The sequence below is a fragment of the Copadichromis virginalis genome, linkage group LG13, assembly GCF_057382275.1.
Source record: "Copadichromis virginalis isolate Kocher_CV1m ecotype Utaka linkage group LG13, C_Virginalis_male_GT1.1, whole genome shotgun sequence".
Lineage (NCBI taxonomy): Eukaryota > Metazoa > Chordata > Actinopteri > Cichliformes > Cichlidae > Copadichromis > Copadichromis virginalis.
In genome coordinates, this window is record NC_140630.1 from 7,158,781 (window position 1) to 7,230,869 (window position 72,089).

General features: G+C 38.5%; 1 long non-coding RNA gene across 1 annotated transcript; it reads left to right on the forward strand.

The window, feature by feature from the left end:
- The first annotated feature begins 15,572 nt into the window (after positions 1 to 15,572).
- Positions 15,573 to 50,289, forward strand: LOC146695157 (uncharacterized). Its single transcript, XR_014923454.1, has 3 exons — positions 15,573 to 15,674; positions 49,615 to 49,762; positions 49,859 to 50,289. It is a non-coding gene; the product is annotated as an uncharacterized LOC146695157 (long non-coding RNA).
- The last annotated feature ends 21,800 nt before the right edge of the window (positions 50,290 to 72,089 follow it).

Below are 72,089 nucleotides of genomic sequence, written 5' to 3' on the forward strand. Positions count from 1 at the left end.
GATGTTGGATCAAACAGACTCATTTGGCCTTGATACTAAAGAGTCCTCTTATCTTAAAACAGCCATTTAGTGTTAATTAATCCTTTTGACTGAAACCTCCCCCTACAACACATTCTCTTTGGTTGTTAGGCTTTTATGCTTAAAGTGCTCACACCACCTCAGAAAGCCAAATTGGGAAAAAAAAAAAAATCCCAAAATCTGATTGGACCACCACTGCCTTTCCTCTCTGTATCCATCTGGAACACAGATTAGTTTTTATGTCGTTTTGCTTTCAAACTTAAATGAAATAATATATCAGTGATGAAGGGAATTGTGCACTTTCTCTTCAACTTTGCAGCATTATACTTTAAGCTGCCAAGCTGTAAACCTTTAAGGTAGTTATACCACAGACAAACACATAAATAGCCAACAGAATTAAGTTTTCTCTGTTGGAACAGCAGTTTATCTACAGCTGAGAAGAAGAAGTTGGACAAGTTCATTAGGAAGTCCAGCTCTGTCCTAGGATGCCCCCTCACCCCAGTGCAGGTGGTTGGAGACAGAAGAACTTTGGCAAAAGTGACATCACTTGTGGACAGTGTCTCCCACCCCTGGCATGATGCTGTAGAAGAACTCCAGAGCCCCTTTCAACAACAGACTGCTGGATCCTAGGTGCACAAAGCTTTATCGCAGGTCCTTCTTCCCAGCAGCTGTTAGGCTTTATAACCATCACCACTCCCAACAAACACAATAAGTCGTTTATAGTATAGTAATATTAGTTGTTTATGTCCCTGCTCTTATTTGTACAGTTTTTCCATTTTCTGTTTGTAATAATTTTTTACATTTTTAATAACTTAACAATTGTACAGTATTGTTTTTATTTTTTTTTTAATCCACATGCTCCAACTGTCTGTCACTTTCCTCCTGGAACATCTGAATTTCCCCAATGAGGGACAATAAAGGTAATTTCTATTCTATTCTATTTCCTGGCAGTGCTGCTTCCTTGCTGAAAGCACAAACTGCTCTTCAATAGGTTTCTCTTGCTCTTTCTGTTTTTTGCTTTTGATACTGTTCACCACACCACCCTGTCTGAAAGGCAGTCTTTCTTTTGTCATTTAGCTTTTTCTTCTATAATTGTCATTGCAGCTTTCATCAAACCCATGCAATCCTTATTGCTTTGACTTAATGTTCTGATGGCCAGCTGGTAAGTTGTTAGACCACTGTTGTTGTCATGATAAAAAGAAATATTCAGCAGTCAATACCCAGAAAAAAACTTACCTTAGCATTTTCTTTTTCAATATCACACAGTTTGCACTTATCATCCCTCAAAAAATACAGCTTTGAGTTTTTAGGCTTGAAGTTAATGTTGCGGTCCCAAGGCTGGTAGTGACACAACAGCAAGTGAGTTTGGCTCAGCATCTCTTGATTCTCTCAAAAGCGTTAAAGGTTAAACCATTATAGGAATAAAGACACATACCATATATTTCTCTTCCTAATTTCCAACTTCCCAAAGCCTTGTATACAATCATAAATAATAATTTGGGTGCTAGTGTTACTCTGTGTCAATGTCTATTGTAGCATATGTTTTCACTTTGAATATTTAAGTTATTTGAAAGTATAAGTAGTTCGCCTCCTACTCCTACTCCTACATTTTGGCTTTTCTGCACCATGTGTTACTGGTTGCCTATCTGTGTTAGGCTGGTGACCTGTCCAGGGTGTACCCAGAGTACCCTGGACAGATCCCTGGGCCTCTATGGGCCTGGCTCTAGGGCGGGACCCTGGTAACCCTATCCTGGGCAGGGTGTACTGTTCCCTTGGTTGTATACTCATATGTGTATATGGAACACCTCACCCAGGAGGCTCCCTGATTTTTCCTGGGCACCTTCTGCATGAGGTGTTCCAGGCATGTCCCATCGGGAGGGAGGTCTGGGCTTCCCTGCTTTGGCTGCTGCCCCTGCAACCTAGCCCTGGATAAGCGGAAGAAGATGGATGGATGGATAAATGGGTTTTTTTTGGTTTTTTTTAAATAGACTGTTGCAAAGTGGTGTGCAAGGAACCTAAATGCTAGACACTGTAGGCAGAATTCTAATCAAGGAGCAATTTTTTATTGTAACTGATCCAAAAAATAAACAAACAAAAAAACAAATAAAATAAAAACAATGCTAATTTGGGATTAGACATACAAGGGTAATCTGACACAGGTCAAAACTCCTTACACAACTGGGGAGTACAGACAGAAAGCAAAACTAATGCAGGATATGAAAGACAAATAATCTTCAAGGTTAACCTGCAGGACAAATAAAAGAAAAAAATAAGGGAATAACTAACACACAGCTGGCAAGAGAACACAGCCGGACCCAAGCACAAACACTGAAAAGACGCAGAGCAAGACTCAAACAAAAATCTCAAAGAAATGACTAAAAATAAGCCTGAACCAAAACACAAAGTGACACAAATTAAGACTAAATAATACCGGAACTCAAACTCATGATATGCTAGACCAAAATAAATCAAAACAGGAATCCCAAAATGTGAACACAAATGTTTTAACTCTAAATAGAACACCCAACATATATAAACAATGAGTCCAAATATATAAACCAAGAATCCAAAACAAGAAAAAATAACTGAATCTTGGGACAGGTGACAGACAGACTTTAAGATTCTCCAGTGCAGCTCCATGAAGTGTTTTCTTTCAGACCTTAATAAAAAGAGAAAAATAAATAAAGCATTGACATAATCAAATCCCCAAAAAGGGTGGGAGTGTTCAAAAAATCAGTTTCACACAAACACAAAGATGTGGCATTCAGATTCTCTGTCTGACGTTAATATGGAGTGACAATCTAATGATTTTTGAGAGTTCCAGTGCTTCAGGAGTCTTGTACAACTTCACCCAAAGACTTACCGGCTGCAGGTCTGTCAGTCACAGAAAACACACAGAGAACCGGTTCTTTAATCTCAATTTCTTGAACCTTGTGCGGCAACATATTTACTGTCTATGTCCATCCTGCTAAACATCAGTCAAAGAAATGCTGGAATTACAAAGCAGAAACAAATGTGCCTTTTAAAAGGGAATACAACAATGGTTTTCAAACAACCCCTACTACAATAACCATAAAAAAATAGAAAATGAATCTAAGGATGATGCTAATGTGCAGTTTTGGTAGGAAAACACAGTTTTAAGACTGGACAGAATTAAAATACTCTGTTATTTAGGCATTAAACCCATTAATGATGGAAATTGCGCTAGCATATGTTTGCATCATTTTCTTTTCTTTTTCATTCGACTGATGAGCTCCTATTCCAAGAGTGATATACAAAAACTGCATAGAAATTTGTCCATGTGTGAATGTTCATGGATTTGTGCCATTGCAGGTACTTAGCAAACGTTTTGATACTTTGCAGATGTAGATTTGCCAATCTGTGGGGGCTGTGTGGGATCCCAGTTAGTAGTTTTGACAAGCTTAATATTCTGTGGGGACAAATTTGGGGGGGACCGTTCCCAGAACTCAATCTATCTGCACTGCCTCTCTTCACCTTTCCCGTTTTCTGTTGTTTTCTTTTTCCATTCCTCCCCAAGGACGGTAAAATGTCATACTAACTAGTAGTGTCATTGGGTGGGTTTGTCTAAACAAGTGGTTCGTTACCCTTTCAACCATGATGCAAAGTCAAAATGATTAGCCTTTCGCCAGTGCAACCCAGTTTAAGTGACCCATGAAACGTCCGTGACCTGTTTCAGGATCCTGATATATAGTTTTAGAAATGCTGTCATGCAGGGTGTGTATGTAAAGCTTTAAATATAGCCTCCTACTCTGGGAGCAAGTTTAATGAAAACATTCCCTCGCCATGTTATGACCCAACAGAAACAGACTCACTCTTTTCTTTTAGTTACTGAACCATAAAAAAATCCAGTCAGTGTTTTGTCAAAGTCTGAATCGGTACCAAAAGTGGGCCATGAGAAGATTAAAACCAGCCTTCAAGTTATTGTCTAAAAGTTAATGTCAGAATTCATCCCCTCATGCTATGTTGCAAGACCCTTGGGTTAGCTCATTGAATGCAAGCTAAAGTTTTCCATATGAAACTACTTGGTGAGTCAGCATCCCATAGTAAGCACAGGATAAAAATCAATTCATTTCAATTATGCTTTCTATTTTCCTCAAGGGGGGTGGATGGATGGATTGAATTCCCAAAGCCAACAGTTAACAAAAACTCCAATGCATTCATAAAAGAACATATGGAAAATTAGATTGGCGTCCTTATTTGACCCGTGTTCATAGCCTTCGTTACTCCTTAATTAAATCAAGTCAACACCAGAATTAGAATTAATGTCCGTTCACCACATTCTCAACTCTTAATTTGCTTATTTTTAATGCTCTGTTGTCAAACTAACATCTTATAAGCCGTGTTAGTTAATTTATTTACACTTCAAGAGAAAAAGCTGCTCCTCAGTAACTGACTAAAGTACAAGACCCACGATTCACCCACAGAGACAGGAAGCAGACAAGTTGTTCTCCAAGTCTTTAGATTAAAGAAAGTATTATCATTCCTTTTATTTATACTTATATTATATTTGCATGTATTTACTAAATATATTTAAGTTAGTTTTTACCATGGCTTAAAGTTAAATGGAATTTTGGTCTAAATACCTAAACTGAGGTCCTACAAAACCACTCACATCAAATAAGACAATTTTCTTATATGATGTGAGCGTAAAGATTTCAGCTGTTTAAATCATGACGCCTTTGTATTCTGGGAATAAGGTAATGTCTTATGGCAGATACAATAATGAGTAAGTATATCAGTCCACTTGGAAGTGATTTTAAAGAGATTTTCTCTCTTGCTTTTAATAAACAAATCCAGCAAGTTAACTGAACCTTTGCACGTACCTAACGCACAGTGGACAGTCCACTCAAAACTTTAATCATAGACTGAACAGGATTGAAAAGGTTTTGAAAGACTGGTACTTCGTGTAATGCTTGTCTCAAAAGAAAACATATCTATACACCTCAATATATCACTATATATCATAGCCACATACAGAAAAAAAAACAAAGGTGACTTATTGTCTGTTTTGTTTCCTCAATTGGGAAAAAAAAATCTTAGTCTAGTTGAAACTACACCTGTATACCTTCTGAAGGTATTTATAACAGGTAAATGATAATTTAATGTGTAATAGTGCAACTGTTGTGCATTTCTGACTATCCTATAGCTTTATATGCTATACTGCTTTAGATTTCACAGCAATGGTGTCAGTGGAACCATGTGCATTTTTCTGTGTGTGTCCTTGGTGGAATGCTGTTGAGAAATCACAGGAAGAGGTGGAAAGGACATACACAGGCATCTAAATGTGGCACTCAGACACATATGGAGCACATATGCAGCCCATTACTGCTTTTACTGAGTCACTCAGTCCAGCTCATTGCCCAGTGTCAGTCTGTCTCTGTTTCCTGGTTATTTCACCTCACTTTATGATAATTGAGGGGATTATGATGGGTGAATGTGAGATGACATGTCAAGCTGTGTGAATTCTCAGGTAGACTGGAATCAGATTATGTTTTAAATATTGACAGTATATCACCAAATCAGGAATAAAAGCGCTGTTAAGTATAAAACTAAAATGTTTCACTTCTCTCTGTTCTTCTGTTTTGCTTCAATGGGACCTATTCCCATTTTTATTTTATCCATACTACTCCTTTTTCTATTTCTCCTTCTGTTGCCTCTTGTCCTCCTAACCTTGCCAAGAGTAAGTACAGTTTCAGAGACCAAGATTTTTGCTTCAAGCCACAATCATTCTCCTCCTTCGTTATTTAAGACCCTCCTCTACCTCCTTTTAAAGGGTTTTCCCTCAGAACTTCAATATTCTCTTAGCTCCTTGCCTTCCCACCTCCTCCTTCTCCCTGTATCCCCCTCCCCCCAACCCCTGAGACCTTGGACAGTGATGCCGGGTGTATTTAAGAAGGAAGCCGAGGATTTTCCACAAAGCTTCAATCTTGGTCTTTTACAGAGCAGCACCACATGAACACACACCAGGTTGCCGAACCAAGGTTTATAATGGCTTAAAGTGTCCAGAGGAGGCGGGAGTGGATGGCGTGTAAGGGGGATGAGAGAAAAAGTAAAATAAGTGATTCAGACAGAAAGGGACCGACAGGATTGTAGGAAAAAATAAATCAGCGTCTGTCTTTTGTTAGGCTTATTTATAGGCTGAATACTTTGAAAATAACACATGTGTTTTATACTGGAATTTCATTTGCTTGCAGGGTATGTTAGTATTCCATGTCCATAAAAAGCAATTAAGAAAAGAAATGGAAAAGAGGTGAATAACTGGCGAATGGATGGAAATTAAAATGAATAGCAGAGAGTGAAAAAAAGGTTAAATAAAGGACAAAGATGGTGAAAGTGAAGAAAAATAGCAGAAGCAAGAAACTCATAAGAAAGAAAGTCCCCTATTTCCTTCACCCCAGGCTGATCCAGCTGAGCCTAAAACCACACAGCCACGTGGCCACCAAAACCTTCCACTGTGTGCATGTGCATGAGTGTGTGTGTGTGACTTTTATTTATAGCCTGTTAAAATGCACTATATGTGTGCAGATGTTAATGGACCATTTCTACCTTTACAATTTGTCTAGGGGGACTGATTTTTGTGTGTGTGTTTGTGCTTTACAAGTGAGAGCTTTTTTTGTGCCTGGACATCATCTTTAAACTTACCTAAGTGCAGCCACTTGCTTGTGCATATGTTTTTGTGTCTTGATATTGTATAGCAGGTTTCTAGTGATTGTGCTTTCCCATACATTTAGTATGCATTTTATTTGTGTATGTGCATTTCTTTTTTCCTTTATATGTTTTTACTTTTGTGTAACTCGTGTAGCTCTGTATTCCTGCACATTCTCTCTTGCAACTTGCCACATGTCTCGAGATGTCTCTATCCTACTCTTTTCTACTTTCTCTTTCCCATGATTCCCCAACTGGTCATGGCAGATGGCTGCCCCTCCCTGAGTTCTGCTGGAGGTCTTTGCTAATAAAAGGAAGTTTGTCTTCCCCACTGTTGCCAAATTTGGGCACAGTCACATGAGATTGTTTTTAGTTCTCTCTAGCCTTGAAATGGTTATTGTTGTGATGTATACTAAAAAAAATAAGCTTACCAAATTAAAATGTTATTTCCAGTGCCTCTAGCATCATTTTTCAACATTTTGGGTATTCCTCCAGCACGCTATTTTGCTAGATAAGGATGAGTAACAGCCAACAATAGACTGCATAATGAGGCAGCAGGGTTGGCATTTGGCATGACCACATGACTCCTTACCAGGAGACAGGAGTCTGAGTCCTTTTTTGAATTCAACTTGACATCTCATTTATTGTAGGAAAAGGACTTTGTGCAGGTTAAAATAAAGTATTTTATGATATTATCTACATATTACAGCTCCATGTCTCACAACAGTGATGAACCAGCAGATCTCATTTTCTTGCGGGATCAAAACATCCAGTTTAGACACTGAAGGTCCTATTGAAGTCTTTCAGACAACCTCGCATATTGAAACTGAAGCTGAAAGGCTACTCAGCTACTCAGCACATTCAAATATAATGGCTCCCACAAAGCAGCAGCATGTGACAATCTGGCAGAGGGAATTAGTTGGTTTACCTCTGTGTGACACGGTGTGATGGCAGTATTTTGGAATATGTTTCTGGAGCAACTTCTACCACATTAAGTATATTACGTCTGTAATACTTGGGCATTAAAACAGATGAACATAAACGTGAGTTGAGAAATTATAATTCCCTGAAACTAAGCATCTAATTTAACAAACCCCCAATCCACAGTTTAGCATCTGTGTTTCTCATATATCTTCTTACGTCTTAGCATCCATTCATTTTTTTTGTTTTTATTTTTTGTTTTATTTTTGAATCTGATCTTAATCTAGCAAGTTTGTAACTGTTGTTTATATTAAAATGGGAAATAAATGCAATTTGGTGTAGGTTTACATTATTTTACTGAAGTAACTAACATTTGTACCCTCCAATTTGGCAAAATATACTAAATCTACTATGAAGATGTACACTACTACAAATTAAGATTTTTTTTTAGGTATGTGTGCTTTCTTGTGAAGCGTTCACATGTCCTGGTAATGCCCTGCCCCCACCGAAGATCACATACAATTGTGTGCAAATCAAAAACTGCTGCAGCCACTTTGACTTTATGAAATAATGTGCATAACTGGCAAGACCAGAGCAAAATCAAGAAATAAAAATGAAGGAATCATTCACATTTGACGCAAGATTGAAAATTACCCAGCTCAGCCATCTTTGAGTCTAAAAAACAATTGTACAACTAACCAAAACTATGTAGAAAGCAGTGTATAACTGCGTTGTACATCCCTGTCTGGATGTGAAAAACATAAACTGACAGCAAGCTTGGAAAAAGCAAAGCAAAAGCAGCCATCCATCCATCCATACATCCTCTTCTGCGTATTCAATTTAGTGTTGCAGTTGAGCCCATCCCAGCTGTCACAGAGCAAAGGGCAGGGTGGACCCTAGATAGTTTACTGTTTTTGGGCACAGAGACAGACAACCATTCATGCTCACATTTAAACTTACGGTCAATTTAGATTCACCAGTTAACCTAAAGTGGATGTCTTTGTGGTTGGCCAGAAAGCCAGAGTACCTGCAGAAAATGCATGCAGACAAAATGCAAACCTAGGACCTTCTTGCTGTGAGATGACAAGTTAAGCTACCTTATGACTCTGCTGCACACAAGTGAAGGCAATTTGGTGGATGACACTGACAAGGTGACCATTGGCTTTGAGGTGCAGGAAGGATACTTGTCCAAAAAACCTGCTGGTTGAGGGAACTCCAGATGTTATCCTGGGAATGCTGCTCTGCGTCATAGAAATCAACAATGTTGTCTTTAAGGATAACACTTAAGCTGCCCGGCAGCACTCAGGAAGGTGCTCAGGAAGCCTGCTTGCCAGTTGACCTGGCTCTGGTCCTGACTGACACATTAGCAGGTTAGATATTGATAATTTGGTTCCAGTAACGGCTGCACCTGCTGCTCTAACCCCAAGCCCTACTTCACCAGCTGGTACCTATGCAGACATTTCTATCAGAAGCATGCACATAGTCATTGCTCAGAGGTTGATACAGTCCATGCAAACAATCCCTCACTAATATGTTTCTGAAGATGTCATCATGAACCAACTCATTGTATCCCTGCTGTTTGAGATTCAGAGAAGTCACTGATGGCAGATAACAATAGCCCATTTTCCATTAGTCAGACCAGCCAATAGGTGGCATGCAGTCTGACAACGTCACATTTTAGTACCTGGTACTATGACCTATTGGAAAACCCTGGAAACTGTGGCAAACCCTGCCAAGTTGGTCCAAGTAGGTACTAATGGAAAAGGGACTAATGAGAAATTTAGACATGTCAGTGATACTGCTCTGGGCCCACCAGGTATACAGGGAGTGCAGAATTATTAGGCAAATGAGTATTTTGTCCACATCATCCTCTTCATGCATGTTGTCTTAATCCAAGCTGTATAGGCTCGAAAGCCTACTACCAATTAAGCATATTAGGTGATGTGCATCTCTGTAATGAGAAGGGGTGTGGTCTAATGACATCAACACCCTATATCAGGTGTGCATAATTATTAGGCAACGTCCTTTCCTTTGGCAAAATGGGTCAAAAGAAGGACTTGACAGGCACAGAAAAGTCAAAAATAGTGAGATATCTTGCAGAGGGATGCAGCAGTCTCAAAATTGCAAAGCTTCTGAAGCGTGATCATCGAACAATCAAGTGTTTCATTCAAAATAGTCAACAGGGTCGCAAGAAGCGTGTGGAAAAACCAAGGCGCAAAATAACTGCCCATGAACTGAGAAAAATCAAGCGTGCAGCTGCCAAGATGCCACTTGCCACCAGTTTGGCCATATTTCAGAGCTGCAACATCACTGGAGTGCCCAAAAGCACAAGGTGTGCAATACTCAAGGAGACATGGCCAAGGTAAGAAAGGCTGAAAGACGACCACCACTGAACAAGACACACAAGCTGAAACGTCAAGACTGGGCCAAGAAATATCTCAAGACTGGTTTTCTAAGGTTTTATGGACTGATGAAATGAGAGTGAGTCTTGATGGGCCAGATGGATGGGCCCGTGGCTGGATTGGTAAAGGGCAGAGAGCTCCAGTCCGACTCAGACGCCAGCAAGGTGGAGGTGGAGTACTGGTTTGGGCTGGTATCATCAAAGATGAGCTCGTGGGGCCTTTTCGGGTTGAGGATGGAGTCAAGCTCAACTCCCAGTCCTACTGCCAGTTCCTGGAAGACACCTTCTTCAAGCAAAAACAAACTAAAAACTACTTCCAAAAACATTCAGCTTTGATATTAATGAGTTTTTTGGGTTCATTGAGAACATGGTTGTTGTTCAATAATAAAATTATTCCTCAAAAATACAACTTACCTAATAATTCTGCACTCCCTGTAGTGAACAGGGCGGTTGGTGCACAATTGAATTCCCCAAGCACCTGGAGAAAACGCTCACCATGCTGCTTTGATGAGATTTTACTGCAAAGCTAATTGTATATACAAATGTGTATATATATTCTGCATCATTATGTTTGTTTGTTTTTTAATGGCATTATATGGAACAATATCAGTGTATTTTTAATCACGATGTGTATGGTGTGAACAATTTTGAGGTGCTGGAAATCTGACAGTTATGATTCATAGCGTGTATGACTTATTCAGTGGAAAAGTGCCATCATTTTTTTGTAGTACCAAGAAACTTTAAAAAAAAATTTTCCACTCTGTCTTCATGGTCTATTTATTTTAAAGTTTTATGGTCCGAAAGGAAAAAATTTAAAAATGACATTTTGTTCAAAGGAAGTATGTATTGTTGTCTTTTCTATACTTTAGAGAGAAAAAAATATGTATTCATAAAAGGAAATAACAGTTCTTTCAAATGTAACTTTAATGCAGCCAGTAGTGCACAGGTAATAGAGTGGCTTGGTGGTCCTACTGTCACCTCACATCAATGAAGTCCCATGTTCAGGTCCCAGTCCAGGTTCTTTGTGGAGTGTGTGGAGTTTGCATGGTCTCCCATAACTGCCCAGAGGTATGAATGTGTCTGTCTGTGTTCCTGGGGCTTGAACTGTCTGGAGAGATTTTCTGGCTAGAGTATGTTAAGGCTGAATGCTGCTACGTTGTGACCATGAACAAAAGTAAGAAAACGCGTGAGATCGAGATGGATGGCTGCAGACCATTTAGAGAATGACCCGAATAACTTCACTGTCAATAAACTTGGAGAATGCGTTTTGTAAATGTACTGCATAGTCTTCTACAGCCCACTGTCTGAGTATCAGTTAAAATACAATAGGGATACAATAAAAGCTTGTGTTATAGGAAAAATGTAACCTATACTCAAGATGAAGGATGTTAAACTGAAACTGTTCTTTGTCAAGCAGAAACTAAAGACAAAATAAGACTCTTTCTTATGGGGATGTTTCATCAGTTTGCCGCTTCAACTAAACAACTACCGACAAACCATTAGGCTTGTGATTAGTTAATTTCCCAAACTTCTGAGTCCCCAGAGTTAGCAAAGTATAAAATTGGAGTGTTTCATTGTCACTAGGGCTGGGTATCGTCACTGATTTCTAGAATCGATTCAATTCCGATTCACAAGGTCCCAAATCGATTCGATCCACGATTCGATTTAATTCGATTCGATTCGATTTAAATCTGGGAAATTTTGACAGTCAGAAGTATAATTCAGATCAGAACATTTACATATTTTTGTATCTATAAAAAGGAAGCTGACACTCGCAAGACTTTATCCAAGGTGTGAGCATCACAGCAGATGCCTTTGTGTCAAAGTAGCTGAGGATAAAACACAGAAAAACATGAAGGTTTTCCTGGCCTGGGATTTTATAAAAATATTCTGCAGTACATCAAAAACGAAAGAAAACCATTAATTAATGAACATTACAGCGGTTTTATTAGACACACGGCTAAGCATTTTGCATTTTGAATAATATTAAAAAGTTTAAATTTGTTCAGTATTGAACAGCAGAAATGAGGTTTTCTTTTCGGAAGAATGTAAAAGGGAAAAAAACAGCGGCCGACAGCGCTGTAAACAACAGTAGACTTGTGCGTAACAAGCAAGCGAATAATGAAGAAAGCGAAACTGTTCGAGAGAGAGGGGGGGGGGGGGAGGGAGAGAGGGAGAGAGAGAGAGCTGCGCATCGCAATGGAAGCAAAACAGTAAAAGAGTGACGATGTTTATGTGAAGCGTTTGGATCTTCTTTTGCTGCTGGTTCGGTCAATATTGTTTGGAGAGAGATCAAACTAACAGCTTTAGAATCAGCGTATAAAGGGCGTGAACACAAAGCGCGGACCCGGATCAGCGAGCTGTCGGCTTTCAGCCCCGACTGTGAGAAAGGCGACATCTAACTGATTCTGATCCGCGGGTTGCGCTGTGTGTTTAAGTCTATGTGCAGAATCCCTGCACCTGCTCTCATTTACTGTTTGGTGGTTCTTGAAATTTTGTGAGATGTCACCAGAGATTCTGGCATTTCGGACAAAATAAATTTATATTAAAAAATCGATTCAGGATTTTAATGAATCGATTTTACATTATCCAAGCCAGAATCGATTTTAATCGATGAATCGATTATAAAAACCCACCCCTAATTGTCACCTTTTAACATCCTTATTTGTGTCCCTTTGCATTGCTCTCTGCTATATATATATATATATATATATATATATGTATATATATATATATATATATATATATATATATATATATATATATATATGTATATATATATATATATATATATATATATATATATATATGTATATATTAGGGGTGCAACGATATTCGTATCGATATTGAACCGTTCGATACAGTGCTTTCGGTTCGGTACGCATATGTATCGAACAATACAATTTTTTTCAATTTTTTTTTTTTTTTTTTTTTTTTTTTGTGTCCCGTTTGGATCTATAGCCATCAGAATTGTTGTCTTGAGGCCAAGAAAGATGCCAAGAGGATTTATTTTAAGTGGATCATCATATTGGTCCATTTGATTGACCTTTATTATAATTATGAATTTATTTTATTTTCAGTTGCAAACGGGACAGACATGACTGTGGGATAGGACAGGGGGAAAGAATGAAAGAAAGAGGGGGAGAGAAAGAAAGAAAACCAAAGGGGAGAAAAAAAAAGAACAATACAAAATTTGTAATTTATTTTATCAACTTTCCTTCTGACGATGCTGTCTGTGTTGACTACTCCGCCTAGGCTCGAGAGTGCAGCCTAGGCGGAGTAGTCGAACGCAGATTCACTGAGCACTCAACACAGACAGCATGGTCAGAAGGAAGAGCGCAGGGCAAGCTAGCGAGACAGAAGTGGACCTCCCCACCCTCATTCAGATCTGGCGTTTGGAATTATTTTGGTTTTCATGTGACGTATGACCCTGAAGGTAAGCGAGTCATGGACTAAAGTAAAACAGTATGTTGGATGTGCCATGCAATGCTCAATTACATGGGTGGGAGCTAGTGTGTTAGCACAGTTAGCTCGTTAACGTGTTGGCCGTCTAGCCCCTCTGTATAGGGTAGCTCGTTAACGGAGATTTGCCATGTTGTGGCGTTAAGGTTATTTCAACGAGATTAACCTGAAAGCACTAGTGGGAACACAACAAATATGACTGCACATTTACACCGACATCATCCTAGTGCAAAGACAAAAACAACAAGCATGCTACTAACTTTAGCCGAGTCATTTAGACAGCTGTTAGCACATGATTCTCCTTATGCTGCTGAGAATATAGCCCAGAAGAAGCGGATAGTATAGCTTTTATTTTGGAAAGAGACATTTCTCTGTAATAAACTCTCTTTTCCAAAGATGAGTGATTCCTCAATCAGATACAGGGCTCACAATATCGCTAGCCCGATGTCCAGGGGCTATCTCTGCCCTGCCTGTCGGGCTATTGTAGGAAGGAAAAATATATGTCAATGCTTTTGCATTCTTTCAGAAATGTAGCTGGGTAATTATGTCATTGGGTGAGCCACTGTCAATATGTGACATATTGAAATCGTGTTTGAATTTGCGCTTGTTTTTTTGCTTTCACTTTGCAATCGCACAAACTGTGTATAGAGAGCGACAGCACTGAGCACATCGTCTTATTAATCGTTAGCTTATTACACAAACATGACAAGTGAAATCTCCCGCAGCTTAAACATGTGAGAGGTTGATCGCGCAGAGAATCGCTGAGCTTATGTGAGTGCGGCAGGATATATATTTCACTACGATGACCTGGATGACTGAGAACCTTCACAGACAGATATATATTTTAGTTCTGCTGAGCCAAATAAGACAGGTCAGGGTGAAGAAGTGAGAGCCAAAGAAAAGCTTACCACAAAACGGAGAAGTTATGACAAATCAGACTATAAGGCAAAAAGAAAGTGCAGCTTTATGGTTTCATGGACAAAAGAATTTCTGTGGCTGCAATATGACGAGCTAAAAAACAACACGCACAAGGGTTAGGGTTAAATTTAAAAACTGTACTTTTGTGTTAAAATATATATTTATAATTTTAATAAATGACAAATTAAAAAGGCATGAACATTTTTTTTTGTATCGAAAAAATATCGAACCGTGACACCAAAGTATCGAACCGAACCGAACCGTGAATTTTGTGTATCGTTGCACCCCTAATATATATATATATATATATATATACTTCTTTTTTCAAGATTTTTCATTGAATATCCTTTATCATCCCCTGCCAAAAAGGGGATTTCTCATTATAACATGATACTTGCTGCAATCACATTGACAAGTTGAGATTTAAATGCAGGCATTTTCCCAGTTCTTCCTTTTTCAGTGTTTTGTTTTTTATTCCCCACAAGTTGAATATCCTAGATAAAATCCAGCATAAAGTTTGTAAATTCACTAAAACTTGATCCTATTATTTTATTAAGTTCTTAAGTTTGTTATCAGTCTTTGCTCAGTTGGCTAAGCCATCTGTTGTATATTCTAACATTGTATTGGTGGCAGTATAGTGCTTCCATGTTTCATCCCAGCTTAGTCAAGAAACCCAAGAAAGCCTTTTTCCCATATGTGAAAAGTAAAGCTTATCATGACCGGGATTAGGGAAGCAAATGGAGAATTGCTTCCAGTTGAGAACTAAATCATCCAATCCATCTGAAATGTATGCTTCTGTGTTTATCAGTTTCTTTTATCAGCGCTGTCATTTTTACTGCTGAAAATTGTGCAATTATTTCAGCAGAGTTTTTGCAGTATTGAGTCAAATAAAAGCACTTCCTTCTGCTCAGTTACTGCAGTGTTTTCAGGCTTAAGGATAACACAATAGTTGTGCTGATAATGAAAACCTTAAAGGCTTTTCAATATTCCCTTCACAGAAAATTCATCAAGAATAAACACGAGAATCTGCAGAATCAGTGATAGTACTAGTACTAGTTTTAATAACATCTTAGTAATTCCATGATGCAATTAAATGTTTTTCACTCCAACAAAAGAATCACTTTGAGACAATAAGTATTCCATTTGTCTTTACTCTTTGCCTGTTGTCTGTTATTTCAGGCTTTGGAATAAGGAAGAGAGATATATGACACTGATTTCCACAGGCAGTTGACAAGAATGCCACAACTTAAGCACCAGGGCATGAAATTACATACTTTATCATATCCTGGTGAGTACGTGTTTTTGCTATGAGTTCCATTTCTTTTGATGAACGGTCACATTGTTGGTGTGATTTTGGGTTAAATGTTCTAGCAGCTGCAGATTTTTTTGTTTTGTTGATATTTTAGGGTAGTGACTCCTTTTTGGCATACAGTCTTAATCCGAGAGTCTTAGCAGTGCTCGGTTTGTTATTTTTTTTGTTAGGCGGTGCGTGATGTGCATGTGTGGGTGTTGGTGTAACTGTGAAATGTGAGAGCAGCTGCACAGGGAGGTGTGAACTTGTGCATTTGTGCACTGTGTAAGTTGGTGTGTATATGTATGGAGGTGGGTAACAGGCAAACATGGCAGGAGTTATTTCTATTTAAACACCACCAGAGGTAGTGACACCTATGCTGGCTGGAAGCCTAGAGACACATAATGGTTTTTAATGGGACTCCATCCTCAGAGTAGAATTCACGCTAGATGTGGCCTCAATTATTACATCAACAGAAGTCTGCCTCTGTGTCTACCTGTCTGTGGTAGTTTGACTGCTAACACTATCTGACATGTTTTGTTGTTGCTTTTTTAAAGTGATGAACAATACACAGAAACTACAAAAGTATTGAAAGAGCAAGCAGTGTGAAAACAAACTGTGTTATCACTACACTTTTTATTTTTTATAAGGTACACTTTTTGGACAGCTTTTAAATTTCACAGTTTTCATTTGTCATTTTTTGAAATGTCGGTTTGTGTTATTGTCATGGTCCGGAGTCTGTGACTCCGTGTTTATGTTTAGTCTATTAGTATTCTGTGGTTTTGGTTACCTTGGGTGTTTGTATTCTTTTGTTCATGTTCCTATGTTCTGTGTCCCCCAGTCTGTGTTAAGTTGGTGTGTTATGTCATTGCGTGTATGTGTTTCCTGTTTTATTGTGAAGGTCTGCGTCTTATGTGAGTGTTTTCAGTTTGCCTCCCTAGTCTCGTCATGATAATCACTCCCAGCTGTGTTCCCCACCTGCGTGTAATCTCCCTGTGTTCTCTGGGTGTATTTAAGTTGTGTCTTCTGTCATGGTAGTTGCTGGTTCGTCTGCGTTATTTTCCTCGCCGCCATTCTGTGTTTATTCCTCCAGCTTCCTGGTCATTCTCCCTGCAAGGTACCCTCGTTAGTGTTCTGGTTTCATGTTTAGTTTAGTTTTCCCAGTTTAGAGTTATTACCGTTCTGTTTCTCGCCACCCCTTTTGTTGTTCTTATCCGGTTGTAAATAAAGCTCATCCTCCACTTAAGCAGTCTGCATTTTGGGTCCTATTTCATATTCCACACGGCTTGCCCCGGAAGAAACGTCGATCGCGCCGTCGTCGGCGCGCCACCCCACAGCCGGACGTTCGGACTTCTAAATCGCCGGCTGTGGTGAGTGAGGATTCTTTTCCGTTTCCGGACTGTGTGACGGTTCATTCAGGGGCTGTGTTCTGTGCGGCAGATATTGATATGAACAGCTTGTCGCCTGAGCCACACTCAGCTCAGTTAGCCGCCCAGCAGCCTGTTTCAGCTCAGTCTCCAGTGCCTGTTTCAGCTCAGTCTCCAGTGCCTGTTTCAGCTCAGTCTCCAGTGCCTGTTTCAGCTCAGTCTCCAGTGCCTGTTTCAGCTCAGTCTCCAGTGCCTGTTTCAGCTCAGTCTCCAGTAGCTCCTGTCGCCTGTCGCGCAGGCCCCAGTAGCTCCTGCCGCCTGTCGCGCAGGCCCCAGTAGCTCCTGCCGCCTGTCGCGCAGGCCCCAGTAGCTCCTGCCGCCTGTCGCGCAGGCCCCAGTAGCTCGAGTGCCGCCTGTCGCGCAGGCCCCAGTAGCTCGAGTGCCGCCTGTCGCGCAGGCCCCAGTAGCTCGAGTGCCGCCTGTCGCGCAGGCCCCAGTAGCTCCAGTGCCCCCGCTACCCGTAGCTCTGGCTCCAGTATCACCGGTTTCGCTCATTCACTCCATGCAGGGAGAAAGTTTAATTTCATCTCAAGGTGCTTTTCATGGTTCAGCCGCCATTGGCACAGTTTGCCGCTCCAGGGCTTCCCCAGAGGCTAGGTCTCAGTCCCCAGCTGATTCTGGATCCCTGAAGTCTATGCAGCCACCTGAGAACTGCACCATGTCAGCGTTGCCTGGGCAGAGCCAGTGCTCAGTGCATCGCCAGTTGCCTTCGTGTTTGCCAGAGGACTCCATGACTGCTGGCTTAGTGGTGGCTTCTGCTGGAGGGTCCGAGGGACCGCTCCGGCCTTCGTCTCCTGTCTCCGCTGGAGGGTCCGAGGGACCGCTCCGGCCTTCGTCTCCTGTCTCCGCTGGAGGGTCCGAGGGACCGCTCCGGCCTTCGTCTCTAGTCTCCGCTGGAGGGTCCGAGGGACCGCTCCGGCCTTCGTCTCTAGTCTCCGCTGGAGGGTCAGAGGGACCGCTCCGGCCTTCGTCTCCTGTCTCCGCTGGAGGGTGCGAGGAGCCCGTCCAGCCTCCTGCTGCAGCTTCATCATCCTCGTCTGGTCCAGCTTCATCATCCTCGTCTGGTCCAGCTTCATCATCCTCGTCTGGTCCAGCTTCATCATCCTCGTCTGGTCCAGCTTCATCCGAGTCTTCACCCTCGTCTGGTCCAGCTTCATCCGAGTCTTCACCCTCGTCTGGTCCAGCTTCATCCGAGTCTTCAGCCTCGCCGGGCCCAGCCTCCGTGTCTTCAGCCTCGCCGGGCCCAGCCTCCGTGTCTTCAGCCTCGCCGGGCCCAGCCTCCGTGTCTTCAGCCTCGCCGGGCCCAGCCTCCGTGTCTTCAGCCTCGCCTGGCCCAGCCTCCGTGTCTTCTGCCTGTGCTTCGCCTGGTCCAGCCTCCGTGTCTTCTGCCTGTGCTTCGCCTGGCCCAGCCTCCGTGTCTTCTGCCTGTGCTTCGCCTGGTCCAGCCTCCGTGTCTTCTGCCTGTGCTTCGCCTGGTCCAGCTACTGCCTGTGCTTCGCCTGGTCCAGCTACTGCCTGTGCTTCGCCTGGTCCAGCTACTGCCTGTGCTTCGCCTGGTCCAGCTTCAGCCTGTGCTTCGCCTGGTCCGGATCGCCATCGCCTTCGCCTGAGTGGCCGCCGTTGCCTTCCGCACGGCCGGCCCCTGGATCGCCATCTCCTGAGTGGCCGCCGTTGCCTTCCGCACGGCCGGCCTCCCGAACTGTGTCCACGTCGCCGTTGCCTTCCGCACGGTCGGCCCCCGGACCGGTGCTGTCGTCGTCGCCGTTGCCTTCCGCGCGGCCGGCCTCCCGAACTGTGTCCGCGACGCCGCCGTTGCCGTCCGCACGGTCGGCCCCCTGAACTGTTTGGACTCCTGTGCTGGCCGGCCCCCTGACCTCTTCTGTTTTGGACTGTTTTCCTGTGCTCTGGTGTGCTTTTCTTTTGGTTTTGGACTCGTGTTTTTGTTTCTTTTTTTTCTTTTGGCCTTCTGGTGCTCCTGTTTTGTTTTGCCCAGAGTTTCCCTGTGTGTTATGTCATTGCGTGTATGTGTTTCCTGTTTTATTGTGAAGGTCTGCGTCTTATGTGAGTGTTTTCAGTTTGCCTCCCTAGTCTCGTCATGATAATCACTCCCAGCTGTGTTCCCCACCTGCGTGTAATCTCCCTGTGTTCTCTGGGTGTATTTAAGTTGTGTCTTCTGTCATGGTAGTTGCTGGTTCGTCTGCGTTATTTTCCTCGCCGCCATTCTGTGTTTGTTCCTCCAGCTTCCTGGTCATTCTCCCTGCAAGGTACCCTCGTTAGTGTTCTGGTTTCATGTTTAGTTTAGTTTTCCCAGTTTAGAGTTATTACCGTTCTGTTTCTCGCCACCCCTTTTGTTGTTCTTATCCGGTTGTAAATAAAGCTCATCCTCCACTTAAGCAGTCTGCATTTTGGGTCCTATTTCATATTCCACACGGCTTGCCCCGGCAAACCGTGACAGTTATAGCATAACCTTGTTTATATAACTGGTAAAAAGACATTTTTGATGAGGCACAAAACAAATAAACAAACAAAACATTTACCAGAAGTTTATGATGGCTTAGTTATAAAATCAGTTAATTAATGTACTTCCTAGATTTGAAATTTTACTGCCAAGTTAACTATAAACTTGCATTTGTATGTCCAGCAGATTTTTTAATCATAGAATTGATTAAATTATTGTTTTATCATTGTTACATAATCTCTGATACTTGCTGATATCTTGATTAGAATGTCCAAGTCATCCATCATTATACATTTTGCTCAAGCCTGAAGTCATCTTGATCAGTCAAAAGACCTGTAATAGCAAGGTTTTGGCCATGCCCTCCATCACATACACAACAACTATACAAACTTCACACTGAGCAGATAAAGGCCAAAAGGAAACCATAGGAATATTTTGTGACTTGTGACTTGTGTGGTATGGCATTTGTAATCTCAGAATCTAAAGAAAGATGTTTGTTTTTTTTCAGAGAAAGATCATTTACAAAAAATAAATTAAAAAGTGAAACACCTGACTGAGCTCTTCTCTCTTTGTATAGTGTGCAGGTTATCCCCACCTGGTATGTACATTTAGGGTTCACACAGTGTAATGAAGTTCAAGAGTCTTTAAAAGGCACCCCATTTGTCCGTTTCAACTTAACTCACATCTTTTTGACTTAAGATACAGGGAACTAGGGCTTAGGGATAGGGTGAGAGGATGTGAGATTTTGGTCATATCGCACGTGCGATATGACCAAAATCTCCTATCCCGATATAAGAATTCTATCGTCCGGAAAACGATATAAATCACAAAAATGTAGCATTTTCTGTAAATTCTATGAATCTCGGGCAGCTCGACTTGCGTGAAGTGTTTCCAGCTGCGCATCATGTAGCTGGAGTCGAGTGTTTTAACCGATGCATGAAACGATACATTTTTAGACATAAGTTGTAACGGCCGCCATTTTCTTTGTGAGTATTTATTACACGGCGTGCTGCGGGGAAAAGCCTGTTCTAACGTTTGAGTCTAAGGTTTATTTTTTAGCACCTGGCGGCTCTTTTTTACTTCTCATCCGTAAATAATCTGCTCTTTCACGTGATTCAGTTTATTTTGAAAAGTCTCAACAGGATTTTGAGCTTTATTGTGAAAGGTTTATGTGGAACATAAACAAGCGGACACGCGATGGTTTTACCGTCGTTGTTGCTAAACACATAAAAACAGGCGCTTGTCCGTTGGTAGTGTGGTTATATTAAATATAAGAGAAAGAGAGAACTTTAAGAAATTAATACAGCCACTACAGTGACCATCAAAACGGTGAAAAAATATTGCCGTAAAGAGTTTATTTTGTGACACCACGAAACAAATGATAGCGTAAAATGAAATGATAGACGTTTTTATATCGTCATCCGATATATATTGTTATATCGAACAGCCCTACAGGGAACAGTTCCAAGAAATAGCAAATGAAGCACACTATAATATTTACAATATCACGCTGCATTGTGCTAATGGTTGTTTCTGTTATTTTGTCCACCCCCTGCGAGCTCATGCTGGGCTGTTTTCTCTGTGCTGTATATCTGCAGTGGAACAAACAAGGCATATAATGTGTGTATGGCATTACACAAGGCTTGTAATAAATACACTCTGTCTTATAGTTATTTTTGCCCAAAGCCTGACTTTTGAAGTGTGTATGGAGTTACATGTGGCTGGTAATAAATAGACTTTGGAGATAAGACAACTAAGATTTCTCTTCCCCTCCTCTTCCTCCTTCAGTGATGAAGATGGAGCAAGGAGCAGAGTAAAGTGATTAGGTTTTATTATTTTCTCCAGACTCTGAGCTTCTGGTTGATTAAATTAAAGCATGTAGTGGCTTGTCTGAACACAGAAGGGGTCAAAACGAAACAGAACAGAATAACTCTAGGGTATTGGAGACAGGATGAATGCAGTGTGATAGATAATGTGGTTTGGTGACAAGTGGGCGAATGAACAGAGATAATAATAAATATTATGTCTTGTACTGTCCTGGAAATCTGTATTTTATAGAGTGACTGAATGCAGTCAGATCAATAGTACTGATGTGCTCTGGGGAAAAAAAATTACGCAGGGTATAACAAAATGGACACAGATCAAATGCAACTGGGAAGCAAACATTACCTATTATATTTTATCCACAAAGGAATACCAGCCAAGAATACTTTAATATCTTTTGAGACTTTAAATGCATTTAATTTACATATTTATTTCCAGATATGTACCTATTAGTGTCAAACATGTGACAAACATTACTAAAGGCTAATTTAGTAATGCGCATGGACTTCTATTCTAGTCTTAGTTTTCTTTTGGAAATAAATAACATACAATAAGACATTGAAATATATCACACAAAAGAAACATTTGATTTGGCAGTCTGAATATGAAGACATGGTGGGTGTTCATTTTTTAACACTGATAGTAAGCTAAAAACTATAATTAGAAAATAGATTTCTAAGAAATTTTAATGGGCATCATTTCTGATGTCCATTAAAATTTCAAAACCACTCTAAATTGCAAAAGAACATTTTGATGACATGAGTACTAAAAAATGCATATATTTCTTTAATCTCTTGACTTAGCTAAAAGAAACTGCAAAGAAAAACTCGTATCTGAGTCACTATATTTTTAGCCGGAGGTCTGACAATAAGAAAAAGAAAAACCCTGAGGACATATTTTCATAGTAGAAAAGTACATATATATATATATTGGAGTTGGGAGAGTCTTTAAAAGCTAGGAACATTGGGGAATATTTATATCACAATGTACATTATTCTACCCTTTTCACTATGAAAATGCCAGAGAAAATATGTTTTAGTAGTTTAATATATTAAATATATGTATGTTACTTACCTGTTCAAAGGGAGATAATAATTCTTCTGTCAATAACTGCATGCACTACATTTTTGACCATTTAGGAAATGTGCCGTCCTTTATGTAATTCTCATTTACTAAGAGGTCATATGATGAGCTTGATCTTTTTAACGATTATGCTTTAGTCAATATCCCATTTGTGCAAAATATAGCTTTTTCATGGTATTTTAAAAGCCTGGCTCCCGGCACAGAAAATATTAAAAACAACTGTAAATACATTAAAATACTCAGATCCACATGGTAGTGTGGAATCAGTTCAGACTCCAACTTTTTTTAATGTTAGGTAAGGATATTCTCTCATTTTAAGACTGCACCTGCATGAAACATACCACTAGGCATGTCACATGGGAATTTAACCTAAGTAAATGTCATCCCTTACCCAGAGACCCAAGCTGAGTAAAACTTAAAACCAGCAACTCGCCTGTGACCAAATTCCATTTTCCTAATCAACAGTATAGATGATATTGAGCCCTAAACTTAATAAAGTCATTTTTGTGTCCATGAGAGAGAGAGCTGGGTGACAATTTGACAAAAAAAAAAAAAAAAATCCAAACAAAAACGTTTTTGTTGCTGTTTGTTTGTAATTTGTTTTTAGTTAGAAACCTGACACCTGACAATTGTGTTTTTTGAGACCCATTATGTCATCATGTCATTTCACATCAAAATGTAACATATTTTTTAGGTGTGGTTACTTTAAGCAGGTACTTGTTGACAATTTGGCTTGTGGTACCTGGTAAAACTGTGATTCACTTCCTCTTCCTTACCATTTATAATATAACAGCAATCACCCTTAGGAACCATGTGATATATGATGGCTTTCAGATGCTCCACCATTGGAAAGGTCAGCAATACTGGAAACCAGAAGAATATAATATCAGTCACTTGGTTCATGTGCCTACAAAAATAAATCATGTATAAATATCATGTACCTTGCATCTGCATTAGGTGCAAGACCATCTATGACTAGCTAGTGTCCTCACACCGAATCGCAGCTTTCAAGACGTTGCACAAAAGTAAAATGATATCTGAATATATACGGAATGAAGAGCAGGCAAATACTATCAATGTCTTTTTGAAATATGCTATTATGCTACTTCCCATTGACAATATTATTATTCTTGGACTGTACTTGTCGTTAGTAATCCTTATTTGTCTTATACTTACTTATCACTTACTTATACCTTGATGTGGGCCTCATTTCAATCATTGTTTAGCTCAGGGATAGGCAACCTTTTTGATGACGAGTGCCATCTAAAATTTCCTCAGAAGTCAATGTGCCATAAACTTGCATTAGCAATAAATTTAATAAAGCTGTATATTAACAGTTGCTGTGCTGAGTGGAGAGCTACTGAAGCATTTGACTATAGACCGGCCCACCAGGTATTATAGGAAAAGCCATAAAACCTTTGAATGAAAACAAATGCTGTTGTGACAGTGATGTACACTGTCTGGTTGTATAAGTATGATTTCTATACATTTTACGTCAGATAAAAACTTTGGTTGTAAGCTTCAGATAATTATTTAATAACAGCCAGACATTTTAAATGAGAATAAGAAAGAAAAGTATTTCTTTGTGCCCCCCTTTCCCTGTTAATGCCCCACCTGGCCCCCTGGCAAAACTTTGCTAGACCCGTCCCTGCACAGTTACCAGCTATCAGCTACTCAGAAAAGGATCCTGGTGTTATTTGTCTCTCAGAAACAGTTCATAACTTCAACTCATTCATGTCACCTAAAAGGTAAACCTGTTTCTCCATCACCTGTTCAGCTCTGATGATTCAGCAAGGACATCTCCTGGTTTCATCTTCATGTTTCCCTCTCACCACGTATCCAAACCGACATCATGACCAGCAGCTTTTACAGCTGTGGCTCCAGCAAACATCAGCTGATACTAGAAATTAATATTAAATAAATTCTAACAACAGCTGATCAAGCTTAAACGTGCTGCTGTTGTTTAGCACGACATCCGCTGGTTTCCTTTTTCTGGCGCAAAGTGAGGGATAAATAAACGAGAGACGGGACTTGCATCAGAAATACCGACCAGCTGATCATTGATCAGTTTCATGACTGATTGAGAGAAGAAGAGGCAGCTGACAGCTTAAAGACAGAATAACTTCAGCTTTGTGTCTTTTTCCATTCTAGCTGAAGTACGGGACAAACTGTTTTCCTTTTCAGCTCAATAAGAAACACGTAATATTTTCTCTGAATACGGGACAATTCCGTTTTTTACGGGACGGTTGGCAACTCTACTAACTAACCTTATGAATAAAATAAAGTTCACTATCGGTAACATCATAGCATCCACCCAGCTGTATAGAAACTCCGTCATGCTATTGTAACTGACGGTAAAAAGTCTGAACAACGAAAATAAACTCCACCTAAACTTGGTTTATATCTGACCCAGATAGACTGCAGGTCATAACTTCTTACCTGAAGTTCAGTTCACCTGACACTCAGACCGGTGGCCGCCTCGGGTTTCTCCTCCTGCCTCCCCTTTCCCTCATCCACCTGGCCTCTTGTGGCAGCTCCGCCATAGAAACCACCAAACAACTGAGTTATTTGTACACATCTGCCAGGACCTGGCCAATCCAACACCTTTCATTGTTTATACCATTACCAAAAAAATAAATAAATAAATAAATAAATTATCGGCCCATAAAAATCATTTGCCCAGTAAGCCCGATGGCCAGTCCAGCTACGGTCGTGCCATCAGTTAAACCTTCGCGTGCCAACTGTGGCACGCATGCCCAGGGTTGCCAACCCCTGGTTTAGCTCATCTTCTTTTAAACATCAGATTTCTTGTGATTTGACTCCAGTCTGCTGATTTGACACTGGTGTAAGTATCTTCCACTACCAATTTCCTAATTTTTGGACTGCAATTGAGTCTAAGTATGGCCTCGAAGTCCCAAGGTCAAAATGACATATAAGCCAAAATGGTTGTCAGTGACCAAGCTAAGATCCTGTGGAACTTGCAGATACAGAAAGGCAAACTGGTGACGGCTAACCAACCAGACATAGCAGTGGTGGACAAACAGAGGAAGAAGACCATAGTGATAGAGGTTCATATACCAAGTGATAACAAAATTACAAAGAAGGAACACTGAGAGAGGAGCTAGAGAAGATGTGGATGTGAAGGCAACGTTAGTCCCCGTCATAACTGGAAAACATGGGGCAGTGACCCCTAAACCGGGGGTGGCTTCAGCAGATCCCAGGAACAACATCAGAGATCTTACAATAACTTACAAGATAAAGTGCCTTGAGGCAACTGTTGTTGTGATTTGGCGCTATATAAATAAAATTCAATTTAATCCAATTGAATATCTGTCCAGAAGAGCGCAGGTCTAAAGACAGCAAAGCTACTGTTCATGACCGTCAAACTCCAAGGCCTCTGGTAGGGGACCCAACCTTCATGAACAAATAAAAACTGCCCGCTGGCGAAGTGGGGTATTTTTCTTAATTATTATTTATTTTTATTTACAGCATCTAATGCACCTATTCCTGTAGTAGCAGAAGTGTACCACAATGTACCCATCTTCCGATAACTGCTTCAAGCTGGATAATGAATATGACAATGTAACAGTATACTAAAATGGCCTCCATAGTCATCAGATCCACTTGAGCACCTTTGGGATATGATGGAACAGAATGCCTCCAGGAACTTGTTTGACTGCAGGCCACAAAGGATTTAGGCAGTTGTGAAGGCAAAAGGAGGTCCATCCTTGTACTTGCAAGGTACAACTAATGACATGATTGGTGAGTGTATGTAAAACTAGGAAAAAAAGAAATGGTCCACTTAAAGTTGGATGAAATTTGGGCTAGCCTTAATTCAGTATATAGATCGGTGCTTTCAAATAACTTAAAAAAACTTTCAATACAACAAAATAAAAAATAATGTCCAGTTTTCTATAAAAGAATAAAATATAAAGTTTAACAAATTAATTTTTATCATGTATTGCCATGAAATCTCTTGGGGATCTTTAGCTTCCGAACATATGATTTTATAAACTAGATGGCCTTTTGTTTATAGATCCACTCTTTATAGGTAGTCTTGAAACAAACTTCATACCGTGCAGTCACACTGCTCCACCAGTGGCTAAATTTTGTGTTTTTTGTTTGTCAAGTGAACATTGCAGTCACTGGGAAATGTTAGCTTACCATCACCTCGGCTTCAACCTTTCCCTCACTCAAGCTGTTTTGGTTCCACATAATGACAGCATTTTTGTGACAGTAAACATAACCTCCTGGAATCAAAACCCAAATGGTCACATCTGAAATGTGACATCTCAGTGTGTGTGCTCATAAACAGTTCTTTCCTTTTTGTATCAAACTTGAATTCATTTTGAATTCAGCCGAGGGATGGGCATGAATCCACAACTGTACCTTTAACATACTGCACACGAATGACGAATGACCGTAGAGGCAGAGAGTTTGTTTGAATAAGGAACGAGTGGGATACTTTTTTTTTTTTCCATGAAGGGACATTTGCCGATTTTTAACGCTGAGCGGAAATGAGTCATACTCTAATCTAGGACACATCATTTACACTGGAACCCACCCCCCTACTTACAAGAATCTAAATGTGTACGTGTGTGTCTGAGTTGGGTGGGTGGGGGGGGGGTAATATGAGTATTTGATTTATTTCCAGCTACCCCAAACTTCTGTGGCTCACATACCACAAATATGACATGTTATAAAGCACACTGTCTTATACACACATGCATACACACACACTTACCCCAATCTCAACAGACTCTGGTGGATGTGAGGGGAGTAGCCTAGAATTAAACCGAATTAAAGACTCCCCCCCCCGCATGTCATTTATTCATTGCTTTCTCGTTCCCTTGCTGCTGGGCATGACTGCTGCATAAGGAAATGCTCTAGGGCCTGTGTGTGTGTGTCTTTGTACCAATAGCCGTCGGCATCGTCTCCACAGAATTGTGGCACGCCATCTTTCAAAGCCAAAACAACATGAAAAATATTCTTTAAAAATACTTAGGTAACTGTCATCTCTTTCACACAATGACAGTTCTTTAAACTCGGCTATAAACCAATTACACTCTGTTGCAGTTTGTGTATTGAAACGGCAATAAAATCCCAATTACCAAGGGGAGAGATTACATAGACATGTTTGAGGCAAAAATGACAAAAATGTCTGTCTTTATTATTTGTATGTCAGAGAATTTGTATGTCTGCTCATGTGCATTCAAATGAGTGTGAGTGAGATGGATATAGATCACATTTTCAAGCAGGCAACAGGCACTCTGCTCTCCAGAGTAATCTTGAGTGCTGAGAAGCTTTCACTCAACAGCTTTTTACTAAAGTTAAAAAAGGGCCTACTTTTTGCATTCTGCCGATCAATTTCCGTCTCTGAGATCAATTTTGTGTTCAGCAGATGGAAAGAGTCCAAGTGTGATTATGAGTTTGTGTGGAGAGAGAGCGCAGGATTGAAGGGGTATTTCTTTTTCCCTGCCAACACACACTGGGTTTGGGAACAAACAGCCTATGGGTGCATTAGAAACATAGCGTATCGCTAAAAGGATATTTGCAATGACAAAAAATGAAAATGTCAATTTTCATTACATAAATTATTCAAAAACAAGAAAGCTTTCATTTGACCACTTGTAGCAGACTGAGATGAAGTTATAACCTCAGCATAGTGTGGGTAGATCAATGTAGAATTCCTTGCCAGTGAGCACATTTACATTACTGTTGTCACATGGTATAAAATGACAAAAAGATATATTTGCTGGACATACTTTCAAAGACACAATTTTATTCTTTTTTTTTTTTTTTTTTTCACTTACTGAATACTGAATTCACAATTTTATTCTTAATCAATATGGTCAGTGCATGCAAGGCAAGCAATGCTTGAGCACTGAAATCTAAAAAATGTATTAATTAATTAAAAATACAAAATGAAAGCAATCTCTCTCTTTGCACCTCAAAACAATGTTGTGTCCCATAAAAGATCTCATATTACCTACTGGCCTCCATATGCATGTCTGTAGAATGTAGTTTCACTTGTTTTGGATGAGGAGGAGGTTAGTGTAATAAATAAATGTTACATGCAGTTATAGTTATAAGTTCTGCTCTCATAAAAAGAGAATTAGAAGCATAAGTGTGACAGAAGAGAAGGTACTGATAGGCTTTTCTTATCTTTTGTAAATGACTTGAACTAACTGTTCCCTCATTATTATAGCCATTTCTGCACATTTGCCCTTGGTTAGACTCTCTTTCACTATATTTTCTGTCCTTCTTTCTCTTCTGCTATGTTGCCATACTGTTCAACTCATTTCTTTCTTTCTTTCTTTCTTTCTTTCTTTCTTTCTTTCTTTCTTTCTTTCTTTCTTTCTTTCTTTCTTTCTTTCTTTCTTTCTTTCTTTCTTTCTTTCTTTCTTTCTTTCTTCCAGGCAGTTATTATCAGTCTAATTAATTTCACATGCTGGTCAGGCCTGGTGTCTCTCAGTATCACACACATGCACTAACACACATATATGCAAACACCAAGATCCAGACTCTTTCTTTCTCTCTCTAGTAATTGCACCCAACTGCTCCCAGCCAGAACAATTAAGTTTCCATCAAAGTGGAAACAGAGGCCTCAACAACATTTTAGACTTTCTGAGGTTCTGGGCAGGCATGCAGAGTACAGATGTAGACATGACACATACTGTCCTTTTATACTGCATGGATGCAGTGAACTTAAGGGGGTATTGGACAGATCTTTTTCTTTCTTTCTTTTCTTTCAGCTTTGAGGTAAACAGACTGTGCAATATCCCTTTATGCCCATCTAGTCCTTTTAATGGATTTGACCTTGTTTATCAAGAACCCATACTTTTGCACTGTTCTCTAGTTTAAACTTGTGTTTATTTTATTTTGATGTGGAGCTACTTAACCAAGTTTGAAAGACATGATATCATTTTTTTTTTGGCAGTCAACACACTTGGATAGCAACTGACACACAGTTTTACTACTTTAAGCTATAAAAAATAACTGTATATTTAAGAATTTCAGCCTATGAGAGAAGGTCTGTAAAGTGACCCTGCCCTGCTTTTTGGTAGCTTTAGCTCTACAAATAGATTTACAGGCTTTCATTAAAGCAGCTAGTGGTTATGCAGGGAAGAAGCTCTTGGACAACCAGCTGCATATGTGTGTGCATTTGAACACGAGTATGTTTGTGGGCCTCTGTTACTTTATGTGTGTGTGTGTGTGTGTGTGTGTGTGAGGCTAGGCCCTAGATTACTTCCAGAAGTGGAGTTCCATAGCCTGCTGTTTCATTACAGCTACAAAGCAACCGCACCGCTACACAGAGTGCAGAGTTGCAAAAACTTTTTCCCCCTGCTTTCCTCATTGCTTGGTCCACCCTTCCTCTTCTTTCTCTTTTATGGTTACAGTTGGAATGGGACTAAACATCTGTGCAAATTGATTTTTTTTTCTCCATTTTGGGATTTAAGGCAGAAGCAGAGCTGAACTTATCACATTTCAAACACCTTTTACATAAACCAATATTTCTTCAAGTTGAAACAGCTTTTAAATTGTTGGTCTAAAACTGTTAAGTTTTTTTCAAGTTCAAACTACTTCATAGCTAAAATCTTTTCATCAAGTTCAGGCATGTTTTACTTAATGGTGCTACATTCTTATATATATCACATCAGGTGCAATAGGTCTGAACTTTTTTTCTTTGTCTCACTACCTGGTGGAATAAAAACTGAAGAAGTAGTTGTGAATTTTTAAAATGGTCATCAACCTTTATTGCACAATCGATTATTTGACAGTAATTTGAAAGTGCCAAGCACTTTACAAATGTTTTAGGTACTTTGGCGATTTAGATCAAGGAGTCAGTTCTGATTTTGTTTTGTTTTTTTAAGCAAGATAACAACCGAAAATATATTATTTTGCAAGGTTTGTAAAGGCTTGCAAAGCTGTAGCTGAACAAGACTTCTGGAAGTATAACTCTTGGAAAGTTTCAAAGTCGAGATGTCTGGCAAAAACATATTAGCACAAACACCTCACACCACCTGTCAAGCACGGTAGCAGAGGAGTAATGATTTATGTTTGCTACACAATTTCATTAACTGATCTCCAAATGCCAGTAATAAGTCTTCCCTAACCTCTATGCTCACTTAAAAATAGACATCATACAAAATAAGCATTCTTCAGTATGAGAAATACCCTACGACAGCCTAAATTCAACCAATCTTTGTGATTAGATGTCAGTGAAAAAGCTGCTCTCAATAACATTGATAGTAAGAAATAACATGAGTCGTCAGGGCGAATATGTTATGTAACAGAAAAGTCACGAGTTCATAGGCCTAGATAAACTGAGCTTCCAAATGTCAATTTCTGGCAGGTTAGCCCCATTCAATAACTTGACAGGATTTGTTCCTTAATTATGTTACATATGAAACCCTGGGTACATGTGCCCCTGCTTTAAGAGTTCTTTAAGATTTATTATTTACTGTTGTGCATATGTTGGTTGTTGCCACGGTTTCTCTGCTGTGTTTTTGTTGTTTTGTTGTTTGTTTTTTCTTCAGCTGGAAGTTTTTGAACCAGATTTTCAGTGGGAGTTTTATTCCACTCTCTTTAGCAAATGGTCGACTTGGGAAAGTAAATCTGTTGGCCTACAATTCTGTTGTTGTCTTAAGGTTTTTTTTTTTTGTTGTTTTTTTTTTAAAGATTGCAATGAGTAGTACCCTATTATTTCAAGGCAGAAATGCTAATTGGGACTTGACCCATTTTGCAGAAATCTTTTGTTATTTGGTAATTTTTGCCTTCATAGATATTAAGCGGAATTCAACACTGAAGGACATTCTAAAAGCGGCATTATAGTGTATGGGTGTATTTCATTTTCACCACATCACTGATTTTGAGAAGCCACTTCAATTCAGAGTCATCCAGGATGTGAGTTTAGTTTTGATTGAAGTGTAGTCATGCCTTAAGCTATTTAACTGTTTCATTTTCAATAAAAGAATGGAAAGAGACCCGAGAATCTAACATGATCAAATTACATTAATAAACGAAAGCCGAGACGAGCACTTAAAGTTCATCATGAGAAATGTTTTGGAAGGACATGTTCTTATTTTGTCAAGTGCTATTGTCGAATGAATCCTGGCTGAAAAGAAATTGATTTTCAACTGAATGATTCATGAATATAATAGAAGGGAAAAGTTCAAGTTTGCAAGAGTGATTGTGAAAAATGTTGAATGTGTAAAAATTGAAGTAACAATAAAAGTGTTTGTTATTAATGCCTTCTTAATAACAATAAAAAAGTATGATACATGTGCTAATGCTAGTATATATCTTTACTTGTCCTCCAGCACTGCTTTTGTGGTACAAGACCACATACACACTGGTCAGACTTAATTACTTACTTATTGGACTCGGCAGAAATCTATTGTACTTAACCAGTTACCTTTATTTAACTTTACAAGGAGAAAACAAGCCCTGCATGGTTCAAGATGGTGAAATAAACGAGTGTGTATTTGCCTATTTGGTTGTGAAACATTTAGAGGCCTGACATTGATTCTCCACGTTTCAGATTTCCAGATGTGGTGGTTGATTCAAACAAGCACCTAGCAGGTTGTTTCAATAAACACACACACACACACACACACACACACACACACACACACACACACACACACACACACACACACACACACACACACACACACACACACACACACAGAGAGAGAGAGAGAGAGAGCAGGTTATGAAAGTCATTCTAGGGACAGCACAGTTGGAATTTATTTCGTCTTCTTCCTGCAGTGTTTATTAATACCCTTTGTGTGGGTATTGTGTGGGTGGGTGTATCTATGAATTAATCCACTTCTTGACCCCCTTCAGTTGATCCCACTCATGCATTGCTAAAAGGAAGCATTAGGCATTCATGTAAATTGAATCGCGGATTAGATGAGAAGAGAAGAGGAAAACATGAAACTCTTGGTGTCTCTTGGGAGTTTTTATTAACATGGGTGAGAATGCCACTGAACTGCAGAAAGCAGAGGTTATATTGGCTACAAATATAAAAGTTTAGCCCAGTCAGAGGCCAATCCGAACAAAACCAGCTAAAAAAACAAACCAAAAGTCTAAATGGAGTGAGCCATCCATTTTCAGCCTGACGTCATCGTTTTCAGGACAAGCATTTCGAGCTTCGAGACAAATGTGATTTGCTTAAATTGGTATGGATTGAGGAATGCTGACGACAGAAGAAATATAAACAGAGCTTTCACTACCACGGGGATCTGGGAGTGGAGCTCATGATGGACAAAAAAAGGAGGGGCAGAACTTTAAATATTTGTAAACATTTTAGAGTTTAGCTTTGAGTCGCATTGCTGTGCAGCATACATATAACATTGATAAGACAACAAATCGCATATGTGAGAAAATTACCTTTTTATAATGTGACTAGAAAGAATAAAACAAAAATAACTGTCAAGTGGAACTTCCTGGTGTATCAGTTCTAACACTGGTTTTAGACTGATTAGGACCTCTTATTTATTACCAGTAAAATAAATGAGAAGCTCACCGTGCAGAATTAAATTGCTATGTTACCTTTACAAGTGTTGGAAACATGCATGGATATATATTCTTATGAGCCGTGGCAGTACTCATCATTCATCGCTATAACAAAGAAAGGTATTTTTAGTCTCCAGTTTCTACTAGTCATACACTTCTGTCCAATTTATAGAATATCAACGCAGAAAAATATTAGATTCTCTGACTCCTATGAATTAGACTAATGAGGTGAAATCCAATTTATTGTTGATATCCCTTGTTAAAATCAAATCAATCACAAAGGCGACTGCAAGTAAAGGCACACTCTGACTATCTGAATATACTAATGAACAAAAATATGTCCTTGCTGTTCTTGAAATGTTGTCCTTTTGGCATCAGCCTTCTGTTTACATTGTGATAGAATGTCATATTTTTTCGTGTCAGCACTATGTTCCGCGGGGAATTAATCATTAAATGTGACAAAGCCCACTGGTTGTGTTTAGAGGTATTGTGAATGGCTACACATGGAATGGTGTTATCCAAACATCATCTAAACATGTATCTTTAAATGTAGCGTGACATGATACTTGTGGGTTGTTGTCATTATTCTAGGGTAGTATTAATTGTTGCTGATCCAAACTAAAATACAGACTTACACTTAATTACATTTATTTTTCATAGTTCGTGAATGTGGTTGCTTGGTAAAGATAAATTGCATTAAAATTAAACTCGATACAAAACTATCTATACCAGGGACTAAAACGAGCAATCTTTTTTAACTCAGGTAATATTTTTCAGGTTTAATTGTACTATGTTTATATATTTTCTTATGTCTTCAGGAATAAAACTTATTACACGCAACTCAGTCACAGAAATGTTTTTGGGTAAGAAGAAATCTCATCAGCACAAACAAAAACTATCACAGTGAGCTGAATGCGTGCAGCCACACATATCCTCATTACACCAGACTCTGCTTGTTCTCAGTTTGCATGACTGAAATAGCTGTTTTCTTTTCTTTCTTTCTTTGTCTCTTACAAGGTAGCAGGTAGTAGACTTCTTTGTCTTATAATCACTGGGTTTGTTTAATTTTTTACTATATGCTAAATAGACCTTGAAACATTGACATGCCAGACCACAATTGTTGCACCCATAAGCACCTTAGATTTTAAAGACATATTTAGAAGAAGACAGTTTTATTCAGGCATATCAAGTTGAAAAATATTGTAAAAAAGACAAATAAACAATGGCATTTTACATTAAGACTACATAAGCCCACATGGAGCGATCTGCTTTGCAGATAGTAGAGATGGCAAATAGGATCCTATTATGATATTGGACAGATTGCTGAAAAAAGCAACACTGGGATTCTTCATTACATGTACAGTTTATGCAGGTCTAGACTAAAAGAAGATAAGGTGTCAATGACATCAACTACTATAGTACAGCTGTTTTTTGAGAACCACACACCAACCACTGTTTTTCAAGAGTAGTCTAAGTGTTGAGACCTAAGGGGATTCCCTACAAAATTCCCTATATATCTCTCTATAGTATGGAAGCACACACACACACAAATGGACAAACAATCAATCAACATGATCAAGCAGGGAGGGAATGGGAGCTGACCAGTCATACATCAACCTCTCTGAGCTTGTTAGACAAACCAAAACCCAGCACATACACATACTGTACAGCTGTTGAAATGACAGGCAGGAGCAGAATAAGGCATTGTATTACGTGTTCAGGTAACTCAACTGGCAGATTATACACTTAGGTGTAGCTTAAAATAAATCTGAGGCATAATTAACCCTCGTCAGTGATCTGCTTAGGATATATGAGTTTATACACAAACCTATAAATAAAGTTTGAAACATTTTTATTAGGTGAGAAAACAATGTATCCTGACCTCAGTAAATCACATGATTGGCTGGGGCTAGACCTCACAACGGGTTCACCCGAAACCTTGGCTGATTGTGACCCACACCCGTTTTCACACCTTTGCTCGTGTGATTAGGTAGAGGGTCAATAGCAGGTCCATGACCCTCTTGGGGACACTCCCATAGGGCTTAAAATTTGGGACTCTCCACCAGTTGCTCTTAGAACTGAAGAAGCTTCTTGGACGAGAGGTGAAACGTCTTCAAATAAACGTAAAGAAGTCCAGACGTTTTTCTTTCCAAGCTCCTTTAGACTACGATGACCTGGATAACTGAGAACCTTCACAAACTCTGTCTGAGCTACTTTCTGCATGCTGTAGAAATTTGAGACAAAATGTTAAAATAACACTGTACTTAATCCAATCCAGAATTTATGCAGAAAAGTTTGATATTTATATCACCGTGGCAACATTAAAATGTTGAAAATCTGTTTTATACTATTTGAATTTCTAGCCTACACTAGTGATCTTTTCAGGCATTGTTGCGAGGCTCTGGCAGTTTTGAGACATTCAAACTTGCAATGTAACAGTTAGAAAAAACTTGAACTCAAACAGCCTGTGATGGTTCAGAACAACAGTATTAAAGAAGGAAAGAGGAGACATGGAAACATGTGAAAATAACCTCAGTGACAGATCTGTTGCAAAATAGCTTAAGAATCCTGAACTATTTCGGTTTCTTTTTTGGTCACGTTAAATGCCTTAACAAATAAAATGTAAGGTCACCTCTTGAAACAGTCCTCCTACAGCAGAGTGATACTGAGTGTGGACTAGTTTGTGTGTGAATAGAAGTTCTTTTTACCATATCCTAATAAAGGTCAGTCATTCAGAAAGGTGTAAAACAGCATTCTCAAGTTTTGTATTTGATGCTTGATAATTTGGCCTTAAGAGGTTATCGATTGATATTTGGATTGGATGCTATAGTGCAGGCTACATAGCAGCATGTTGCATGCCATAAAATTCCCTTAGATCTGACAAAAAACAAGAGCGGCAACAAACCCATCAATGGCACTACAAGCCAAATCATTCAGCTCCGTAATTACAACTGAGCCACAACCAGTCCACTGTGGCCTAACAGAGGAGAAGGGATAGAGAGGAGAGGAGAGAAATGAAGGGAAGAGAGTGGGGAGAAAAGATAGATTTCATGAGTGAGAGTCTGCTGAAGTGCCCAGGGGGATTGTGGTTACAATGTTGTACTCTACATCTGTTTACAGCAGAGAGAAAGACAGACAGATGAGACAAAGAGTTGGAGGGAGAGCTGCTGCCTGCTGCATGCTGTCATCTCAGCCATGTAGCCATGTAGTAACTGTACCTCATTATGTTCTATTCTAGTTATCATTGTACACGAGCGGACGCACACGCACGCACGCACACACACACACACACACACACACACACACACGCACACAATGCTCTTTCATCTCATTGTCTCTATCGTGTGATGTGAAAGCATCACATCAGTGAGAGTAAGAGTGGGGGTGGGGTAAAAGCAAATAATAGAGGGAGAGAGAGAGAAAAAGAGTCAATGAGAAAGTGAGTGAACTAGAGACAGAGAGAGAACGAGGCTTGGGTTGTGTTCAGGGTGCTGAATGTTAATTAGTTTCTGATTGTTTGTAGCCTATGGCAAAGATTTCCACTTGTTTCTCTCTGTCGCTAGCTGGTGTGTGTCTGTGTATTTGTGTGTTTTTGCAGGCACAGATAGCTTTCAAAGTTTCTGTGTGTGACAGTGAGTTTGACAGTTGTGTCATCAGAGATCCTAACTTGTCTCTTTATGTCTGAGTATGTCAAGTGTCAAATGATCTCGGAAAATGTATGTGTGTGTGTGTCTGAATACTGTTTCGCAAACAAGCTCTTAAAAAATGCAATAACCGGCTCAAGAATCTACTGAATGAAAGCAGCAATGTATATATATATATATATTTGTGTTTGTGTGTGTATATGTGTGTGTGCGTGTGTGTGTGTGTACATATTATGTTGGATAGATATCAGAAAAAAGATATTTGCATCAGCATTTTCTCATTCTTGAAATCAGAAACCAAAGCAAAGTTAAATAAATAAATAAATGATGCCTTTTATTCATGTGCCATGCATAAACATGAGTGAATGGCAGTAGCATATGTATGCAGGATTTCACCTTAGTCCATAATCTGTGTTTAAAGAAGAAAACGGTTCTGTTTTGGATTAAAAGATGATGACTATATGATGACGAGAATATGACTATTCTTGAGAAAGATGGTGGTGATGGATTTTGACCTTGAACTACAAAATTAAGCTTGGAGCGAATTATTTCCAGTAGCTCTTAGTAGGGATACTAAAATCGATCTTTTGACCCCTTCATTAACGTTTACGGTTCATTAAAAAACGAGGCAGATTCAGAAAGGCAAAACATAGTACTAGTTATCAAGTGATTTAATGTCAGTTAATATGAAAAATAATTCTGTAATACAGTGAGTTTTATCTAAGCCGATGTGGCCTCTGTGGCTGGAATCCATTTTTAAATAGCTCTTACCATCTAAAGACCTTTCCACATATAAAGCAATTTACTGATCAACCATTGTTTTTCAGGTTTTAGTGTCTAGGTAGTGGACACTCTGGCTGCATAAGTTGCCATCTTGAATGTTTCCCCAAATCAATATGCTGTCAAGGATACTGTCATTCAACAGTGTCCTTAACTTCCATTGGTAATTGCTTTGCCTTGAGAGTTGTTTAACTTGCCACAGCTTGTTTAGCCCTATCAGTAATAACGTGTTGTCATGATGAAATATAGGGTGTCAAACTATTAACGTTTATATACTGAGCTCCTGTTTTCCCTTCTGTTCAAAAGATATTTCCTTCTTTTAGTTTATCCAGCATTAAGAGTTTTATTTTATACAACCGTTAAACCTGAGTACAATTCTAAAGCAAAACAGCTCTAGCCGACCCTCTCTATTGCCCATTTATGCAATGCAAAATGGAAATCTGTAATTAATTGGTTATCAATTACTTTACGTAAAATTACATTTCTCAAATTCAGATCTCTCAGACCTCTCCAGCCCTCAGTCTCAAGTCTATTCTGACTGATGCACCATGGCTCAGCATCTCTTTCCAGGACTGACTCTTGCCACAGCAGCAACTAGTGGATGAGTCATCAAACAATACTCCTATTTATAGTGCTTTGTGTAAAGCTGCAAGTATTTACCTGTGCTACAGCACTTGAAACAGTGTGAGAGATAACAAGGTGAAAGCAAACATCTCCCCACAAATGGTACAGCCACTCTATGTATTGGCAAGCAACAAATAAAGGAAGTGGACAAAACAGGAGCAACACCTCAGGGTAGAAAGCTTTTCTTGCTCTAATCCTACAATAAATCATACATTTGTGACGTTTTTCCTGTTCACCATTGGTTGAAAATGGGTAATCTGTGTATGTACAGTGCAATGAGCGGAAAAAAGTTCAGCATGCAGACAGTGTATCATAGCTTCAATTTAACTGACGGGGTTTTATCTAAATTTAAAATAACAGTATGAGATTACTGTAAAGTTTGCCAGGTGTTGGGAATTTTTCTGCTCATCTGTATCCAGATTCGTTGTTTTCTCCATCTAATCACTGGTTCTAACAGGCAACTGTGGCTAATGTGCAAAATGATGAATAGTCTATTCTTTTTTTTAAATGTTTAAAACATTTTTGTTACAAAATTATAAGAATGATTATTCATTTTTTTCTGCGTGTAATTTATTCAGCCCATTGTCCTTCTGCTCGGATCATCCTGGTAGTTGCAGAGTGAATTTTGAGAAATATATTGTCTATCAAAAAAAAAAAGAGAAAGTAATAATGTTTCAGCTTGGTGACACTTTCCCAGTTCTTGATGTTTGTCTGGTTTAGATTACTTTTGATTGGCCTTTGATTAATAGAGGTTTCTCTGTGGTGCTCATGCAGCAGCTGTCAAAGCCTATGAGTGAGTGTTGGGACTTAGCATTTAGACTAGCTCTCTAAATCAACCTGCACTACACATACACTGACTTATGGCACAATAGGTGACATACTGTCAACACACATACCCATCATAGTACTATACTATATATGCACTCAGTGCGCATTTGTGTCTTACAGTGTCTACCAATGAGAATGATGCTGATTGATGGTCCATCTGAGGGTGCCCTGTCCATACACACAGATGAGACAAGGACAGCCTTATATTGTGTAATTCAGTTCATAGGTGGATGCACTAATATAGAGTCATGCAATACATAGAGTCAGTTATGGGGTGTTGACAGATAAGGCACATGTACAGTAATGGAAAAAAGAGGTGTGGGACTGACTGAAAATGAGAAGGAAAGATGAAAGCAAATGGTTACCATATGGGAACAACAAAAGTGCTCCTATAATAAATGATAAAAGAGATAAAACATGGGATTAAAGAATTTTAAGGAAAGAAATAAAATGTGTAAAGGTAAAACAATGATCCTTATAGATAAAGAAAGGAAAAAGATATAAAAGAAGATCAAATTTGAGGAATGGGGACTGCATCGAGGAATAAAGCACAAAAAGTTGTAAGCTAAGATATAATGCAGAGAGGAAGTGAACAACCAGACAATTAAAGGGAGGGATGGTGGGGAACATTATAGATTAAAGGAAGAGGGGATGAAAGCTGACAGAAAATGTCAAAAACATTCTGTGTCAGAAAAAACATGCATTGCACATTAAGTAAAAGATAAAAAGCATGTTGTGCAGAAAAGTATATTTAAATATGGAAAAATTTAAATTTTATTAATAGGTGAAAGAAACAATATAAATACCACTGGATTCCCCCAAAAATAGAAAACAAAAAAAAAGAATAAAAAGTTTTGGACTGATTCGGTTCAGTGATATCTGATAATTAGACGGCACCACCATGGCGAAAAGACTAATTGTTCTCTTCAGATTAAGGGAATAATTGTGTGTGGATACATCATCAAAACATGGCAGAGGCAAATTTGATCAGAGCAGATGTTGAATTAATTGGTTTTGAGGCTGATTGCATTAATGCTCTGAGTCTATTAGTGAGACACACTAGTAATTAACACCCTGCCTCTAACTCACATGTTGGTGATGATGCCTCTCTTACACATGCACCATGCACACACACACACACACACACACACACACACACACACACACACACACACACACACACACACACACACACACAGTGGAGAAAACTTTTACAAGTCATTTTGTGTTGTTTGGAGAAAATAATTTTCTTTGCTTAGCATGCATTATCAGTTTGCTTCCAGCGCCTGAAAATATTAGAGACACATATGTGATCATCAAACTCTAATGCATTTGTTCCTAAGTATTTTTACCAAAATGCACAACTGCCTTGTTTGCTGTGCAAGAATGCTTTTTAGACAGTAATTTTGAAACAATCATGAAACAAAGAGTTCCTTTATCATGTTGGGAAGCCTGCAACAATCAGCCCAAGATGAGATTTCTTCTGATCTTCACTTTGCTGATCAGTATTTCACTTTAAGAATAAAATGTGGTAACAATGCAGGCTTTAATGAAATGCACACACCTACTGTACATTTCTGATGAAACTGTTCAAAATTGCAAAGATTAATATATTAAGAGCAATATCAGAGTGCAAAACATTTACTGCAAAAACAATTTGCAAAGAAACTAACAATATAAGACAATATAAACAATATAAACACAAAAACAAGATAAAAATTTGGCTGAACATTTCCATGTACACTAGTGGGAAACTAATGGGAAAAGGACGGTTTTATCATAGTTTCATCACATTACTAATAATGACCTGGTTCTTTAGCTCATATCAGTTTAGAACTCTACTGGAGCCACTGGTGTAAAAATTGTTATATTACTTTAATGATACAATAGTACTTGAGTAATACTTTTTGGTAACTTTGGTAAATCTGTCATATATGAGCTGGAACTTGAAAACGAGTGTGTGAAAATGTGTGTGATGGAAGGAGTTAAAATCATGACAAGCCTTTGATAGATACCATGATATTTGGAAAAAAAAATAAGACTTTAACACACAGTGGCCCTTGCCAAAGATAGTGGAATGACCTTATTGTAGTCTGGCTTAATAATGTAATTCCTGGGAAGTATGATGTGGTGAGGGCTGAATATTTTAAGATAATAATTAAAAGATAACCTATTCACCAAACAGGAAAAATCAAAGGCTCACGTGGCTTCCACAGCCACCTGTATGGGCTGTTGAAGCAAATTAAACATCCAGAAGTTAATTTATTACATATCCAGGATGAGAATGTTATGTGGAAACCTAAGATTCCCTATTTTCAGTCACAGTGTGATCATCATAAAATACCACTTTCATTCTGCTGTAAAAATAGAAATGAGAAGTGTGAAGGGATAACAAATGAATCCGGAAAAACATCTTTCACACATTGCTTGCCTACAAGAAAGGTAAAGATAATAAAGGTAACACATTCTAAAAGCTTCAGCAATATGCATATTTTTCTGTCATTGTTCTTTTGTTTATATGTTTTTCTAAATGTGTAGACACAAGTAAATTGAATGCAAGCAGGTCTCTTGGGGAATCGCTGCTGTATCTTGCTTAGCTTTCATTATCTCAGAGAACAACAAAAATAGGTATGTTTGAATAATTTAATGAATGAATGTACCTGCCAGTCAATCAAAATGTAATGACACAGTAAGTTGAACCAGCTTGTTGATTATCACGGGTACTGCAGCAGACATTTACTGTATACAATTAGCCAATCCCAAGAGACCAGAAACCATTAATACTAAATAATAAATATGGTCAAGTGAACTCTCATGGGAGAAAAGAAAAGGAGAAAGAAACAGCAGAATCATACAACAAGGTCTCCATCATCATATGATTCCCAGTTTTTTTTATCAACTTAAGATGTTATTAAGTTTTTCTTCATTTATTTTCTCGCAAGCTGAATAAGTTATTGCTCTAAAGTCATATTAAGTGTAAAACTTTACAAAATGTTTGCCTCTGACTATTTTAGAGAACATGTCAATTGGTGGAATACTACAATAGTTCTGCATGTTCATCATTGAGTATAAGCTGTAAATCAATTCTTATTCCCTCTAAATGATTGCATATTTATATTAGTAATAATGTGCATTTTTTGCAGCTTGTGTACAGGGAAATGGATTCAATTCAGGACAATGTCAAACTAAAAATGGCTGCTCTAGACAGAATTGAAAAGACAGATGTTTGATCATAATTATTTACTGCCTTTACCATCAATTGTCCCATCTGAATTTAGTCAAAGACAAAAGAGACCTTTTGTAAGCAGAGTCCAGGAGAAAATGGCATGTTTCCATTGCAGTTACAAAAATAAAGGGAAAAGTGCTATCTAATTGTCTGAAAAGAAACTCTGGAAATACTGGACATGAATCAACATCAGGGGCTGATTGCTTGTTTTGTTTATCCTTTGAAATTGTGGATTTCTGCCCACTTCAACAAAACGTTGCTTTTATGAGAGCAGATAACATAGTTATGTTGCATAAAAAAACAATACAAGGTCACTGCTGCAGTAGGTGCATTTTAAAAGACCAGGTTAAGCTCAATGTCATAATACTTAGCCTTTAAAATGGCCACAATTTGTTCACTGTCACAAACAGTGAGCTTTAAAAAGATTTTTTTAGCTCAGAGTCACATTTTAATAAGACCAAGTTACAATCTCTGTCAGAGTAGTAATACTTTAAAAAGACAGCTGAAGCTCTCCGTTGCAGTAATTAACAGCTTTGAGAAAGACTTCTTGTCCAAACATTCAGACTTTAAACGAGGCCACATTTAACTGTCATTTAAATGTATCAGTACTGACAAAATGGCATAACGAATATAAGATCTGAGAAGTTGCAGCATCACATACTCACATCTAACAGACTGACATACAGGAAAGTCGCTTAGTTATGAAAACTGTGCATAAGGTACTTGAAATGTAAAATTTGTATTTGAGTAGTTGTCTATGTTCACTGGCTTGCACAGATTTGTACAGTTGCATCAGTATTTTAAATGACTGCAGCCATATTTCATCCTGATTACCCGACACCCCGGAGAGGATCAAAATGGAGTGTTCAGTGAAGCTATACCAATTTAATGCTGAGAGTCCCATCTGATGCAGCTCTTATTGTCTTGTTGTCTGTAGCCTCCTGATGTAATGTATCAAAGCACTATATTCTGGTTGTTTTTTGTAATGCTTGTAAAAACATAAATGTACATTTGAAAATCTGAAGCCATAGCCTGGACTGTAAACTAACAGTGTCTTGAGTATTTAAAATTACGCATGCCAGTCATTTTCCAATATGGCTAGTTGTTCTCAAAATGCAATAAAATGGTGAATTATAGTCAAATCGTGTTATTTAAAACTGCTAAAGGAAAATGTTCAGCTTGCTGAAAACTGCTACAATTAACCTGAATTTGCAGTGATGCTCAGATGTTTGCAAGCTTAAAATTATACAGCAATCATTGCAATCAGCAGCCACTGAACATTTCCTCCTCCAACAGGAGAACACGTTCTGCAGAAATCGCCTGAGAAGTGCAGTCATATATAAGGCTTCCAAGCACATTTTGGAGCCAAGAGCATTTATTTCAATGCATTTTTCTCTCATATTATGTCCTTGGGAGCTTTTAAAACATGTGCTTAACAAAAGTTTTCAAAACCAGCCAACAAACACTGACATTTTCAATCCAGTAACTGTTAACTCTAGGATCACCTGTTTCATCAGCTTTTCCTGAAAACTTGGGAAACATGCATGAAACACATGTTTAAACAACAGCAGAATCAGAAGAATCTGATGTCTCTATGAAAAATAATTTTAAAAAAAAGATCTTTCTCAGACACAGAGCCTATGTATTTTCCCCCAAACAGAACTTAATTGTAACTGGGAGTCTAAATATGCTCAAAAATCACATACTGTCAGTGTACAATAAGATTCCTTAAATCAGTTTCTTTAACTTGCTTAGTGATTGCATTTTACTGGTAATAACACTGATAATATCTTAAGAAATGGGATATGTGTTTTAATAAACTTTGGCTTGTTGCAGATGAAAACATTTTATTTCTTTACTTAATTATATAATCTTACATTACAGCCTCATTGTACACTCCTAAATCTTACAGAAAACCTTGAGTGAAACTCTAATCTACCGCTTATTTACGGTGTATTTATAAACTACATGCTTATTTATGCTGCAGCCACAATAGTGCAGACCATATCCCACAAAAGAAAGAGAATACTGTAACTGTGTGCAATGAACTTGTGATCTTCTTACCTTTAAAATGTTTGCTTTAAAGACAAGAAGCAATTCTGCAACCACTCGCAGTCCGTTACCATCATCAGACTTGAATGGGTCAATTACATGGCAATTACACAAAAACTGTTTCTGTTAATATGGTAATTAACTGTGATCAGTGAGTGAAAATAACAAATCTGTACCCATTTGAGGCAAATCTACTTCCATATGTTTTAAACTCTCAGTTGGCAACCGGTTGAGTTGAGTTCCCAAAGAGACATGTTGCAAACAAGTTGTGCCTATTAGTGCAGTCTGGTTGTCTGTGTTTCTAAATTAGATTGGAGTTATTTGCCATGATTTGTTTGATTTGTAATAATTTGTATCAGTGATTTCTAATTTATTAAAAAAACATTTAGTTCATCTTATTTCAATGTAACTGAGCCATTAGGTTTCAACTACAGTTTATAATGACTTGTAGTGAGTTTTTGTCTTATTGTTCCAACAATGTAATAGCTCATCTGATTGTATTTCATGGCTCCAAAGGAAGACTTTGACCATATTTGTCAATTTTTTTTGGCCATTTAGCCAATAATTCATATTTATTGTGACTCCAGCTGGCCATGTCATGTTAATTATACAGAGAGGGACTGACAAACTCAGCCTGAAATGGATTTAAAACTCCACAGTGAGGGGGTCTTAAAGTGAAATTGGAAGTAAAAGTTAATGTTATTAATCCAAATTGTCAGCTATAAATACTCATTACATTTTAGAGAGCTACTTGATTGTTTGACCCATGTGAGCTGTAGGTGGATAATTTCAGATGCTGACAGACAAATCCACATATATCCAACCACATGTCTAACCATTCATTCAGTACTGAATCCTGTTATAGTGAAGATATCACACAAATGAGCTGTACACATGCATTCATGTCTAAGATAGGCACAGCTTGAATGTCCACATCTATAGAGTAGATTATGTCCTGGTACATAAAATCCTGAGCATGTGAGTGTCTATTAAAGGAAGAATAAAAGCCATTTGATTCTCATAGGCAAGAATGCTGACATTATCACCAGACAAGCTATATATAGAGAAGCACACTCATTACTAACAGTATCACAGCTCAAGCTGTCAACCAAGTTTGATGGACAGACACTACTGCAAAAAACACACCAGAAAGGTAATTACGGGACAGCCGGTGATCCTGATATGAGTGTGCAAGCTTTTACATCAAAGCACATGCTTCTGTACAAACTCTACCAGTCAACATGTCAAAGTGTCCTTGAGCCAGACAATGCACCCCAAATTGCTACCGGTGACTTGACTACAACCTTGCACACTTGGGATCAATGGTCAGTGACTAATGGGGGATTGTATTTGTGCATGTTTGCATAGCTTTTTACCAAGACAGAGTGAAGGATTATGGGAACAAATACAAGAAAAATGTTCAGTCTGTTTTCATTTTGCGTGACAAAGAGATTTGTATTTGTAGACTAAACTTATGCTTAGATTCGACTGGCAAAATAGTCTACAGGCTGTAGAGGCTATTCAGCTCAGTTAAGTTTTATTTATATAAAGACAAATTACAACAATAGCTGTCTTGGGGTCCTTTATATTATAGGGTACCAATCCAAAAATAACCCTAATAAAATTTGCTCTCTGTAAGCCATCATAGACTTGACAATTTTTCATGTTTTACAATTTATGTCCCAACAACTTTCCTGACCCTCACTTTTCTGGACATCAAAAATATCAAAAGCAACAGACTGAGTTTTATTCAATGTATAATCCTTTTACTTAAACTTTTAAATTAATATTTTGGTCAGAAACTGTAATATTATTGCATGTTTTTGTACTGATGGTTAATCATATTTATTTCATCATGTGACTCCATAGGATTTGATGAACTCCCCACACTGATATCAGAACAATATCACACATGTAGTCACTGACAGCATTATGAATAACTCATTCTAAAGAGCTCACTGAATTTAATGTCACTGTTTCAAAAGCCAGTTATGAAATCTCTTCCTTCCTGGATATTCCACCATCAGCTGTAAGTGGTATTTATTACAAAGTGGCACAGTCAAAGTCAGCCACAGAAGGCCAGACAATGTAAAGTTACAAAAAAGGAGTCACTGAGTGCCGAGGTGAGTGGAGGTTGAAAATCACTAATGCTCTGCTGATCTAATAATTACAGAGTTCCAAACCTCCTCTGGCATTAACATCTGCACAAAAACTGTGCATATCAGGAACTTCGTGGCATTGGTTTCTATGGCTGAGTACCTCTTGTAGGTGTATAAGTGGTCCAGTGCTTTTGTCCATACATTGCATACATGTTTGATACATTATTTTTTCAGACAATATAACCTAAGAATGTTACTTGTGGAAAAGAGGCACACCTGTGTTCGAAAGCAGGAAACCTGAGGCCACTAACAACGGTTTACTGTTTTGAGAAACTGCTAACTTCACTTCATTTACAGTAAAACGTTATACTTATTTTCGTTTCTGTTGTTATTTTGTTGTATTTTGTTCACACACACAACCACACACATAAACACATTCACCATTACAGATGGCAAACTAATACAGGATAACCCTGCCTTGCTTTCAGTCATAGCTCCTCTGAAGATGGTCTGCTGGGACTGACTGACTGTGAGTACAAATGTGTGTGTGAGACAAAGGAAAGGAAAGTAGGAATAAAGAGAGGGAAGATATTGCTCCATGTGTGTCCTGAGGCTTCTCCTCCCCTCTGAAGTTTTTCCTCTTCTCCCCCTCTCTCTCTTCTCTCCTCCTCCTCTTGCTAAGCTCCCAAACTGTCATCCCCGCACAAAAGCCTATGATCCACATGCACGCACACACACACACACACACACACACACACACACACACACACACACACACACACACACACACACACACACGTGGGGTTTCATCTTCACACAAGAAGTGTGAGAGGACTCAACTTGTAGTGAGGAGGTAGAGAACTGGGAGCATGAGCAATACGAATCAGGTTGAGTCGTTTTTTGTTGTAAATGTTTAGATGAATACTATTTGAAATTTCAGAAAATGTTTTTTCTTCATATTAAAATCATAAATACCGGCTTTTCTGATTAGCAACAAAGTATTTCTTACTTGTCAACAGCATCATGTTTTTGTTGTCAGATTTTCTGGAGAATGCATAGCAGATTGACACAAAAACCTTAGTACCTCTTTTTTTTCTCTTTATGTCAGGGAATTTAACAGTCAAGGTAATTCAGCATTCAGTTTATAACACTGCTATTTACTGCTAGTTACTACAGGAGACTGCATACTGGATGAATGTGATATTTTGCATTGCTTGAACAACTGAAAATGGCACAACAAAAAATCTTCAGTGCTACTTCTCTAAAGCTTTTTTTGGGTCTGGTAACAGCAGATGGTCAACGGAGAAATAAAATCTTCAACATATTTACAGAGAGAATAAAAACAAATGTGAAATTTACAGCACAAGGTCTCAAGCTTTATTAAAATTATATTGTGAGTCTTAAAATTTCTGCTTTAAGTCAGGTACTTTGTGAGTAATCACCATAGCACTTATCAGTCTTACTCATTTGTGGGACCTGTTGACCTGCATATTTGTCAGAATAAGGCTGCAGTATTCACTGGAAATACTATTACTATATAGCACTTTGACCCAGGTTAACTGGATCTGCCAGCTAGATCGAGAAATGTTACTTGTGTCACCAGAGTCATTTAAAAGATAATTAAAGCTTTTGTCCAAAGGAGAATAGAAGCTGCTCTTTTTTATTATTATCATTATTATACAGAACATAATTCAACTTTGCTTTGCAGTTTTTTGAATCAAGAGTTCACTGCTGCTATCTTCCCATAAACTGATTTAGAGAAGTATATTAGTGTGTTATTAGCAACCCCTTTGGACCTTTCCCCTTTTGGACAAGTCAAAGGCATTTTTTTATATTATGAGGGGGAAAGATGCTGTATGTTGAGTGGTAAACAATTCCATTCCACACTTTTGTCAAACTGCCTGTCGATTTTCAGTGTGCAAGATTAATGTTGTGAAAGAGCATGTTTTACCCAAAACCAAACCAGTTTTTCGTTCCTTAACTGAATAAAGTCTTATCTTATCTGATCTGATCTGATCTGATCTGATCTTATTTTATCTGATCTTATCTTAAAAACTTGTGACTTTTGACACTACCACTCCTCCAACCTCTAAATGCAGACTTTCTTGCTCTTTAACGTCTAGTATTGCCTCTCCCGGTGCACCGAATTAAAAAGACAGCTTATGTATATCACTGCAATGCAAGCAACATCTGACAGATGGCAATTTGATGTGATGGGTTGAGAATACATTGTATCTGCAGATTATTAACAGTTAATGTCTCTGCAAGTTAGGAATTTGTGAAATTTAACTGCTTAAATATTCTCTCTCTCACTCTCTCTGTCTCTCTCTCTCTCTCACACACACAAATTTTTCTACTGGCATGATGTGGTTCATTACCCTCTACAATAACTACCATCACAACTTTATTACTTACACTAAACCTAATTTTATACTTGATCCAGAAAACAAGGAGAATGCCTCATAGGGGAGCTTGGCATACCCTCACGTCTAAAATTCAAACTGGTTCTCACAAAGACAGAGGTCCAAGCACACACTCTCTCTGTCTCTCACTCACTCGCTCTCGCTCTCTCACACACACACACACACACACACACACACACACACACACACACACACACACACACACACACACACACACACACACACACACCTGACTTAGAGCAATAAACTGCAGCGTAATTCATCTATAAAATCATAAGTCACTCTGGGCTATGGGTGATGTGATTATTATTAATACAAGATTCAGTGGCACTGATTTATCCAACCGTTGAATTTGTAATATATTAGACTGAAAATAAAGTTCTGGCATCTAGAGCCAGGGATATTTCATTGCTCAATATTGCAAATCAGTTTGCAGGCAGCACATAGTCACTGAATGGCTGATTGACTACAAGAATGAATCACTGATTGGCTAAAATTAAGAACTCATTACTGTGGAAATGCACTTTAAACTCTAGGAAGGAATACATTTCATGATGCCAGTCTGGTTGGTATAGAGCTGTATTCCTTAATTAGGTATGATATATAAATATGAACTTCAGATAGCTTCTTTTAGTTTGTCTGACTAAAGTCAGCTCAAATCTGTGTAGCTGTGTTTCCTTGCTGGCTGTGCAAGGATAAAGGATCTCCTGGAAGATGCAAACTCAAAAGATGTTAGCATATAATTCAGGATAAAGTTGAACCCTGCCTCTTGCCCTATAACTGCTAGGTAAGGTTCACAATCACCTGACAACTAATATACTCGAGACACAACACCAAGAAATCCCACAAAAAGGGAAATAGCTTTTGGAGGTGGTAACCCAAAGACCATTACTCCCCTCTGATCCTTTCTGACTGATTTTTCTTTGGTTTTGATGTGTCTTTCAGCAGAGGCTCAAAAGTGTGAAGAATATAACAGAAGAAGGGCTATCACACAAGGAGCGCTGTAGAGAGTACAGCAGTAGGACCAATATCTGCTCCTTTGTGCAAGGAGGAGCGGGAGGACTGCTGCTACAACCCTACAAAATGACCTTCTGTGAGTTACTCGCCCAGCACCTTGCAGATCAATCGGTATTCACCAGAGGACACCAGAACTGGCAGGTTAACCACTGATGTCCTGCTCTCTTCACAGATGAGAGTAGGTTCAAACTGAGCATATGTGACAGGTGTGAAAGTCTGGTGCCACTATGGTAAGTAGTATGCTGCCTCTAACATTGTCTAACATGATCAGTTTGGCAGTGGGTCAGTGATGCTCTTTGGAGGGTCACACAGACCTCCAATGGCAAGGCAACAGTATATTGACTGTTGTTAGATACCAGGATGAAATTCTCAAATCCACTTTCAGAACTTTGACCATGGGTTCTTCTGGGCAGGACTCCAGTTGCCAGAGTGTGTACACAGATCCTGGATAACAAAGACACTGATACTTATATGTTTCAGAATCTCTGATTCTGTATTGGTGCATTATCTGTTGATCGATGATCTCATTGATACCCTAATCCAAATCTGGGAAGACAAACCCCATGACACAATCTGTCAACACATCAGAACATCAACTCTTGGTACTGCATACAAGGATGATTATGATACACACATGCACAATGCATGTAAAGATTTTCAAATTGCGTATGTTGTGCATCAATCTGATCTGCAACTTAAATTTGAGCAAAATACATAATTGCAGACATAAAGTTTTAAAATCTGCAAAAACTGTAATACTGAAAATGAAAAGGTATGCCAGATATTTAAGGTACTGTGGAAATCAGTTAATCCAAAATGCAGTAAGACTTTCACTCCAGTTGTCTGCACTTGGATTCCAAAATCAAATTTTCTTCAAGCCGAAACCTTAAATAACTATACATACATAAACACATATATAGATATATGTACACATGAGTGAAAAGCAGCGGTTGGTGATGAAAAGCTAATCAAGTTGCAAGCGCATTATTGAGACGGTCAGAATGAGAGATAGAGCCTCCTTCAATCTGTCTGATAGGGGCAATCAACTGATGAAACATACAGAAAGATAGAAAGATGTAAGAGCTCTCACTCGCACTATGATTTTCACACATCTGCCCTATCTTTATGCCCTTCCCTTCCTCTCTCTCTCTACCTCCAGCTGTCCTTGTTCAAGGCTTCTCTCCTCCTCCTAATCATCCCTCTGTCCCTCCTCCCTCCTGCGTGAGGTGAAGGCGAGGAGAGCAAAATGTACGACAGGAGTACCTTGATGAACAGACACAGTCAGATAATGGACTATCTTATTACTGAAACAAGCAGAATGGCATTGTGCTTATGAATGACAGGGGTGACAGCTAGACTGAAGGGAGTGGAGAGTGGGAGGAAAGTAAAAAGAGAGGGAGAAAAAGCAGGGGGATGCTGTAAGAGAAGGAGAGAGAGGAGGTGACATACACAGAATGGAGACAAAAGCAGCGAGCGCTAAGAGAGGAGAGAAAATCAGCATGAATGAGGTAGAAAATAACAGTGGGATGGAGAAAAGGAGAAAATCACATTGAGAGATGGATAATAGTCAGTACACACTAAAGATGACCTCCATTACATCAGGCAGATTTGTATGAGCCCGTGTGTGCGATAGGGAGCAGGTGAGATAATAGTAATCTACACCCAGATGGAGTTATATGAAACCTGGTTCCCTTTTGTCTTATAAGCATGCTGGTTTTGTTTGAGTTATAGATAGCCAATAAGTTATACTTTTAATATTAGCACAAGTTTATGTGTTAAGTTTATTAGAGATCTCCATTCAGTGATACGTAGTTTCCTCAGGTTTTCTCTGTAAAATCCCTATAGACTCACAAATGTGAATATATATTATAACCTCTATTAAAGTGACCATATTATGCTTATGTGCTTTGTCCCTTTTATTTGCTATGCTATATTGCTTTTTTGTGGATGTTAAATACTGCAACATTACAAAGCCCAAAATGCATACCCACAGGGAGTAGTTAAAGAAAATGTGGCTTCTGAACTGTGTGGCCTTGTTAGATGTCCAGGTGTTTTCTTTCATTACCTGTCTACTTTACCATACAACAGATTGTACTTCCTTATAAGCAGTGATTAGTGGAATTTTTATATTAAGATATATAGTAAGTGACATTTTAAAATAAAGTAAACTCAAGCAAATAGTGCATGTGAAATGTGAGCTAGCGTCTGCACCTTAAGACTGGATGAACCTCAGCACACCACCACTCTGGATTTTAAATCAAACAAAAACAACTTGACTGAAATGCAGACTTCCAGCTCTCTCATTCAAGAGTTTAACAAAAGTATTGCGTTAACTTTTTAAGAATTACAGCCATTTTTCCACATAAGCCCCCATTTTCAAAAATAAGTGGACAAACTAACATAATACTAAATATAAATAAAAATAAATATATCCCTGCTATCCTGAACCCATCACCAAATGCTTTGTTTCCACCCTTGAGTTGCTTTAACAGGCCTTTACTGTAGCCACCTTCAGATGCTGATTGTTGGTCTCTATGCTTTCAATTTTGCCTTCAGTAACCGAAACAACATGCTCTGCTGGGTTGAGGTCAGGTAAGTGACTTGGCCATTAAAGAATATCCCATTTCTGTCTTAAGAAACTGTGGTTGCTTTTGTAGTATGTTTTGGGCCATTATGCATTTGCTCGGTGAAGTGTAACCGATCAGTTTTGCCGCTACCTGGACATTTCAGAATCCCTTCTGCTACTTGTATCAACAGTTACATCACCAATAAACGCTAGCAGCCATGCATTCCCATGCTATAATGCCTCCACCATATTTAAGAGGTGACATAGCTAAATGTCATGAAAATGGGGGACTGTGTATAAAAAACTGTAAACAATTAATGTAATATTTTTGTTAAACCCACTGAATTAAATCACATCATTATTTGATTTAAATTCCACTGTAGTTGTGGCATAAAGCAACAAAATTACAACAACAACAAAAAAAAAGTTTGAAACACCTACCAAATGCAGCAAATGTACTTCACAGCTTGCTTCACTGTTACCCTGTTTTCATCCTTTCAAGTAAGCATGTCATTCAGCATGTTTCCTTGAACTGGTGTACCACCTATGTTGCAAATGTTGCTCTCTACGTCCTGGTATGAACCTGCCAATATTCTTTCTTGGACCTCCAAAATTAAATTAAATTAAACTAATCTCAACAATTTAATTTGGACTTCTGCCAAGCCTGAAGTGGATCAGATGAACTGTTGCTGAGATAGAACACAGAAACACAGAATGTGCTTTTCAATGCATATACTCACCTGCACCGAGTGGTTTATTCAATTCAATTCAATTCCATTCAATTCAATTTTATTTATATAGCGCCAAATCACAACAAAAGTCGCCTCAAGGTGCTTCATAGATACAGAGAAAAACCCAACAATCATATGACCCCCTATGAGCAAGCACTTTGGCGACAGTGGGAAGGAGAAACTCCCTTTTAACAGGAAGAAACCTCCGGCAGAACCAGGCTCAGGGAGGGGCGGGGCCATCTGCTGCAACCGGTTGGGGTGAGAGAAGGAAGACAGGATAAAAGACATGCTGTGGAAGAGAGACAGAGGTTAATAACAGATATGATTCAATGCAGAGAGGTCTATTAATCCAGAGAGGCATTATATGTGCTATTGGGGTAAAATATAATTATAAGCCTGTAAATGAGCATAGTAGTGAAAAAATTAAAACAAGAACATGTTGTCAAAGTACAGTACGTGCATAGTGAGCATGTTCTTCAACTGAGGTACATTAAAGCAGAATGTGCTGATGTTATTTTAGTTCCTGATTCTCCCTTCCCTTGCTTTTCATCTATATGACTTTCTTCTTCTCATGGCTAAAACTGTATTTTTAGGCCCTGAAATGTCCCGAAGTTACTTTAAGCATGGTGTGATTTGTGTTTAAAATGCTGTGTGCATGGTGGTGTTTCCTAAAGGAATTAGAATTAATGTATCTTCAAAAACAGCTTATGCTCCTCACAGTCACAGGTCTTAGTCAGCAACTGACTGGTGCAATTCTCTGCTATGTGAGATATTCCTGAGATAATATCTGCACTGTGAGGGCTTATGAATTGTCTCACCTGGAAAATGTCAAGTGTGACCATGTTTTCTTTTGTCAGCAGGAAATGGCTAAACATATCAATCATCTGTCTTTTTGTTAACCTGCAAAGTTCAGTCTTTACCATTGTGACCTCCGTAGGAATCAGCATGTCCAAAAAAAAAAAAAAAATCCTTGCAAACAGAACACGTTATTAGCCTGTTGATAAGTTGTATGATACTGCCCCCTGAAATTGAGTGTTTCACATCGCTGTGGAGCAATTTTGGTCTACTTGTCTTTGTAGTATTGTTTTAATTTAGACACACTGGAGGATTTTCAACTAGGAAAGACCTTGTTTAAGGTAATGCCAAAGCTTCTCATTCAGATTTAAGTTTGGTGTTAGGATCATTATCCTGCTTCATAACACAAGTGTGCCTGAGCTTCGGGGCACAAACTGATGGGTGCACACTGGTGAAAGCAGAATGCATGGTTCTGTCAGCTACAGCAAGTCGTCCAGGTCCTGAAGCAGCAAAGCAGCCTCAGACTTCCACACTACGATTATGCTTGTCTGCTGGTATAATGTTCTTTTTATGAAATGCTGTGTTAGTTTAATACCAGATGTTATGGAACTGAAAGCTTCTGAAACCATGGATGCCACAACCTCTTACATATCAAAGAATTGTGAATGCTCACCTTAACTGAGGCAAGTGAGCCCTGCAGTTCTTTAGATGTTATTCTGTGATGAGTAATCAATCTCTTGAGCTCTTGGAATAATTTTTGTATGTCGGTCACTACTGGGAAGTTTCCTGGCTATCACCATGGAGTTCCTAAGCTTTCCCGACTAAAAGAAGTCAGTGACTTTGTTTCTCATGTGTTCTTGAGGGTTTTTTGTTTGTTTTGCTTTGATTGAGAGTTTTTAGCCTACTTCACTTTGTCGTACAGGTTCTATTTAACAGATTTCTTAATTCAGCATATTTGGCGGTAATCAGGCCTGGGTGTGGCTAGCGAAACTGACTTCAGTTTTCCAATAAATTTGGTTAATCATAGTTAATTCAAAAGCTGCAGTGTAAGCATACCTTAGGATTAAATTGTCACATTTTATTTCTAAGATTAATAATTAAATGTCAAGCACAGAAATCTTATGTATTTTTAGTAATGTTTTATATTGTCATAGCATGGCCGAATGAACATAACATACAATATTTTCTGTGGATAATTTGGTGCAGGGGCATGTGTTACCTTTTTCATTATATGAAGAATTTGTTTTCTCATGTAAACAAAAACACAGTTGCATTAACAACTGTCTAAACATATTCAGTATTACATTGTTAACAACTTCTTAACTTCTTCTTCTTAGCTTTCGAAATTGGAAACCATATACTAACATCAGAAGTGTGTTTGACTTAAACCAAATTCCAGTCTTTTGTTAATACAATTCAGTAGGTTTTATTTATAGTATGCTGACATTAGATTTTTTGCAACACTTATTCAAATGACTAATAGAACAACACACAAATGGCTTGTGTCACTTGATTATTTAGAAAGAAACTTTTTGGAATTTCTTGCTGATATTTTGACATTTTGCTTCCACCACCAGAATTCTGCCACTGAGTAAACAACACTTGTGACTAATTTGGAAGCATTTACCAAACACTCCCACTACCAGTGTTTACTACTCTCTGTTCAGGAGATAATAATGATAATAATAATAATGATAATATAGAATATATATAGAGAAAAACAGTAACTCGTTGCTAAAATGTGAAATCCAACTTTTAAATTTTAGTATTTCCAAAATACGGAGAGAAATTATTTCTTAAACCTGTCTTTTTATTCAGCACGTTTGGTCTTCCACAGTGCAGCATCTGCAGCGCAGAATGGACAAACTTTGGACAAACTACCCAAAATGCATTGACAGAGAGGTTTCAGGGATAATAAGTCATTCTGCGCTCCAGATGGGTTGAATGCATTAATCGTGATGACAGTTTAATCCGTGTTAATGAGTTAACATTGACAGTTTTATCTACAGCAACAAAACAACAAGGTCTAAAAGATTTGACTATTTGATGCAAATAGAGGAAATGTACTAATTGGGTTTTTTGGGAGAAGGTCAAGTGAGAAGTTTGATGCCATAGTCATGTCTGTCCATCCAATAAGAAAGCTACCACCAGTAGCCAGTTAATTGCTCCGTAGCACTCACTAATTAACACATAACATCTTCTTTGCTTAATCCATACAAAAAGATCCTGACATGTTATTCCAAGGGTAATTGGATCTGTTAATGAAGAAAACAATCAATTATGATTTCAAATATTTTTCTTTAAGATTGTGTATTTCAAGTTTGATTTTTTTCTGAAAAGTAGTCGCCCTGTGACAATTTTTTTGAAAAACATTTCATTATAAATCATTCTTAATTCGGCACGTCTGTTGTGTCAGTAAGCTACTAATTCTTTGACGATAGCACACTAGCACTCTGTGGGATATGGGTAATCGCCACTTGGTGTGTATGTGTCTTTATGTGTGTGTGTGTCTGTACATGTATATGTTTCCAAAAAGTGGAGATGTTACAGGTGATTAATATTATGTATGTTATGTAATATTATGCAGCTTGTTTGTTGCACCTCTTTGTGATCATACAGACATTTCCAAATTCTACATGTCTCAACATATTTTCAAAGATACATTATGTGCTGGTGTGTTTTAAGCGTCTATATGTGTGCATGGTGTCCACATCTATCACATAGAGAGTTACAAAGTGTGAAATCAACTTTGACATTCATGGTTCTAACCTCCCAAGGCCACCCTAAAGCGGAACACTTAAAGTGGAGTGTCACTTTTCAGACAGAGAATAATAGCAGAGTCTTCTCCGGTCTTTGAAGATGACTTTTCATTCTCTCACTGACTCATTTTGACCTAGCCCGTGGAAATAATGGGCTAAGTACTCTTGTCTTTCTTTTCCACTGCTAATACTGTCTCTTTGCACCACTCTCGTTCTATTTTGCATGCCATCTCTCTTTCACCGTTTCCCCAAAATCTCCTCATGAAAAGGATTTAAATATTGCACAATAAAAAAAGGAAAACCACTTGCAGTCCCAACTATGGACAACATGGATATTTAACAATGTTTCATGAAGAAACAGACATTTGATTCTATTTTGTCGTGACATTGTATCTCATGGTCCTCTCAAAATAAAAAAAAGAAATAAAAAGAAATCACACATGTAATTATATTACACTTAGTTTTCCTTTTTTGGTTATTGTCTTTCACCCATTTTAAGCTTTTTAAGTTTACACTTTTATTTCCTCGTTTTTTCCATTAAAACAGCACATACGATTTTGGGGGTTTTTCACCCCTGCCTTTACGTTTGGGAAAAGTTTTCTCTTATTTTATTAGTTTAAGTTTCAGTAATGACTCGTTTTTTCTCCGCATCTCTTTGTATTTAAATTTTCCAGACTCGCTAAATTTGATGAGACTCATGTCTGGCTATGCAAGATTAGGTTTTGTGTTCATTCAGGCATTCGATTGTAGAAAAGACTATTTGTCATGCACAGCGCTTAGGAGAATTATGAACGGTCCTGTTTGGGAAGAGCAAAGTCCTGAGGGTCTTGAATAAGAACAACACTGCACACAAAGGTGAAAAAAATAAGCAGCGTAAATCCTGGGTTGATTCTCAGGACTTTTTATGACACTGCTTTTTAAATGTCAAAAGGTTTGTTCGGTGATTCACTTCAATGATTCACTCATGTTTCATAAAAACCACTGTGAAACTGTGATTTTCTTGTTTAGTGTCTAGGGAGAGTACATGAGCAGCAGTCGTTCTAGTCTGGAGTCCACTGTATCTATACACATTTAGGGCCAACGAAAATATGAGCTCAGTAGATCAACTTTTAAGGTCAATGACATTGTATTAAATAATATATAACAGAGTGAGCTTTTTCTTTTTCAGTCCAGCTGACAGAAAGCTTTGAAAGAAAACATTTCAACATATTTACTCCAGGCTACCCAATCCTGTTAAAACATTTTATCCTTTTTTTAATGTTGTGTATGACAAAAAAACAGAGAAAAAAATGTTGATGAATCAAAATGTTTGAATTTCCCCCACATTGTCTGATTTATTCTGCTCTTGTTCCTTTGGATTATGATCAAAGTATCAGAGAAAGTGTTTATTACTGCTCAGCTACATACTCACAATGAAGTTAACACAAAACAAACTAACTAAACTAGAGAGTTAATCAGTAAATTCCTTTGCCATGAGCTGACTTGAAGGTAACAAGCTGAGTGTGCATGCGCCACAGCAGATTTACAAGGTCAATGCTGTTTTCTTGCAGAGAAAATATGACATTTGAACTGGCGGCCCTCAAACTGCAGGCTCTCTTTTGGAAGATAGAACTGTTTGTCATATTAGTGTTAATAAAGCTTTGTTTTTCTAGCCATAAAATATGCTTGTTTGTGGCACTTTTTCCTTGTGTTAGTCAAGTCAAAGTCAAAATAAACTTTATTGTCATCTCTGCTATATACAGTACAGTATATAGAGAGATGAGACGGTGGGGCTGCAGTTACATCAGTGCAAAAGAACAAACAATAAACATAATAACAGTAGAAAATAAATATACACTTTAGGACTAGGGGTAAAGGGATCAATAACAATTTAAAATGTACAGTTTACACTTTGATGCTTACAGTGACCTTGGAGTGATTTAAAGTGACCAGCTTGTAAACATGAGCAGAAATTTTGAGAGTAAGGATTGTCCATAGAGTGGCATCTCCATTACAAAGGCATTATTTAGGGCCATTGCAAAAAATAAAATATAGAGGAATATTTTAATGTTTTGTTTGTTTATTTGTTTTGTGTTTTTTTTTTGTTTTTTTTGTTTGTTTCTTCAAGCCACTACCTCACAAAGACGCATCGAAGCATATCAGTATTGTGATAGGGGAACACGATGGTTGGTTGTGTGCAGTTCAGGTAGAGATAAAAGTTTTTGTTTGTGTTGTGTGTACGCTCCAGTATTTCTTGCTTCTGTGTTACTTTCTCTTTGTGTTACAAAGCTTAGAGACAGCTCCTATAGTCTCTTAATCCCTTTTCTCTTCACAATGGTATGGAGATGGTGAAAGGTAGAGAGGCACTGAGACCATGTGGGAGCCAGGCAAAGGTACAAAGACTGAACGAGAAAATGGGAACTTGGATTTATTCTAAAAATTGTAAAAAATTGATATGCTTAAATAATTACATTAACCCTTGTATGGTGTTCGGGTCTGTGAGACCCGTTTTCAGTTTTTTTCAAAAGAAAAATGAAACAATTAATTATTTTTTCAACCTGAAATTCATTGGCTTTGGCTTATTTTCTGTGAAGAGCATGAATCTGAACTAATTTTCAATGACCTCATACTGTACCTCCCCCCACGCATTTACATTACATACAAGGTGTTCGGGTCCACTGGACCCAGGTCTAGTAAAAGTGTTGAAAGTGTAGGTCCTGTGTTCCCACACTCTGTCTTCCTCCTTTCTGGTGCTGCTGATAGTGTTGTCTTCCCCTCCTGCTCCCGCACAAAGTTGCAACATTGTTGAAAATTCAACTATCAACACCGTCTGCTCTTACATTCCCACACATTTTACCCTCTTTCTTTAGGGATCCAAATTTTATTTTCTCATACCCTGTCCCACCTGCAAATTAGGGGCATAATACTATAAATAAGACTTTGCCAGTGTGGTTCTTTATCACAACTGATCAAGATGGCAAAATATTATCTGCTGCGAGGGCCATCCAATTGATTTTGGAAGAGAGAGGAGCTTCTGATGATGATGTTGACAAAGAGGTTTCAGAATATTTCACATTTCTGAGTCTGACAGTGACTTTGAAGAAGAGGATGAGGTTGAGCACCATTTAGTAACAAAACGAAGACGAGTACCCCATCTGCAGCCAGCTCCAGGACCAGAACAAGCCCACCAGACAGCAAGTGAAGAAATATGGATGTCAATAACTGGTGAAATTGAATGGTCTTCTTGCCCAAGAAATGAGCCACTCTGCAGAGCTGCTACTGTGATAAGCCAGGGCCAACACGACTGACAGGTACTCATGTGCAGGACATCAAGTCTTCATTTGAGCTTTTCATCCCAGATTCCATCCAGAAAATTATTCTGGATTGCAGTAATCTAGAAGGAAGGTGTGTTTTTGGAGAGAGGTGGAAGGAGATGGACCAAATCCATCTAAGAACCCCAAAGGCCTACTTTGGGGTTTTTATCCTTGCTGGAGTTTTCAGGTCCAAAGGGGAATCCACAGAATCCCTGTGGGATGCAGAAACCGGCAAGAAACTTTCCATGCATCAATGTTTCTGGAAAACTTCAACAAAATTTCCAGGATTATCCGTTTTGATAACCGAGACGACAGACCAGCTCGACGGCAGAGAGACAAGCTTGCTGCCATCAGGACAGTGTGGGATAAGTGTGTGCACCACCTCCCCCTCTTTTACAAACCTGGGCCTAATGTCACCATTGATGAGCAGCTGATCCCATTTAGTTGTGAAACATATTGCTTCACGTGTAAATGTGTTGTGTCTTTCCACTCACTCCACTTGATTATAACTGATTTTTTATAACATTTTATATAAAAGAAAAACGAGAAGCACATTAATTCATAAATGTGATCTAACAAAGGTAAAGGGAAAAAATTAACCATGTTTGCTGTTCATATGGTTTGTAATTGGGATGAAGTAAACATCTGTTGAGTAATTTAACATAAAATTGTTTGATAGTGTTAATTTGGAAAGCCAAAACTCTAGCGGGTCCACCAGACCCATGAACACTGGCTGAGTAACAAAAATACGAACACCACACAAGGGTTAAGTAACATAAAAAATATGTCTAGATCAATTTACTTTTTTTCATGTAGCATTTATTATCAGTATGATACCTTCACTGTTGAAGACAGAAAACTGGTTGATGTGTTTTCTGCTGGCAGAGAATCAGAAGGGAAGAAAAGTTCCCAGGCAAAAGAAAACCCACAACTTCCACAATGTTTTCTTAACATTTAGTTCATCTCACACTTTGTTTCTCTTACTGTTTTTTCCACACTTTCGCTTTATGTGATAACTACGTGAGACGTTTTAAAGGCAAATATTTATTTAATGAAGAGAGAAAACCTAATTATTTTTTGGAACATTTTGCTCCACAGGAGGTTCATTTCTCCTTGTGCTACTCAGACACGCCAAGTTTTAAGCAGTTCTCAGAAGCATTCATCACAGTAGATAAGCATCCATCCTGTAAATTTTATTGAATCCATAAATTGGCTAAATGGTACAAATTTTTGCAGGTAGTCAAACCTATTCTCAATTAATGATGATGGTGAGTATGTGGTTAACAGCCTTCATTTGGGTATATCTCATGTGGTTAGTCCAGAACACATATATATTTGCAAATATTTTAGATAAGGAAAAGAAATTAAGTCAGTTTTATCTCAAGGTATTTTCACACAGTTTCATTGCTCGAGTTCAAATGTGTTCATTTTCACATTAAAAAAATTCAAATTAAGTGAACCAAATAAAATATGAAGACCTTTGAAAAGTGGAGCCATGTGTTAATGCAACTTCAGCCTTAATCAATTTGCTATGTCTCCCACATCCAAGAAACCGGTTAAAAATGAATATATTGGTTAATATTACAACCAGGGCCCACACAGTGGCACAGTGGTTAGCACTGTAGGAAGGCCCTGAGTTTAATTCCACCCTCAGACCATCAGGTCTTTCTGTGTGGAGTTTGCATGTTCTCCCCGTGTTTGCGTGGGTTCTCTCCAGGTACTCCAGCGTCTTCCCGCAGTCCAAAGACATGCAGTTAGTGGGGTTAGGTTAATTGGTAACTCTAAATTGCCCATAGGTGTGAATATGAGTGCAAATGGTTGTCTGTCTCTGTCTTTTAGCTCTGTGGCAGACTGGCGACCTGTCCAGGGTGCATCCTGCCTCTCACCCTAAGAAAGCTGAGATATCCAATCTGTTACGTTCCCCTGAGGGGTCTAGGCGGTGAGGGGGAAGTAACAAAAAGTGTCCGGGTCAGAAAAAAGGAGTCAAGGAGGCAATAGGGTTAAATTAAAGAGTTTTATTAAAGTTTCTATTAAAACTAACTAAAAGAGACGAACAAGCCGCTATCACCATTTAAAGGAACAAACAAAACTCAAGCGTTGGTCAATAAAGTATAAAGTAAGTCAAAAAGAGAGCAGCTCACTAGATACAAACCCAGACACGCAGCTCACTAGCTGCAAACACCACAAAAAACACAGCTCACTAGCTGTAACCACTCACATGGCACTCTGGCCCAGAGCTCACCTTTCCCTGGGCTTAAATCTCCTTAATTACTGACAAGAGTCAACTGCACAAAAGGGAAAGGTGGCACCTCAGGCAGAAGAGGTGGTGGGACATGCCCACACAGGCACCTTCAGGAGGAGGCCCTGCTAGGGCTGTAACAATCCAACTTTATTTATAGAGCACTTTAAAAACAACATGGTTGACCCAAGTGGGATAGGCTCCAGTGCCCCCATGACCCTGCAAGGATAAGCGGAAGAGAATGGATGGATTATAATCGTCATTTTGGCCAAACCAGCAAGTTAACTTAGATGTAACAAATTAATTTATTAAGTGTACTGACATTTTCCTCCCACTCCAAGAAATCCTTTAAAAATGAGCATGTAAGTCAAATCCATAATGGCACCAGTAACAATAAAATCTTGACATATTTTCTTACTTTTGGGGACAAACTTGGACGACCTTTTCTAAAGATTCAGTGATGGTGACCAATTGTAAGTAGTTGCAATGTCATCCGGAGGATGAACATGCATATAAATCAAAACTTGTAAAAGATTTTCATTGTAAATGGAGTGACCAGTGAGAAATTACTACCTGCACAGTGTACAATCCCAGCGAAGAAACAGAAAACTGGCCGCTGTAAAAAGAAAAAAGGCAATCATCAAAGTAAAACCAGATCTGATGATATGTTGATCATTATGTGTGTTTATTTTCTAGCCTTTTCATTGGTCATTCATGTTGGATCATGTGTCACCATAATAAAGGTGCCCTCTTTTTGGTAATTTACCAGAATCTACCCTTACACAGTAACCATTTGCCCTCCTTCAGTCACCCATGTATGTGTATAAAATATTGCATTACGGTTTTCCCCCTCTGTGTTTGTCAGCATCAGTTTATAGTACAACCTTTATTTTAGCCAAAGCAGCAAGTCAGCTTAGATGTTTGAGGTTAGAATAAATTAAGTTCTACTGACATTTTCCTCCCACTCCAAGAAATCTACTTCTGTCTAATGTGCTTTTAGTACTAGTAATATCCTTTTTTTCTGTAGTCCTTTGTGTTTGACATTTTAATAAAGCACTGTATTGTTAGAGCACACTCCCACTCTTCCTCTGTCTCTTCTCGCTCTTTCATGCTCGTGCTCTCTTTTATGTTGTGCTCCGCAGAGACTGTCGTCAGCATATTGCTGTATATAAGATCAGTTCTCACTGACAGGGAGAAGTAGAGGGAGGAAAGCTCTGCGAAGGCATGTAAAGACACTTTCCACAGAGCTAGAGACAGAGAGAAGGAGGAATGACTGAAAGCTAATTATCTGTAATTGATGAGAGCAAATGAGAGAGTAGGCAGGTGATACAGAAAAAAAATAGTGAGAAAAGTGGGCCAAAATCAACCAGCATGATCTCAGGTAAATGTGTAAATGTTAATAAGAGACCAATCTTTTTGGCTCATATTCCCAGCTCACATTTTGGAGTGATAACTCCTTTTTTTAATGGTGGGAGTAAATTTGTAAGGAAGGAAAAACTAAACCACACAAAAATTAAATTTAGAAACATATACATGCAAAGCATTTAATTTTTTGATCTTTGAAGCTATTTTTGTTGTTTTCTCATTCCCAGTGAGCTCCACTATTGCTCCTCACTCTGTCCCGCTTGTCAAACAATAAAAATTTGGCAGTTGCTTCCAGCAATGCGAAGAATATCGGAGGACTGCATGAGAACACATCTCAGGTAGGTGAAAACCCCTCTGTCCCATCTGTGCCACCAAAAAGACTATGTGGACACATTTGTGGGACCATAAATTCCACTTTAAGCATCTGCGAGTCCACTTAGGGTCCGCTTGGGTCCCTGTGACAGAAATTTTAACGCGCCACTCAGATGTTGGTGTGCCTGCCTGTTTTTGTTGTTGTTGTTGTTTTACTGCACAGCCGTAGGGACCCAAGAGAACCCTAGTGGACTCATGGATGTGAAAAATATAAAACCCACTAAAGGATAAGGAATACATGGTCTAATGCAAACTTTAAACAATGCCACAAACTTTACCAGTCTAAACCCAGTTGTCAATAAATCTGTTTAGGTAACTCAAAGTCATTCTGGATTTTTTTTTAATCACTGACTGAACAATCAATTGAATTCTACATACAGCTACCTAGGAGTCACCTAAAACAATTAAACCACCAACAGGCAGTTGGTGGAAGTATCATCATTTCATTACAATGCAATGTTTTGATGTCCGGCTGAGATACCTTGGGAACTGGATGTGGATGCTACTTTGATATTACCACCCACCAAATCACACCAAACACACATCCTGATGGAAATGGTTCTCCCCAACAGGATAATGCCACACCTCAACAGCTGTCCGGGAACATGATAAAGATCCCTTAAAGTAGACCCAACCTTAAAATTGATCAAAATATCCATCACATTTAGAGTCTGCAGGGAAGCAGCAGAACAATAGAGATCCATGGAGATGCAAAAACACTGCTGCCAGTGTTTTGGTTACATACACTACAATTCATCCCCAGAGATCCCAGGTCAGAGTTGCTCTGGCTGGATGAGAGCAATCTACACAATATGGTTTTAATTTTGTCTGTGTGGATGTTATATCCGCTCATTTATCTAAAATGTAAGCTTCCAAGCTAAACAAAAAAATTCTTTAAAGATATTTTTGATCATGCATTACAAGCTTTAAAAGCTACCCCATGCTATTTCTTAAACTTACACTAATTACATTACATTAATTGCATTTGTTTATTTAACCCATATTTATTTATTTATTTTTTCAAACAAGTGAAACTGAATTTCCAACTTTACTCTGTTACTTTTTGTTGGATACCATTTTCAAATACCCTGACACAAGTTATAGCTTTCTGCTCATTGTGTGAAAATTAGCAACACCATGCTGAACAGACACTTGAGGCAGTCAGCAAGAAACTAAGCTCTTCGTCGTCACAACAGCAGGTAAAGTAATTAACCCAGATACAGTTTGTATCTCCTAGCGGTTCATATTACAGGTATTTCTACCAGCCCAGGCTTTTCACTGTTATGGTTACAGAGGAAGTAATTAACAGATATACAGAGGGAATATGACTATATTAGATCGTGGATGAGTGGTCCTTTGGGACAGTTTGTGCTCGTTCTTTCATTCTCTTCTCTACTCAAACACACAGTTTTTCTACCACCTCCATGCTTCCTCTCTCTCCCTCAGTCACTGTCTTCAACCGTACGTCCTCCTTCCTTTTCTAACTCCCCCCTTTCCATCTTCTCTCTCTCGTCCCCGCCTCAGGACATCTTCTAACTGCTATGATGACTTCATTTTCTGGGCTGAAGGGAGTTTCCTTATTAGCCTGTCTTAATGGTCCTTTATCATGACCTAGATATAGCAGTTGGTCTTCACCATGCCCTGCCTCTGAGGCTGTATTTAACATAAGAATTAGGCTGACAAGTGCACAAGTAGTTGATTAAAAAGGCATTTTCAAAGCATCTTGTTTCTTTGTGCTTCTGGCCCTTCACACGTTTCCATCTCTCCTATTCCTGATTTTCCTGGAGTTTGTCTTGCATGTGTTGTGTAAGTGTTAGCCTGACAATTCTGGTTGTATCTTCAAGCAGACAGCGAGCTTAACCTCTTATTTGAATTCTTACGTTTTGGTGTGTTTCCGTCTTCTTTTCTGTTGCACCCATTTGTGTTCTGTTGGCTTTAGCAGTCATAATCCATTATAATTGATGACCTCCATTTTACTGTAAATTCAGATTATTGTTTTTAATTGTTTTACTGAACCTCAGTATAAAGCAGCAAACAAATCTTTGCCCCACAACATTCAGAACTTCTAAATCAGACCAAACGCACTGATCTGACAGCAATCCTTATGTTCAGCAAGCCAGTAGTAAATATCATTCACTAAAATATCATAGCTTACAGTTACAGGAGTTAGTATGTGGAACACCTTTACAGATGAAGTTAAGAAAAGTACATCAATGCAAAAATTCACACATTTGTTTAAAAACAATAAATTGCATGAATATGGGAAATGTTCCTCTCAGTGATTGAGCTGTCTCAGTGTGTTCTATCGAAGCCTCTTATTTTCATTTTTATAGATTAAGGTGAGAGTAACCCAAGCTTAAAGTATTGACTAAGGTATTAGTTTTTAAAAAAATATTTAAAAAATTGGTGTTTTGCTTTGTGGACTTAAATTATTTTATATGTCTTGTCAGGATTCTGTGTGGAGGCAGGCAGAGACGATGGCCCAAATGCAAATTCGTCAAGACAAAATAGCAACTCAAAACCCACAGCTTTATTTCTGGCAAAGAACAAAAACATAAACTGAACAATGAAAGCTGAGACCGGAAACATACAGGCAAATCTGAGGGCACGATGTGACGCTGAACACTGGAGGACACACACCATAAATACACACGAGGGAATGAGGAATAGGTGGGAAGACAGCAAAGAGAAATTAGACCTAACGAGACAGAGAAAGCAAAACTAGAAACACTGACATGAGACATAAACCTTCAAAATAAAACAGGAAATAATTCACAAAGATGCAGACTTGACACTGAAATAAACTCATACTAAACACGAGGGAACAAGAACAAAACCTAAGAACTAAACCCTTAACCAGAATAAACTGAAACATTGACTTATAATAATGATCAAAACACACAACAAGGGAATCAGAATATAACCCATAATACAAAACCAACTCAAAATGCTGGGTCAAAATGACGCAGAACTGTGACATGTCTACATTTATATATAGTTAAACATGTGTATTGTGGGATTATTTGTCAAAATTCTGAATATTGATTTGCAAATTATCTGATATAAGGGGGCAGGAGCAAAAAAAAAGTGTAAACTTCTTCATACTCCTTTTCAAGTATAAACATTGTGTAGACATAGAGATAATCATGAAACATGTTCTTTTCTCCTGTAATTTTAGTTATATTTACATGTTCTATTCTGTTGAGTGCAACTAATAGACCTATAATTTAGGTTAGCAACATGTAAACGTAAACATAAACATAAGATACGTAGTTCTGATTGTCTTGTCTTGTTGCCAGGCTGTAACAAAGGCTGTGCTAAGGCATTAATCAAAATAATAAATAGGCAGTTTCAGTTCTTGAGTTATTCACACTTTGTAGTTTACGGTAGACTTGACATTTATTAAGTCACACTAAGCCTGAAAAGGGGGAGCTGTGATTGAGGTGGGTTGTAAAAAAGCTTGCAGTGGCAGGATTAAGTGGAGCCAAGCTAAAGCAGCTTAAGTAGCATGCCTTGAGAGATTTTCAATTATGATAAGCAGAAAAGTATCATCTGATGTGGCCTGGCATTGAGATGTGTTATCAGCTGCTCGACAAGAACTGCAGACTGAGCTTGACTTGGTGTCTTCCCAGAACACTTTGCTCCACTGTGTACATTTACATCAAGTTATTCCTGTGTTTGCTACACACAACAGTGATTAAGTCACTGACTGTTTAGAGTCCTGACACCTTTGTAGGTTGACTGAACCATGACAGTGCATCGGCACCCACACTAACACAAACAGTACAACCAACATCAAATAATATTACAACCAACATTATGAGCGTACCACAGTGGCAGGTGTCAGTGCATTATAATCAGATTATCTCAGCTTCTCTGTTATTTTATCTTACCTTTTATACCCTTTTATTCCAATGATTCTGATGCCTGGTATATTCTTGTCTGGTGTTGTCTTTCTCTGACTCTGATGTTTTCTATTTGACGCAAATATTAACCTGCCAGCAGTCATGGTGCAGAAAACTGTGTAAATACTGGATTCCCTCTTTCTGTTATCATCCTTTCTTCCCTCATAAATAGAATCTCCATCTCAGTCTCTTCTCTCCCCCTTAGGCTGATTTTAATTCTTCATACATCTAAAAAGCTGTTTCTTTTAAACAGTGGCACATAAAGCACATTTCTTGGTCAAGAATTGCCTTTTAAATTGTGCAGATTTAGGGCAGATAAAAGAGATGGCACCATTTGAAGTGTGTGAACTTCACCGAAATAGTCACACTTACTGATTACACAGTTCGCATTTAGAGATCACCCGTGATTCAAGTGTTTTCTTCGAGTGTTCTCTTTAAATCAGTGAGAAAACAAACGGCTTCCCTCTAGCAAGTGAACTCAAAGCAGTTATTTCGTTTTTAGTGTTTGTCTTGTGGTGCTATATGCAGCAGTTCCACCAGAAACTGCTTTACATTGTTGACCCTGCAAATATGAGTTAAAAAATTCTGTCTAAATGTAGGGCAGTCACTCTTCAAAACACCTTTTAAAATACACAGAAAGTCTCACAAAAGGCTTCATCTGATCCTCAATGAGGTTACACAGAGTAAATACAAAGGTTGGCCTCATAACTCCAGAACACAGACTGGAGAAGAGCATGGACTCGTCATTGACAAAGACAGATTTTTGACCTTGTGCTTTCAATCATTTATCCTTCCAAGTGGTTTCACTGGTATACTAGCTGGCACTTACAAAGAAGATTTATGATTTTCTTCAATAGCTGCTCATTATAACCGTTTCATTTTAACTGGTAGCTTGCACAGCATACAAAAGGAATATTATGATTTGACATATTTTATGCTTCCTTCTGCCTGCTCAATAAGACATCACTTGTAAGTGTCCTTTACATTCAGTGTATACTGTATAATTTTTATTTAAGTAAATTATATATAACACAAAAAAAACACTTCGTGACTGAGTTTTACTCCTTTTTTTGGTTTTTTGTTTGTTTGTTGCAATCACTAGCCTATTAACAACAGCCTATAATGGTGATTGAAGACAGTGCTGATTTTAACATTCGCTATTTACATGAATAAGTCCAAATTAGTAATGTCAAAATGAAAAGAAATTGTTTTCATTAAACTGAAAAATACCCAATAATTTCCTCACTTGCATCAGTGATTTTTCCTTTACAGGGTTTTGAATTTCAGCTGTTGCTCTTAATGATTGGGTGATAAAACAACAACTACTAATATTTAATTACATAAATGACTTTGTAAAAAGCTCCACATAAGAGATAAAATGCAATAATCATCTCTCTTTGTGTCAGGGCTGGCTGAAATTCTAAACTAATGAGCCATGGTTTCAGCCAGAGTCCCAGGGCAATGGACAATTAACCAGGAGACTCATCTCAGACTCTAATTTTTTTTTTTTTTTTTTCGTTTTGTCTTTCGAGTTATTCCCCTATAAATGTGGAGGTCTCTTTGTGAAGTCATGTTGAGCTGAGCTGAAGTGAATGTCTAAAACTCATTAGACAGAGGACCTCTTGGTAACAGTGGAGAGAGAAACTTTATTCTTGTTGTGTGGTCAAGCAAAGGCTTAAGTGTTGAGACAGAAGTCGGAGAAATTAAAAGCGACTGTTTTAAGACTCATTTTTTGGTCTTTATGATATAATGAGGATACAATGAGGTATCATCTAGTCCCCTCACTCCCAACAGCCCGTAGCAGATGGCTGCCCCTCCCTGAGCCTTGCTAAAGAGAGTTTTCTCACCTCGCTGTTTCCAAGTGTTTGAAATTGAAATGTTAATGTTAATTGAAATAGAAAGTAAAAGACATTGGTGTGGATGGATAGGCAAATTGAACCTCAGTGACCGTGACACTGATCATTCCCTAATTTTTCTGTGTAATCTTTAAACACCCTTAAGGGTAGAGGTGTGCTGTTTGCTTCTATAGTGTTTGCAATGGTGATTTTCACTGGTTTATAAAGTTACAGATTGACACTGCCTGAGTAAATAGGGTGTTATATTGGTTTTACTATATGTCACTGTGGCGGGGCGTGGTCTGTGGCATGGCTGCAGGGCAGACGGATGCACCTGAGCGGCATCCGCAATCACGCCTCACTGACTTAAAACAGACTGAACTGGGTCCTGACTGTTGTTGTTGGTGTATGGTGGCTGTGAGCAACTGCAACTGCATTAAAGAAAAGTGTATGCTGAGAAGTGTGAATATGTGGTCGGGTCTGTCGTGCATCGTTTATAGTCTCCACAAAATCTGTTTGTGTTGTGCTGGAAGGCTACTTCTTAAATACATGAAAAACAAACAAAAACAAAACTTTGGAATCTTTTAATGTTATAATTTAATCATTCTGAAAACTCAGCTAAGTAAAATAACAACTAAAACACATGGGGAGATAAGGATTGGCTGTTGTTACACAGATTGTGAGCCTAATCTAGCCAGCAGTTTCTTTTTAAATAGTAGTTAACATGAATGAGCGGCAGGAGCTCAGTGTCCTTTATATGTGCAAGAATAACATCATGTCACGGACATCAAACATGAAAGTTTTGTATTTGAAAAATCTTTGCACCCTGCTTCTGCAACTGTTTTACATGTATTAGATATTGTTACATTACATTTAACATGACATTTTCTCTTGAATAATTAAGTACAGCAAGTCCATAAATTTTAACCATGCTTGGCCCATTTTGCGGTATTACTCTTTCGCAGTATTACAGTCATGCTGAGCAAAGGCTGCACCTACTGCTTAATTAATCAAGTGATGTAAGCTGAAAAGGGAAAATAGCTGGTGTCATAACTCATAGCTACATTCACCAGTCCATGACGTGGTTTTTAACAAGCCACCTCTGGGTTTTATGAGTCGATAAAAAATGTTGAAAATAATGGCAAAGAAGAAGGTTAAAAAGGGGTAGAGAGAGCTGGACGGGTCAGAGGAAGAGGAGTTAGAAATGCAGGATGACAAAGGAAATAGTGGAAGATTACGATACTTTGAAGGGAAAGGGGAAGAAAAGTTCGTACTCAGTAAGTTATTTCCTTCTTTTGTTCTCACTGAAAAACTACCTGCTATCTGACACGCATACTTTGATACTAACATCATTTGAAAAACCAAGGGAGCATTACCACAGATAAGTCTGCAGCCTTGAGTGTCAACCTGTCACTGAATCCTAGTACTCTGAAGCTGAAGTTCAGCAACCCATTTGCTCTTTTAAAACCACAATAATATAGTACTCTCAAAGTGAGAATAATTTTTCAAGTTCAATAAGAAACAAATGAGAATATGCTGCTACATGCGAATAGGACTTACACTGTAAGTAAAAAGTTGCTTCAAAAAAAATATCTGAAGGATTTTGGCACATTTACTAAAGGAAGTCAGTTATAAGGTAATGAAAGTCGTACGTCTGCTAAAATAAATCATACATGAGAACTAATATGCCAAAACAACTACATGCAAATTTCCACTTAATTTCTTTATGATGTCATCCAAACCTGTGTGAAGTTTTATACCTTTAGAGCAGGGCTCTAGACAAACCTTTTGCCACGGTTGCACTGGTGCGCCTAAATTTTTTTCTTAGGCGCCCCAGCACAAAAGTTATGCGCACCTAAATTTTTCAACCACATCGCTTAACACTGCAGTTTTATATGTGCACTTTTTTTTTTGGGGGGGGGGGGGGGGGGGGGGGGAAATTGCTGTTCATACAGACAATATTGATTTGTAAATGATTAACTAACAATCTTATGCCTGTGCTTAAAGTGCTTTGGCACTCTTTGGCAATATTGTAGACAATGTTAAACTTAATCATCATCTCGGCTTCCTCTGACGACCTGTTTGCTGCTGCAGTTATCAATCAATCTTTTCATCTTTTCTCATTACCCACAGCTACATCCACTTCTGTTGGGCCTAGGCTACTCACTAGGGCTGATTTCTATAATCCATTCGATTCCGATTCACAAGGTGCCATTTCGATTCAATTTTGCTTCAGACAGTCAGAAAACAGCGGCCGACAGCATTGTAAACAATGGTAGACTGGTGGGTAATAAGCAAGTGAATAATGCAGAAAACAGAGATTTGAGATGGGAAACTGTTCTTGAGAGAGAGAGAGAGAGAGCTGTGCATGAAGTGCGATTTTTATCATGGTGGAAGCAAAATAGCAAAAGTAAGAGGGAATTCATGACGACATTTATCAAATGTGAACCGTAGTTTGGATCTTGTTTTGCTGCTGGTTCAGTGAATTTTGTTTGGAGAGAGACAAAACCTGCAGCTCAGAATCTAGTCGTAAACACAGCGCG